The sequence below is a fragment of the Mytilus californianus genome, unplaced genomic scaffold, assembly GCF_021869535.1.
Source record: "Mytilus californianus isolate M0D057914Y unplaced genomic scaffold, xbMytCali1.0.p SCAF_11, whole genome shotgun sequence".
In the NCBI taxonomy this organism is placed as follows: Eukaryota; Metazoa; Mollusca; class Bivalvia; order Mytilida; family Mytilidae; genus Mytilus; species Mytilus californianus.
This window is the reverse complement of record NW_026262593.1, coordinates 35,465,471-35,537,559: the sequence shown is the minus strand read 5'-3', so window position 1 is coordinate 35,537,559 and position 72,089 is coordinate 35,465,471. Positions and strand designations below refer to the sequence as shown.

The 72,089-nt window shown below is 32.0% G+C and overlaps 2 protein-coding genes across 2 annotated transcripts; one reads left to right on the top strand and one right to left on the bottom strand.

The window, feature by feature from the left end:
• The first annotated feature begins 24,349 nt into the window (after window positions 1-24,349).
• On the top strand, window positions 24,350-32,159 carry LOC127719987 (A disintegrin and metalloproteinase with thrombospondin motifs 7-like). The gene is made up of 6 exons (XM_052226372.1): window positions 24,350-24,638; window positions 25,337-25,507; window positions 25,984-26,157; window positions 26,515-26,624; window positions 31,047-31,137; window positions 31,654-32,159. Exons 1-6 carry the CDS (start codon window positions 24,416-24,418, stop codon window positions 31,878-31,880), a joined length of 996 nt encoding a protein of 331 aa, XP_052082332.1. The 5' UTR covers window positions 24,350-24,415; the 3' UTR covers window positions 31,881-32,159.
• Window positions 32,160-38,771: 6,612 nt separating this feature from the next.
• Window positions 38,772-42,407, bottom strand: LOC127719977 (protein artichoke-like). The gene is made up of 2 exons (XM_052226357.1): window positions 42,267-42,407; window positions 38,772-41,315 (listed from the first exon to the last, which is right to left on the bottom strand). Exon 2 carries the CDS (start codon window positions 41,108-41,110, stop codon window positions 38,786-38,788), a length of 2,325 nt encoding a protein of 774 aa, XP_052082317.1. The 5' UTR covers window positions 41,111-41,315; window positions 42,267-42,407; the 3' UTR covers window positions 38,772-38,785.
• Window positions 42,408-72,089: the final 29,682 nt, after the last annotated feature.

The window sequence follows — 72,089 nt, the reverse complement described above, 5'->3', positions numbered from 1 at the left end:
TGTGTCTTTCATCATTTCAATTATATGTTGACTTTCCTGGTCAACAGGGGTAGCTGGTGGTCCTCCACCAGTTTGGCGGACGTGTTTTTTAACCTCTGCATATGTTTTTTTTTGCATTCGATTGCATATTTTGCCATTTCACCTTTACTTCTGCTACTGATCGACAATGCAACCCCAGTGAATTAATTTCTGTTGTGATATTTCTCCACACCTCATTTTTTACTTTATTTGTTAAAGCATTAGAAAGTTTGCTCCGTATGGTAACTAAATTTTTTTCTACTAACTGCCTCAGCAAAGAAATCTCGGACGAATCCCAGTTGGAACTTCTCTTCTTCTTTTCAGCGTCCATTTTCGTGATGACGTCGTGAAAATAATCCGGGAAATCGTTATGACGTCGTGAAAATGAAGAAAATCACGAAAATGCACGTTCTTCATGACGTCGCAATGAATTTTGGGATTAATTGGGGACTTAATTGACTATTAAAACCTTAATAGTCACTTAATAGTCTATTAGTTAATAGAAGCCTTAATAGTGATTCGTGCAATGCTATTAACTCACTCTATTAAGGGCATACGATACAGTTACAGGGGAGGTAATGACGTTGCTAACGTAAAATGTTATTTTGGCGACGTCAAACTGTGACATATCGGGAAAAGATGTATTTTTCGACTGATTTTTATCATTCAAACTGATTTAACTTGAAAACGAGTTCATGGACCCCTCTTTTTTAAAATGACATTCGGTTTGATTACGTATGAAGATTATTTGTACCAATTTTCATGAAAAAGTCAATAATGCAATTTTTTTAAATTTGATAAATATACAGCAAAAAATGACGTTTCTTTCTACATTCATGAACATTTGATGAATTTGAGTTATTTCTAAACAAAAGATTTCATAAATTTATAGGATACTTATATAAAACAGAAATTACAAATAATTTAACAAAAAACAGCTTGTGTTTATCTTTAAAAACAAAAAAGTTATGCATTTCTGTCGGAAGGAAAAATACGTCCACAAATCCGAATTTTGAGCAAATATCAGAAATTTCGAACTCATTTTACTCAAAAAGTAGCACATGAAGGTACATTTTTTATTACATATTTGAATTAATCAGGTAAAAAATAGCCTATTTGCAAATTTTCATCAAATTTTCATTATGGGATCAAAACTGTATCGTATGCCCTTAACTAATAGTCAATTAGATATTTAATAGTCTATTAGAAGTTAATAGACTATTAACTTAATAGACGTTTGTGCAACCCAGTCCTGCTTAAACTGTTTATTTCATTTTATTTAGGTTTTAATTATTAATTTAAGATCGTTCATTATTTTTAAAAGCAAATATTATGTTAAATACCTTGGAGTAGTATTCAGAATTAACAGTCTGGCCACGGGGTACAGCATGTGTCAGTAAACATTCCTTTTCGGTCCATGAAGAGAATGAACATATTCTTTCCCATTGATTTGGTTACCTTTGCCTTCTTTGGTGGCGGTGAGTTACAGTTTTTCCACTGACTTGACTGTTGTTTAGTTTCCGGATCGTAGTAATGAAACCAGCTTTCGTCGGTTGTAATTATTCTATCTAGAAATCGTATGCCACCACGAGAAACTTTTTTAATAAATTGATTTGACAATTCCATTCTTTTTGTTAAATGTTCTGCTGTAAGAAGTCGCGGTACCCATCTAGCACATACTCGATTCATATTTAAATCATTTGCTTAAATGTGGTGCGCTGTAGTCTTAGAAATGTCACATTTGTCTGCAACTTCGCGAACTGTTAGTCGCCGGTCACTGTTGATAACGTTGAGAACTTCATTTTTTATCGCATCTGATTTCCTGAAAGATGGCCTACCTTCCCGCTCATCGTCTTCCAAATTGTCTCTTCCGTCCCCAAACCTTTTGTGCCACTTGAATACCAATGAACGACTAACTTTGCTATGTTTCTCAGACTGTTTTAAGAATTTGTGTGTTTCTGTTGGCGTTTTTCCGATGTCTACACAAAACTTTATAACCGCCCGCTGCTCCACCTTTTCCGTAAATTTCCTTTTTTTCAGTGATGCCGATTCTGGATTCAATGCTTCAAATCGAGATTTCTCCGCCATTTCGAAATTTTGACCATTCAAATTTAGCAGGTGTAACGTCAAGTTAGACTATTGTCGACGTCACAATGTAAGTTTCATGTATATTTTGGCGGATTTTGAAACTTAAAATAACAAAAATATGAAAACACCAGCCTGCATGTTATGTGATATTTTCGCGGTGCTCCGGGTCCCTATTGCTTATATTTATATGAAGTAAGTGTTATTATTTCGCATTGAAAATTGGACAAATATTGATATAACCGAACTAGGATATAGTTCAGGATTACAAATATGCAAAAAGAATTTAACTGAAATGCTATTTTTACGCAGACTTCAGCTTGTCCACGAACTTTACGGACAACCCTCGTATTCACCAAACTTGAGATAAAGTTAAAATTGTTAACATATTACCGGTAAAGTTGGATGTGGAAAATAAATAAGCTAGATATTAAATATAGGAACCTGACATATATTCCATGATTTGTATATAAAGATGCGATTAAATAGGGAGCAACACAAATATAATACAATGAATAATACATATATTTAGATTTGTCATTTTATATTTCAAACAACAAAACTCCAGAGAACGAAGTAAAAGGTGATGTATCTGTTCCATATACTGATATTGATGTTTTTGTCTTGTAGTGGCGAACCCAAGCCATATCTCCCTTGTTCATTTGTATTACAACGGTATGAGAGCCTGCGTTATATTCTGTTGTGGTAGCTTCATTTGCTACCAACTGAACACCATTTTTCACCATCTCTATGAACAAATCGTCTGCAATGTGATGTTTAAAAGTACTAGAAGCCAAAAGGTACACCCCTTTGACTGGAGAAGTAAAATGACCGTGTCTTGCATCATATCCGCTACCGATATTGAGAAGGTATTTGTCATACTTAATTTCTTGTAGCTCTCCAAGACTGACCTGGTGTGTGAGTACAGCAGTAAAGGCCACATGTACAGTCGTGCTCGGTTGTGGTGTGCTCTCTGCAAATGGACCATAAAATTCTTTTAAACAAGTTTTGTTGAGTTAGATATTTGTGAATTCAATAGCGATAGTATAATTGAACAAACGCTTCCTAAATTCTCCAAAGAATTGTGTTCCGGCTTTCTGAATGGCGTCCAATTCTAGCGATCTTATTGGATGTTTATTACTTTACATGTATGGTTCAAATATTAGTATGCACTTTATTGTCTACGAATACATGTATGACATTTCAACATTCCTAGTACAGTGCAGATAAAAAATTTAAAACAATGATTACCTTAGTCTTTATTACCGGATGTGACTTTCATTGGAATATGACTTGCAAAGATAGGTGCTACTTCCTATTGTGACTAAGGAAATACCTACTTTTCCAAAACACACGAGTTTGCCATATTTGTTTACCCTTCCCGTATACTTACATGTAAAAGACCATCAACAACCTCACATGTATACACATGACTTACTCTTACGCCCAGAAACCTCGTATGTGAGGTGTACATATGTCTTACACTTAGATTCATAATCTTGCGAGTCTGTTTAATGACTTACCACTAGGAACTAACAACCTTTCAGCTCTGTTCAAATGAACGTCAGACGAATTTGTATTCTCTTGACAAGAACAACTCCCTCTACTTGCTAGTTCCATTCGCAAAGACATAATTTCTGCGTTCAGAGTGTTTTTCATAGTATCCATTTCCAATCTTAGTGATGAGATTTGTTCTTTTGGCTTCAAAGTTTCTGTTACAAAATTTTCTCGAAGGAATGCAATCTCGTCTTAAAATGGAAAATCAGTCATTTTTGATAGATTTAATTTCTTTAAAAATGAACAAAACCTAAATATGTAAATTAATTAATGGAGTTATACTTTACGAGTGTTGTTAGTGATCGGTTACGTCTTCCTGAATACTGTGAATTATTCAGTACCTTCATTATCAATTAAATAATATATCATAATTATAAAGAAACAAAGGTTTCAACTCCCTCAGGCAAAGTTGACCTTAGATAGATTTGGCTATTTGTTTTAGGTATTTTTGTCATATAGCTCTTCAACTGTTTCGGTACTTATACATCCCTCGGATTTCAAATGTTTGGCTTTGAGCGTTCCTGATGAAGGTAAATCCAGAAAAGCGCTTCGGACGCATGAAATTATTAAACGTGTTGTTTTCAATTTTTTACATCACTGGGTCTATACCTCTGCTGGTGGACTATCAGTCCCCGAGGGTATCATCAGCTCAGTAGTCAGTACTTCGGTACTGACATGATTAATAACAAACTTTTCTAAAATTTCCCGTTTATAAATTTTGAAATTATAAAGAAACAAAGGTTTATCTTTAAAAACAAAAAAGTTATGCATTTCTGTCGGAAGGAAAAATACGTCCACAAATCCGAATTATGAGCAAATATCAGAAATTTCGAACTCATTTTACTCAAAAAGTAGCACATGAAGGTACATTTTTTATTACATATTTGATTTAATCAGGTAAAAAATAGCCTATTTGCAAATTTTCATCAAATTTTCATTATGGGATCAAAACTGTATCGTATGCCCTTAACCCTCTTAGTGCGTATCGAAATTTCAAAACATTGTCCAGAAACGCAATAATTTCAGTAAAAAATCCCACAAACAGTAAATTGTTATTCAGTCTTGAATCACAACATGTTAACTTAAATAATTGAAGAATTACTAAGATATAAAGTCAAGATGTTTATTTTTTCAAAAAATTACGTTATTTATTTGACATGACATAACGTCATAATGGTGTTCACGTCACGTTCTTAGGAAGTTTCGCGCTTTTCAATTAGCTAACGTCAAGCACTTTGCAGTGGTTGGAAGAAAACGTTCAGTTTTTGCAAAACAGCACTATACTTTACAAAATTTCATGTCAGTTTTACATATTTTCGGTTGGTTATCTTAAATCAAATCAAATATTTTATTGGATAAAGCACATATATATATATATATATAAAATATGACATTGCGTAATCCAAGTGTACAACATACATGACAAAAAATGTAAATAAAACATAATGCATAATAAGAGAAAATTAATTATATGCTGTAAATATAACTACAAGTCTATTTTTTTTTGTACGGTACTTCCATTACTTATGCTAGCCTAACTGACACTAAGCATAGTTTTTAACTTCAAATTGGGTTTTTCTCATTGTTGAAGGCCGTTCGATTGCCTGTAATTGTTGACATCCACTTCGTTTGAACTTTGGTGGATAGTTGTCTCATTGGCAATCATACCACATTTCCTTTTTTATATTCAAACGCTTTTCTCATATTTTTACAAATTTGGTTGGCATCAGCCAACTTAGTTTGATTAATTAAATATAATTTAAATTTGGATGAAACGCGTCTCCTGAGTGGCTGCCAATGTTTGTCTATCAGCTCATAGACATAATTTTGCCATGTGACCGTGATGACCGTGATGTCATCAACGTGATTTACTCCGGCTTATAATGAAAATTAGAATTAAATTATAATTATGACTATTATTTTTTCTGTCACTTTAAAATAACCCGATACGCTGGTTATTCGGTGTGTTCCACATTTTTTATGTTATTTCTTCATAGACAGAAAACATATTACAGTCATTCCTTAAATGTTACTGATTTCATAACATCATCTTTAACCAATTTTTGAAAACTTAAATTTTCCCGAAGGTTTTTATACAGGGGACATTATAAAAGGAAGTGCACACCATATTCTGCTTTATCTCCGCAAAATTTGCAGAAACTTTCAGTTGCTAAAGTTTTTGGTAAACTGTATCACCCCGTATCAATAGCAAGTGATTGTGCACTTATCTTATTTTTGTGAGAAGTGATCGCTCATATTTTGGAATATCAAAGCATAGGTAAGCTTTTAAGTCAAACGATGAGCAAGTTTTACAATACAATCTGAGTTTAACAGTGCTGTGTTATTAGATTTAATGTGCTAAAATTGATATAATATTTAATAATTTATAAAAGTTTTTAAATGACTCTCCAAACGCAGTATATAATTAGGGAGCTACCATTTATGATTTTGTGGTGGTGGTGGAGGTGGGGTTTGGGATGGGGTTGGGTGCTAGGATGAAAAAAAGTCGAAATTAAACTGACAACGCCATGGCTAAAAAGAAAAAGACAAACAAACAACAGTACAAAACACAACATAGAAAACCAAAGACTGAGCAACACAAACCCCAATGTCGTTAAAAACCCCTCTCGTCGTATTTACACCATTAGCATTTGATGTAAAGGTTTGCTACTCAGAAAGTAAATCAACTTCTTGGAAACTGAAATCGTTATGTTTGTGGCGGAATACTCTTTAAAATCTGTTGACAGGTGTAGATCAAGATAGCAAGTCGCGCCTATTATATCCATAGTGCATCCATAATTTGTTGTTCAATTGGTTCGAAGAGATGCGGTCATGCATTTTTTAAACTTTTTATGACGTTTTATACTAAATTCGTTGGATAACTACTGATTGATATTTCATCCTGGGAACACATGATGTCTTTAATATTTGTAATATGCTAGACCGTTGGTTTTCCCGTTTGAATGGTTTTACACTAGTAATTTTTTGGGGCCCTTTATAGCTTACTGTTCGGTGTGAGCCAAGGCTCCGTGTTGAAGACCGTACTGTGACCTATAATGGTTTACTTTTATAAATTTTGACTTAGATGGAGAGTTGTCTCATTGGCACTCATACCACATCTTCTGATATCTATAGATTGTCTTTTCGTAGTCTTTCGTTTTTCGACATGTCGTTGTCAGTTTATTAGCTTTGAAAGTCAACTAAGTATCTTCCGCCATTTTTTTAAACTAGTGAAAATACATGATGAATATTTGCATGAGTGATCTACATTTTTGTAACATAGAGCCTTGAGTACCTAAAGAAAGATTTTAATCCATCTTTCATACTTTTGTTCTGCTGTTCCGTGTAAATGGCCCGAGAACACAGTTATTTCGTAGTGCATTTCTTTTAGACAGTAAATTCAAATTAAAAAAATCGCACCTGCTCTATCTCAAAAAGATTTTTACAGTGTAGTGTACTACTATTGATACAAATAATATCAAAATTATAGAAACTTCTACCAGCTCTAACTCAAAATATTGACAATTCTGTGTTAAGGGGGCTAAAATTCAGTTTGACAGCTTCAGACATTCTAATTTTTGACCTTTTTTAACTGGACCAAATCACTACTTAACATAAAGATTCAGCACCCAAATTTTTTTAACATGTAATTTCATCCCCTTACTTAATATTTCATGCATAAAATATCAAGAAATAAATTGGGAAAGTGTATAAAAAAAAAATGCAAGTTATACACTGTTCACACTAGGGACTATATTCGTAGACAACGAAAACCAAAGGATGATAACTGTGTCCTTGGACCTAATAGGATAGAAAGACTTGACCAATTTTAATAAAACTTTGCATGACCTAAGCTTAGGCAATTATAAGATAGTTGGCTAAGTTTCATGGCCATAGGATATATATTATAGAAACTAGGGCCATTTTAATATTGAAATTTGGATGTTTATTTTTGACGTTTAAATCAAATATTTTCAACTGTCAAGATTTTGGCCTAAAAAATTTAAATATTGCAAAAATTTGCTTTTTAAATACTCTTGAATTTAATATAATAAGTATTAAAAGCAACGGAACACTCATTTGATTCATCAGATTTATTTCAGTTATTCAAAAGTCAAATTTATATGAGCCTGTGCCTGAAAATAGAGATTTTCGATTTAAGGGAAGCCTTACATAAACATGCATTTTTTTCAACCAATTTGAAGTTTTTGAAGTTTTTTAACCATACATTATTCTTCCATATATATTAAATGTACTTTAAATGTAAAGAAAAGTTACAAAAAGCATACCACATGAGTATAAAATGGTCTTAGGCCATGTAAGACTGAGAATTATTTAGAGTCGATTTAGGCCGTAGCCCATATTTACATATAAAAATGCACACAGAGGCTATAAGAAATTGAAATTTGTTACTTTTTGCTCATTTCTATGCTAAGATGTCATGATACAAGAAGTCTAATTGCAAAAGGACTCTTGAATTCAACTTTTTTTGGCAGACAGTATGGTTTGATGACCAGTTTTTACTTTTCAATGGAAAACTTGCATGTAGTTTTAGTCTCATTTGGCATATATTTGAACCACTTACTATCCTAAAGAAGAAAATTATGGTAGCATATGAAATGAATAGGGTGTACTGATCATTGTAAAGTGTTTTTTTTACAGATTTAGTGAAATATTTGTGATGGACTACAGATTTTATGTACAAAGCTCTTCACATTTCACATACATCAAACAGGCCGTTTAACCAGGGATATAAATACAAATATTCTGCACATTTTTTCTGTGATAATCTACTTTTCTCTAGATTCCGAGTTCACAAATGGTTAATTAAATTTGATTTAAGCATAGAAACACAAATATCAGGAACATAAAAAGCTGTCAGATAGAAAGTCAGCATGGCTCTTAGGCATAAAATGGAAACTGCTTTAAAATGCTTATTTTAGCCGTATAATGCCAAAATGCTTATTTTAACAGAATTTCTGTCAAACAAAGATGTAAATCCTTTACTTTTATTGAGTTTGACAAATTGAAACCAGTAAACCATTCAGGAAAGTTGCCAAAGTACAGAATCTACATTTACGGAATTCATCTCTTAGGCCCGAGAACACAGTTATTTCGTAGTGCATTTCTTTTAGACAGTAAATTCAAATTAAAAAAATCGCACCTGCTCTATCTCAAAAAGATTTTTACAGTGTAGTGTACTACTATTGATACAAATAATATCAAAATTATAGAAACTTCTACCAGCTCTAACTCAAAATATTGACAATTCTGTGTTAAGGGGGCTAAAATTCAGTTTGACAGCTTCAGACATTCTAATTTTTGACCTTTTTTAACTGGACCAAATCACTACTTAACATAAAGATTCAGCACCCAAATTTTTTTAACATGTAATTTCATCCCCTTACTTAATATTTCATGCATAAAATATCAAGAAATAAATTGGGAAAGTGTATAAAAAAAAAATGCAAGTTATACACTGTTCACACTAGGGACTATATTCGTAGACAACGAAAACCAAAGGATGATAACTGTGTCCTTGGACCTAATAGGATAGAAAGACTTGACCAATTTTAATAAAACTTTGCATGACCTAAGCTTAGGCAATTATAAGATAGTTGGCTAAGTTTCATGGCCATAGGATATATATTATAGAAACTAGGGCCATTTTAATATTGAAATTTGGATGTTTATTTTTGACGTTTAAATCAAATATTTTCAACTGTCAAGATTTTGGCCTAAAAAATTTAAATATTGCAAAAATTTGCTTTTTAAATACTCTTGAATTTAATATAATAAGTATTAAAAGCAACGGAACACTCATTTGATTCATCAGATTTATTTCAGTTATTCAAAAGTCAAATTTATATGAGCCTGTGCCTGAAAATAGAGATTTTCGATTTAAGGGAAGCCTTACATAAACATGCATTTTTTTCAACCAATTTGAAGTTTTTGAAGTTTTTTAACCATACATTATTCTTCCATATATATTAAATGTACTTTAAATGTAAAGAAAAGTTACAAAAAGCATACCACATGAGTATAAAATGGTCTTAGGCCATGTAAGACTGAGAATTATTTAGAGTCGATTTAGGCCGTAGCCCATATTTACATATAAAAATGCACACAGAGGCTATAAGAAATTGAAATTTGTTACTTTTTGCTCATTTCTATGCTAAGATGTCATGATACAAGAAGTCTAATTGCAAAAGGACTCTTGAATTCAACTTTTTTTGGCAGACAGTATGGTTTGATGACCAGTTTTTACTTTTCAATGGAAAACTTGCATGTAGTTTTAGTCTCATTTGGCATATATTTGAACCACTTACTATCCTAAAGAAGAAAATTATGGTAGCATATGAAATGAATAGGGTGTACTGATCATTGTAAAGTGTTTTTTTTACAGATTTAGTGAAATATTTGTGATGGACTACAGATTTTATGTACAAAGCTCTTCACATTTCACATACATCAAACAGGCCGTTTAACCAGGGATATAAATACAAATATTCTGCACATTTTTTCTGTGATAATCTACTTTTCTCTAGATTCCGAGTTCACAAATGGTTAATTAAATTTGATTTAAGCATAGAAACACAAATATCAGGAACATAAAAAGCTGTCAGATAGAAAGTCAGCATGGCTCTTAGGCATAAAATGGAAACTGCTTTAAAATGCTTATTTTAGCCGTATAATGCCAAAATGCTTATTTTAACAGAATTTCTGTCAAACAAAGATGTAAATCCTTTACTTTTATTGAGTTTGACAAATTGAAACCAGTAAACCATTCAGGAAAGTTGCCAAAGTACAGAATCTACATTTACGGAATTCATCTCTTAGGCCCGAGAACACAGTTATTTCGTAGTGCATTTCTTTTAGACAGTAAATTCAAATTAAAAAAATCGCACCTGCTCTATCTCAAAAAGATTTTTACAGTGTAGTGTACTACTATTGATACAAATAATATCAAAATTATAGAAACTTCTACCAGCTCTAACTCAAAATATTGACAATTCTGTGTTAAGGGGGCTAAAATTCAGTTTGACAGCTTCAGACATTCTAATTTTTGACCTTTTTTAACTGGACCAAATCACTACTTAACATAAAGATTCAGCACCCAAATTTTTTTAACATGTAATTTCATCCCCTTACTTAATATTTCATGCATAAAATATCAAGAAATAAATTGGGAAAGTGTATAAAAAAAAAATGCAAGTTATACACTGTTCACACTAGGGACTATATTCGTAGACAACGAAAACCAAAGGATGATAACTGTGTCCTTGGACCTAATAGGATAGAAAGACTTGACCAATTTTAATAAAACTTTGCATGACCTAAGCTTAGGCAATTATAAGATAGTTGGCTAAGTTTCATGGCCATAGGATATATATTATAGAAACTAGGGCCATTTTAATATTGAAATTTGGATGTTTATTTTTGACGTTTAAATCAAATATTTTCAACTGTCAAGATTTTGGCCTAAAAAATTTAAATATTGCAAAAATTTGCTTTTTAAATACTCTTGAATTTAATATAATAAGTATTAAAAGCAACGGAACACTCATTTGATTCATCAGATTTATTTCAGTTATTCAAAAGTCAAATTTATATGAGCCTGTGCCTGAAAATAGAGATTTTCGATTTAAGGGAAGCCTTACATAAACATGCATTTTTTTCAACCAATTTGAAGTTTTTGAAGTTTTTTAACCATACATTATTCTTCCATATATATTAAATGTACTTTAAATGTAAAGAAAAGTTACAAAAAGCATACCACATGAGTATAAAATGGTCTTAGGCCATGTAAGACTGAGAATTATTTAGAGTCGATTTAGGCCGTAGCCCATATTTACATATAAAAATGCACACAGAGGCTATAAGAAATTGAAATTTGTTACTTTTTGCTCATTTCTATGCTAAGATGTCATGATACAAGAAGTCTAATTGCAAAAGGACTCTTGAATTCAACTTTTTTTGGCAGACAGTATGGTTTGATGACCAGTTTTTACTTTTCAATGGAAAACTTGCATGTAGTTTTAGTCTCATTTGGCATATATTTGAACCACTTACTATCCTAAAGAAGAAAATTATGGTAGCATATGAAATGAATAGGGTGTACTGATCATTGTAAAGTGTTTTTTTTTACAGATTTAGTGAAATATTTGTGATGGACTACAGATTTTATGTACAAAGCTCTTCACATTTCACATACATCAAACAGGCCGTTTAACCAGGGATATAAATACAAATATTCTGCACATTTTTTCTGTGATAATCTACTTTTCTCTAGATTCCGAGTTCACAAATGGTTAATTAAATTTGATTTAAGCATAGAAACACAAATATCAGGAACATAAAAAGCTGTCAGATAGAAAGTCAGCATGGCTCTTAGGCATAAAATGGAAACTGCTTTAAAATGCTTATTTTAGCCGTATAATGCCAAAATGCTTATTTTAACAGAATTTCTGTCAAACAAAGATGTAAATCCTTTACTTTTATTGAGTTTGACAAATTGAAACCAGTAAACCATTCAGGAAAGTTGCCAAAGTACAGAATCTACATTTACGGAATTCATCTCTTAGGCCCGAGAACACAGTTATTTCGTAGTGCATTTCTTTTAGACAGTAAATTCAAATTAAAAAAATCGCACCTGCTCTATCTCAAAAAGATTTTTACAGTGTAGTGTACTACTATTGATACAAATAATATCAAAATTATAGAAACTTCTACCAGCTCTAACTCAAAATATTGACAATTCTGTGTTAAGGGGGCTAAAATTCAGTTTGACAGCTTCAGACATTCTAATTTTTGACCTTTTTTAACTGGACCAAATCACTACTTAACATAAAGATTCAGCACCCAAATTTTTTTAACATGTAATTTCATCCCCTTACTTAATATTTCATGCATAAAATATCAAGAAATAAATTGGGAAAGTGTATAAAAAAAAAATGCAAGTTATACACTGTTCACACTAGGGACTATATTCGTAGACAACGAAAACCAAAGGATGATAACTGTGTCCTTGGACCTAATAGGATAGAAAGACTTGACCAATTTTAATAAAACTTTGCATGACCTAAGCTTAGGCAATTATAAGATAGTTGGCTAAGTTTCATGGCCATAGGATATATATTATAGAAACTAGGGCCATTTTAATATTGAAATTTGGATGTTTATTTTTGACGTTTAAATCAAATATTTTCAACTGTCAAGATTTTGGCCTAAAAAATTTAAATATTGCAAAAATTTGCTTTTTAAATACTCTTGAATTTAATATAATAAGTATTAAAAGCAACGGAACACTCATTTGATTCATCAGATTTATTTCAGTTATTCAAAAGTCAAATTTATATGAGCCTGTGCCTGAAAATAGAGATTTTCGATTTAAGGGAAGCCTTACATAAACATGCATTTTTTTCAACCAATTTGAAGTTTTTGAAGTTTTTTAACCATACATTATTCTTCCATATATATTAAATGTACTTTAAATGTAAAGAAAAGTTACAAAAAGCATACCACATGAGTATAAAATGGTCTTAGGCCATGTAAGACTGAGAATTATTTAGAGTCGATTTAGGCCGTAGCCCATATTTACATATAAAAATGCACACAGAGGCTATAAGAAATTGAAATTTGTTACTTTTTGCTCATTTCTATGCTAAGATGTCATGATACAAGAAGTCTAATTGCAAAAGGACTCTTGAATTCAACTTTTTTTGGCAGACAGTATGGTTTGATGACCAGTTTTTACTTTTCAATGGAAAACTTGCATGTAGTTTTAGTCTCATTTGGCATATATTTGAACCACTTACTATCCTAAAGAAGAAAATTATGGTAGCATATGAAATGAATAGGGTGTACTGATCATTGTAAAGTGTTTTTTTTACAGATTTAGTGAAATATTTGTGATGGACTACAGATTTTATGTACAAAGCTCTTCACATTTCACATACATCAAACAGGCCGTTTAACCAGGGATATAAATACAAATATTCTGCACATTTTTTCTGTGATAATCTACTTTTCTCTAGATTCCGAGTTCACAAATGGTTAATTAAATTTGATTTAAGCATAGAAACACAAATATCAGGAACATAAAAAGCTGTCAGATAGAAAGTCAGCATGGCTCTTAGGCATAAAATGGAAACTGCTTTAAAATGCTTATTTTAGCCGTATAATGCCAAAATGCTTATTTTAACAGAATTTCTGTCAAACAAAGATGTAAATCCTTTACTTTTATTGAGTTTGACAAATTGAAACCAGTAAACCATTCAGGAAAGTTGCCAAAGTACAGAATCTACATTTACGGAATTCATCTCTTAGGCCCGAGAACACAGTTATTTCGTAGTGCATTTCTTTTAGACAGTAAATTCAAATTAAAAAAATCGCACCTGCTCTATCTCAAAAAGATTTTTACAGTGTAGTGTACTACTATTGATACAAATAATATCAAAATTATAGAAACTTCTACCAGCTCTAACTCAAAATATTGACAATTCTGTGTTAAGGGGGCTAAAATTCAGTTTGACAGCTTCAGACATTCTAATTTTTGACCTTTTTTAACTGGACCAAATCACTACTTAACATAAAGATTCAGCACCCAAATTTTTTTAACATGTAATTTCATCCCCTTACTTAATATTTCATGCATAAAATATCAAGAAATAAATTGGGAAAGTGTATAAAAAAAAAATGCAAGTTATACACTGTTCACACTAGGGACTATATTCGTAGACAACGAAAACCAAAGGATGATAACTGTGTCCTTGGACCAAATGGGACAACACGTAGCATGTAATGGACAGTCGGGGTTTTTAGTCGAGAGACAAAAATATGATTTTATATGTGAAATATGCCCCAAAAGGGGAAGAAAAGAAACAACGTAAGTAACACAAGTGACAATAGTGCTACATACGATCCAGATGAAAAGAAACCAAAGAAAAAGAAGGCGAAACGAAAAAAAACTAAAACTCAACCAACATGCCCCAATGACGGTGGAAAAAACAGGTGACATTACAAATGTAACTTGAGAAACAGTTAATTAGTACTCACTTTGATAACGGCGATTTAAAGAGTTTATTGCAAGAAAATATGATGAACAATATGAATCAGTCTAACTTTTCACAAGACAGTAACTTTTACTGTCCTAATCCAAATAACATGTTTCCTAGTAAAGGCAACAGATGTGTTCCACGCCAAACACTGGAATGATTCCTATGCCTATGCAGCACGTCTCGCCCCAAATTCATTCCACTATGCAACGAGGACCACAGTGGGTAGACGAACTATTTAATAGAATAGACAGATTTGAAAATAAGTTAAATAAATTAGACCAAATTGACAAGTTAGTAACCAGTTTGAATTCAAAAGTGACCAAATTAGAAAAACACAACAAAGGCATTAGACGACCGTTTCGGTCAGATAGAGTCAAATACACAGTATACCAGTAACGAATTTGAAGCGCCAAAAACTCTCTATCAAATTTTAAAACTGATGTTGACAAATTAGCAATGCAGTTGAAAAACAACCATGCGAATGATGAAAAGTTGAGCAAAACAATAGATCAAGTAAAAAAGGAAAATGACAGGTTACAAAATGAGTTAACTGATGACCATATGAGTTCTATGAGGAGTAATCTTATACTTTACAACATTCCAGAAAATGAAACGGATTTGTGTTCTGATGTGGTTTTGGAATTCAGTGGTAAAAACTTAAAAATTGAAAACCCTGCAGATAAAATTACATTATGTGATTCGTTCCAATTGGGAAAGAAAGGTGAAAAAATAGACCAATCCTTGTAAAGTTTGCAAATTTTGAGATGCGGTATCTTGTAAAGAAAAGTTCGAAGAATTTGAAAGATTCACCTTTTGAAATATCTGAACAATTACCGTTAGAAATACAAAAACGTCGAAAAGAAAAAAATGCAATTACTACAAGAACTGCGCTCCAGGGATATCAAGGCATATTTTGTGAAGGACAAAATTTGTGTGGGTGGTCAAGAGTATAATCCATAGTGACAGCACAGGGAACAATTGTTGACCGTTATGGAATAACCGTTTCACAGATGATATCGGATATGTTCCTTATGTCGTAACTACAATACCCTTCCATTTTCGCGAATGTGACTTACCGAATTAGACTATTTACCGGATTTGTAATAACATAAGCAACACGACGGGTGCCACATGTGGAGCAGGATCTGCTTACCCTTCTGGAGCACCTTATATCACCCCAAGTTTTTGGTGGGGTTCGTGTTGCTTAGTCTTTAGTTTTCTATGTTGTGTCATCTGTACTATTATTTGTCTGTTTGTCTTTTTATTTTTGGCCATGGCGTTGTCAGTTTGTTTTCGATCTATAAGTTTGATTGTCCCTCTGGTATCTTTCGTCCCTCTTTTATTTTCATAATATGACGACTTTGTTTTGTTTACCTCCTTCTGGGGTTTTTTTCTGCATTTATAATAACCATTATAAAAATGTTTATTATTTGTCTTTTTTTATACTTATTCAAAAGCTGATCTCTTTTTTTAATAAGCTCAATAATTTCAGAAGTCATCCAAGGTTCTGCATGTTTTTATACCTTGATATCTCTTTTTGGAGCTACTTCATTTAAAGTTGAAGTGAAAATATCTTTGAAGTTTACCCAAGTTCCATTTACTTCTCTACATAAATATAATTCAGACCAATCTCCTGGGTTTTGCTCATTGTTAGAGGCCATACGGTGACCTATAGTTGTTAATTTCGTTGTCATTTGGTCTCTTGTGGAGAGTTGTCTCATTGGCAATCATACCACATCTTCTTTTTTATACAACCAACAGTATTTAGTTTTTGACAGAATTCTTCTTTAGTGAAATTTTTGGTAGATCTTATTTTGATTAAATTTTCTCCACTCTCTGAATTTGATTTTCTTTCAATTTTTGTAGTAAAATATGTCATAAAATGATCACTTAGACCAACTAGAATAACTCTTGACTGACTGAATCTGTCTTCAAAATTTACAATGACATGATCTAACAATGTTTTACTGTTTTCAGTTATTCTGGTTGGTTCGCATAATAATTGCTTCAAATTAGACATTTGTAAAATATTTATATAGTTTATATACAAAGATGGCCTCTTATGTGATAAACATATATTTATATCACCAACAATGTACAATTCATTTAATTGATTTATTTTATTTAGTATTTCTTCAAAGTGAATAAGAAATGACGCCTCTTTCGGTGGTCTGTAGGCGGTCCCAATAGTGATCGATTTGGTTTTTGTTATTAAGATGTCTATCCAGAGGGCCTCAAATCTGTCATCATGAAGATCTTGTCTTGACGAAAACGCAATGTCCTCCCTGATGAATACGCACACCCCTCCACCATGTCTAGATCTGTCTAAACTCACAATGTTGTTCCTTCGATGTGAATTTCAGCATTTGTTATTGTATTGTTCAGCCATGATTCTGTTATAGAAATTACAGCTGCTTTTTGTCTAAGCTGCCACTATTTTAATTTCTGACAATTTTGGAAGAAGCGATCGGACATTACACTGGATGAAATGCAGTCCCTAACGCTTGAAGAGTCGAAATAAATCGTCATGGTTTGCGCTAGTAAACGATTCTCGGGGCTCTGCAGTGTCTCTCTCTTCAGAGTGGTCATTTATATGTTCATCGTTGCTAAAAAGTAGATGTTGTAGAGAGCAGTTGTCGTTCTTTGTTTTCCTCTACGCTTTGCTTTTTGCTCGTATTATCCGTTTTTTGCCTTCCGAATCATCTGCTAGGCTGTGCGTTCCATACTCGGTGACTGTTCTCCATCCGTTCTCTACTGATCCGCGAGCTTTATCAGTTTTTGTCGATAAATAAGAATATCCAAACCTTCACTAATGTTCCTCATTGTACCCGCTGTGATTTCGTTGTTATCTTGCGTTTCTGTTAAGTAGAATTCTGGCCTCTTTCATGTTGTTGGCGAGTTTTGTGTTGACTTTGAATTGTTCTTCGGTTCTCTTTCGTTTGAAGACGTAATTTTGCGGAGTTCATCTGTTGGATCTTTGACATTTGAGTTTCCGAAAGCTGTCTCTGCGTTTCATGAACGGATTTTTTGAAAATTATCTAGACGACTAGACATTAGTTTGACGATACTCTGAAGAATTTCATTCTGATTCTGGCTCATTGTGTCTTTAATTTTCTGGTCAGTTGGCATGTTTATTTCTGTCGCCTCTGACATGTTTAGCGTTGGACGTCTGTGGCTAAAATGATTTCAATCACAAAGAAAATAAAAAGCCGCTTTCACCTCATTAGCATAAGAATACTTATTGACACAATCCAAATGATTGGTTCATGTAACCACGTGTACAACTATAGACAAACCGCCAAAAACATACCGTTATTTAAAAACGTTCCTTTTAGACAACATTTTCCCGCTATTCTCCGAAAATTTATTTAGATTATAATTTGAATAGTACAATTAAGTTGTTGTCTGAATGAGAAATACAAACCAACTACATGAGGACTGCTGATATAAGTTACAAACACTTTCCATACATATCTAATTTTAATAGACTACCTTTACTGCTTTTGTGAATGCATTCGCTGCTGAGTTGCTGTCGGACTGACGAATGACCTAAATCACTTTTTGTTTTATATTGGTATTGGCAAAGACAGTCGAGTTGTTCACAAAACTATTTCCGAATTTAGATAACAGCTATGGATATAAACTACTTGTTTAAATGGAGGACATATTGTTCACTAAAACTAAGATTGTGTTGAAATTTGTTTGACTTCGTACCGGTAAAGTCCGTTGCTTAAAATTTATCCAGATATATAATTCTAGGCACCCATTCCATAATTTTTATATCAACGTGCATTTAAATAGTAATCAAGACAAATATAACAATGAATAACATAGTACATGTATGAATTTAGATTGTATTACATATGCTATATTTCAAACAACAAAACTCCGGAGAACGAAGTAAAAGGTGTTGTAACTGTTCCATATACTGATATTGATTTTGTTGTCTTGTAGTGGCGAACCCAAACCATATCTCCCATGTTCATTTGCACTACAATGGTGTGGGAACCAGCGTTGTATTCTGTTGGATAGGCCCTATTTCCTACCAACTGAACACCATTTTTCACCATCTCTACGGCCAAATCGTCTGCAATGTGGTTTTTAAAGGTACTTAAAGACAAAAGGTACACTCCATTGACTGGAGAAGTAAAATGGCCGTGCCTAGCATCATATCCGCTACCGATATTGAGCAGGACTTTGTCATACTTAATTTCTTGCAGCTCTCCAAGATTGATTGAGTGTATAAGAACAGCAGTAAATGCCACGTGTTTACTAGTGCTCGGTTGTGGTGTGCTCCCTACAAAAGAATCATATTCGTTATTAAATTGCCAATCTGCTTAAGAATCTGGCAGTGGTGAAAATATGACAAACACAAATCCACTCAAGTTTACATTAATTTAAGTTGAAAAAGTATTATGGTGCACGAATATTATATTCGTTTCCTTTACCTGTTCTGGTATTTCAAGATATAATTTGGTTGAAATGGACTAAAAATTACCAAATAAGAGAGCTAACTCTGTAATTTGCTATCATTCTGACCAAAAGTTATTTAGAGATTTCTTGAATTACCAGACACGCAGAAACTGAAGACCTACCATTTTTATCCCAAGACGTGCTAGTTCACAAAGTAGCAGTTTAGTAAAACATATGTTACCCTTGTCGTACTCATTATTCTGACTCCGATTGTTCATGATTTTACCCGACCGGGGATCGAACCAACAACCTCCGGAGTTTTGTTGTTTGAAATAGGAGTGAAAATGAACAAGGGAGATATGGGTTGGGTCATGTTTTGAAATTCTTTTAAATTGCCGGATTTTGACAAAGACTGGCACTTAAAGTGTTGTCCTGTTAAATGTGTATGAATTTCTTTTTTATTATTAATAGTATAATAACACGAAAGCTTTCTATATTAGTTTAAGAATTCTATTACGGCTTTCTGAACTGCATTATATTCTAGCGGGCTTATTGGGTCTCATTGATTGTTTATTGCTCTTCAAGTAGGCTTCATGTATCAATATGCAATATGGTGTCTACCAAAACAATATATTACATTTAAACATGCCTTGTACACAGCAGATAACAAATTTAAAACAAGATTTTGTGTCCGTATTAACAATTGCGACTTACAGTCTAAAGTTTACTTGCAAAGAACAATAGAAATGTTCCATTGATGCCATAGAAAATACATATCTTCCCAAAACACATTAGTTTACATTATTTGTGTTAAAATAATATTCTTGTTTGCTTTGATTTAGTTTTCAGTGATGTGTTGTTTGTCTATTCATTGTTCAGGAAAACTGTGTTTCCTTTTCAAACTTACACATTCTTTCAACATTACCCTTACATTAACGATGGTTTATAAATTCAATAAGATACACTTCGACCCCTATCGGCTATTGGATGATACATGATAACCTTGTATTTCTCTCAAGGTTGTTGGTTTGATCCCCGGTCGGGTCAAATCGTGGAAAATCGGAGTTAGAATAATGTGAACGACAAGGATAATCTTTTACTGAACTGCTACTTTGTGAACTAGCATGTTAAAAATCCAGTTTAAGGAAGATTTGATTAGGGTTCATTATACCCCATGTTAGTTTTTTTTTGTGTTTGCTTTTGGGATGTTTTTTTTCTTTGTTCGTTTCCTTTTTCGTTTAGTTATGTTGTTTTCTGTTTTTCTTCGACTTGTGATTTTTGTCATCCTCTACGTATTGTCTATCCTTTTTACGTTGTCAACTGTTGAATTGCACTATTAAACCATTAAGAAACAGGAGGACAGCAGTTTGGAGCTAACATTAATATGTAAAACTAATCATTGTATAGCGTACTATACTTTATTGGCTTTCCTATTTATTGCAGACCATACGATCACCTATAGTTGCTTACATCGATGTCTTGTTGTCTCTGGTTGATAGTTGGCGATAATAACACATCAATTTATTTTTATATGAAGAACCTCGCAGCTCTATTTTACGGAAGCCCTAGAGTGCCATACAAAAATAAAATTACAACTCGTGCGCACGTGTTACTAACTTGTGCTCACGAGTAACAAACATGTGCACACTAGTAAGTAACTCGTGCGCACGAGTTGTCTTTTTATATTTTGCATGGCACTCCATGGCTTTCGTACTATTTTGAAAAGCCATTTAGAATTTCACAGACGTAATCACATGACTTACACAAAGCTTCAACAATCCGGCAGGTTTGTTGACACGACCTTTATATTTTATCTATTGTGTCTTATTCCTAATTGTGACATTGTGAATGTGTATTTGCATCGCGGGTGATATATGCATGGCAGGAGACGTTTACCCTGTCAACTTATTCGGTGTTGCTGTTCATGCGATTCCCTCAGTTATTGGAACCTTGACTTGTCTTTTGATCAATTTATAAGATTTGAACATCTGTAAACATTGCATCTAGATGAACATGAATGACGCTGCAACCATCCTCATCATCGGAGGTGTTCACATTTGTTACATTTAGCTTGCTTCACACATTTTAAAGACTTACCACTAGGCATTAATAACCTTGCAGCTCTGTTCAATTGAACGTCAGACGAATCATTATTCCGATGACAAGAACATCTCCCTCTTCTAGCTAGATCCTTTTTCAAAGATGTAATTTTAGCTTTCATATTGTCCAATTCCAATTTATGATTTGAGATTTGTTCTTTTGACTTCAACGTTTCTGTTTCAATTTTTTCTCGAAGAAAAACCATCTCGCCTTTATAAAGGAAAATCAGTTATTGTTGATAGAATTCTTTTTCCTTGGAAATAAACGAAAAAATAAATAGGTTAACTAATGAATGGAAAGGCGCTTTACGAGTGTTGTAACTAATTGCTGATATCATCCTGAATTTTGTGTATTATTAGGTGACAACTTTATCATTTAAAGAAAATGGCAGGTAATCAAGAAGGTAATTATCACTCATAGCAATACATTTGTGACTGTAGGATATACATACCCTTTATGGTATCCAATTCATTTTTAGAAATGAAGAGTGATACATCCGTCGGTTGTATACTTTCAGCTAAAACTTTTGCAAAGATTAAGAAGAGAGTGTACGCTATAAATAAAGACGCCATATTTAAAGATAACTTCATTACAGACAGATAAGATATAAGGTGTCTGTTAACCACATAAAGTGACTTTTGTATTTATGTCTATCTGCAATTTAAATGTTGTTTTTCCACATTGTGCAGCTTGTTAGAAATAACTGATTTAAAAAATCGTTGTTGTTTGTCTTTATACAAATAAAAATATATTGTGTGATTGGCAATTAGACAACTCGCCACCAGAGGCAAAATGACGAAGAAATAAAAAAACTATAGGTCGCCGTACGGCCTTCAACAATGAGCAAAACCAAAACCGCACAGCAAGATATGAAAGGTTCGGAAATGACAAATGTACAATTCAAACGAAAAAATAACGACCTGATTTATGTAAAAAAAAACCCTTAACGGAAAAAAAAACATTATGATATACAGCCATTAACGACAAACACAGAATTACAGGCTCCTTACTTGAAAAAAGCACATACAGAATGTTGTGGGGTTAAACATGTTTGCGGGCGCACAACTCTCTCCATAACCTGGGATAGTCGTTTAACAGCACGATAAAAGAACTAGCTATGAAAATCAGTTGAAAAAGGCTAAACTCATCAAATCGATACAAAGCATAAAAACAACTAACAAAAACAGTGTTTACTGACTGTTATTGAAAGCTAGTTTCAAGCTAATAACAACTAGTAAACATCATGAACTAGTATCTAAGACTAATTGGATTTGGTGTAAAAAGGTTAAAACAGTCAGAGAAAAAATTACCTTGTGCAACGCAAAAATATAGGTATCGACAGAATGTAGTACCGTGAATATTCAAAGATGTAAAGCAATAATATTGAGTTGGGTTTTGTTTGTTTATTTATTTCTTATTTTATCAGAGGAGTCAAGTGTTGGTATGGTCTGTTGGGCTGTCCAGTTTTTTGGCTTTACTTTAAAAAGCATAGACGTTATAGACAATTGTGATTGTCGATGTATTTTGATAAAGTTTGTGAAACGAATTCCAGGGAAAATGTAACATTGTAGCCAAAGTTTAATTATAGATTATCGTTGTTTTTTTCCAACGCGAGAGTGTTTCTCAGCCACAATCTCATCGAAGGGCGACAGCCCTTAGATAAGATGTGGCAGAGAGGCATCCTCGAGTTTGAGAGACCATTGATAATCTGTTTATCGCTATTTTGTCTATGACGTCGTTGATGTTTACATTGACAACGGCACGTGCGTCCTTAGTTTCTTACGATAAATTTCTATCTCAAGGCAGTAACGTAATTTGAAAAATTATCACAAAAAAGATAAAGGGAAAATAAATAAAATAGCGATAATCGATTTTTATCAACTGTTTTTCAATATGTCCAATGCAGTATTCTTGCAAGGATTACGACAAATTGTGATGCAAGGAAAAGATACTATGCTATGATGGATGAAGTTGCACAAGGTCATGTTTTTCTCTGACTGTTAAAGACGTCTTTACACTAAATCCATTGGATGTTGGATGTGTACTGATTGATATTTTAGTCTTAGATACATGATTTTTTATGAGTTGTTTTTGGCTTTGAACTAGATGTCAGTAACTGCGAGAACTCTCAGATCTGTACTTAGTGTCCTTTTTGTTGTTAGGGATGAGGGATGGATAAATTCCCTGCCACGCCCGGTCTGTGTATATATTTGATGTTTTTCTGCTTTGTACCGATCTGGTGAGTTAAGCCTTTTTCAACTGATTTTTATAGTTTGTTCTTATGTTGTGCTGTTACACCACTGATCCAGGTTAGGGGAGGGTTGAGTGCTCACAAACATGTTTGACCCCGCCACTTTCCTTATGTGCCTGTCCAAAGTCAGGAGCCTGTAGTTCAGTGGTTGTCGTTGGTTCATGTCTGTCATATTTGTTTTTCGTTAATTGTTTTGTTATAGATTAGGCCGTTAGCTTTCTCAGTTGAATTATTTTATAACTTTCATGTCGGGGCCTTTTGTAGCCGACTATACGGTATGGGATTTGCTCATTGTTGAAGGCCGTACGGTTGCCTATAATTGCTTCAATCCAGTTTATTTGAACTTTGGTGGATAGTTGTCTCATTGGCAATCATACCTCATCTCCTTATTTTTATATAAGAGTTACTTTTCTAAGTATATTTTGTTAGGAGTCTGCTAATACTCGTTTGTAAAATCACTTGAGCACACCTTCAAGTAGGTTTTGATATGAGCTTATTAGTTTTTCTCATTGCTTAAGGCCGTACGGTGGCCTATAATTGTTTACTTCTACTTTATGTTAACTCTGGATGAGGATGCTGATTCATTTGCAATCATACCACATCTCCTAATTTTTATATCATTGCAGATAACTTCCAAAATGTTACTAGCTGAGCATAGAAAAAATATACGGCGTGTTGGTACATTCCATGGTATATTTGTAAATAAATGTTAAAAAGTACAACAAGTGACATGTACAATGCTGGATAATTATATATAATCCCACTTGAAAATGTTAACTAGGTACTTGAAGAGACGCCTGTAATTGATTGTTTGTAATAACACAGTAACAAGAAACGTATGATACGAGTTTATGGTTTTATAAGTGCATCAACTTATTGGTTATATGTATGTCATAGTTTATTTTACTACTTTTGTTATGCACTACACAAAATGGACCGCCGAAAGTTAGTTAATGTAGATCATCAAAATGATCAAGCTACTTCTTATAACGGTAATAAATGGAGTGTAATAAGAGTGCTGTATACCATAAAATGGACATCGTGTTTAATTGGTTTAGCTACAGGATGTGTAATAACAGTTGTTATGACTCTGTCTCTAATGCTAATTATAGCACCATATTTGCAGTTTCACAATGAATTGAATTCATCAAAAGGTGAGTTACTAATGACTTAAAAGAAGTGAAATGTTTAAAGAATTATTTCACATTTTTATGTTCATCAACTGCGCAATGCACTGGTGTTTACGTCAAACTTGAACGGGATTCCAATTCTGAAAATATGCAATATGCATTTTGATAATTTACAATTTACATTTTTTAACCGCATATATGCTGTCGTATTACCGTGCCGTCACCGAGTGATACAAATCGTTTTTGCTATTTCTCAGTCCATACGTGGTAACTGTATCATGGAATACGAAAAAAAATAATAGTCGACTTTTAGTTAGATAATTGTTAATTAGCCATCACTCTATCTACCAATGACTTCCATAGGTATTGTTTTCCATTATCAGGAGTCCTTTGTTTAGTCGTAACTCGTAGTAATATTTTCAATTATATTATCAGAAGGAAGATAAAGCATAAACTCTTCCCACAGTTTGCAACCATCATCTTGCTAGGGCTTCACAGACAGTCAGGATTGCCAACGCAGTAGTATTCTTAATCATTAATATTAGAACTTATACTGTGTATGCTATTTCTTACCATATATAGAACTAAGAAGTGGAACAGTGCAAAACAAAAACGACTTAATATTTATTTTTCATTTTAATATTTTTTACAATGGTGTCTGCTTGGAGGTGTGTTAATTATTACATCTGCAGTAGAAGTATGTTTTGATCTATTTTATTCAGGAAATGATGTGTGGAGTAGTTATGGCGACTGGACCTGGCAACCTTGTTCCGTTACTTGTGGCCACGGTACTCAAAAGGGAGAAAGGTCAAGGTCATGCCTTAGCGAAACGTATTGTGTAGGCAATGAGATAGAAACTATGACCAAACCTTGTGATATTGGACACTGTCAAGGTATTACATATATACTTAAAGGACTCATAATGTTGAAAGACACTCAATTGAAACTCTTTTCTTTAGCCTACCGGTTTACTTACATTTACTTTGCGTCGACGTTTTGTGAAATCATGTTTCCTATTATATTGATGTTTAAATGGGAAATAACTAAATATTTAAATTAGTTATAAATATCAACAGTTATAAAGAGTCACTGCTTTGCTATTCAAGTTTTTTTTTAATCTGACCATTCGGTATATGGGTTTTGTTCATCATTAAAAACTGTCGTCATTCACATCTTCATTATTTGTTTTTATGAAAAATAGTTGTGTCATAAGCATTCATGTCAATTTGTTTTATTTTCATACCTAAACGAGGGAAAAAGATATGTCAAATAATTAGATAAATAGATAAAGTTAAAATTAACAAGAAAATATTCCCGTATGTTTTTGAAACTGAAAATAAAGCTGCAAAATTAAATTCCTTCATTCTAGTTGATGGACATTGGAGTGACTGGATAATGGATGGACCTTGCAGTGTCACATGTGGTACAGGCACACAGAACAAGTTTAGGGAATGTTCCAATCCATATCCTCAAAATGGCGGAAAGTCTTGTAGGGGCCAAAGAACTAAACAAACAGAATGTAATCAACAAGAATGTTGCCCTGGTAAGACATCAGCTGATTTCGAAAGACATAACTGCACAGTGAATGTAATAGACAATCTAAATTTTATGCTTCTGAAGCGCTTTTCCCACATGAACAACTATACCATAATACATTTTGTTTGTTGGTCGACACAGTGTGTCGATTTTCAGCTAAAAGTTAATCGTATTAGTTTATAAACAAATACTTGGCAATCAAGTTTTCATTTGACAAGTCTTATTCTTCAGTAACTTCCCAATTTGAACTTAACCTTAAAGTCATTGAGAACATATGATACTAGAATCAACGTCCAAATATTTCAATAAAAGCCTGTCATTCGACAGTTTGATAATGCATTATATGATTTGGTTATGGTTTCAGGAATAACAAAACCAGACAATCTACAATGTGAAAACGGTTGGATACGAAATGATGACTTTAATGCATGCTATTGTTTCAGTAAAAGACAGGCTTCATGGTTTACCGCTCAGGTAATTTTTCAACAGTTCAAATTGTGACAAAGAGTAGTACCCAAATGATCTACTAGTGGAAGTTGTCCACGTTTAATTATGTGAATGTGTATGTGTGTTTATCTGTGACAAAATATCCTGATAATTACAAACATTTTTTAGTGTATGACGATACTATTTTAATACGATGATTCAATACTGGACACTTTATGTGACAATGACTGCAAATATTCTTTCTGCAGTGGAAATTTAAAAACAAACCAACCGTGATATATTTTAGCCGACCGTGGGTAGCCAAAGAGAGGCGAAGGATACCAAAGGGACATTCAAACTCACAAGTCGAAATTAAACTGACAACGCCATGGCTAAAAAGAAAAAAACAAACAAACAACAGTACAAAACTCAACACAGAAAACCAAAGACAGAGCAACACAAACCCCAATGTCGTTAAAAACCCCTCTCGTCGTATTTACACCATTAGCATGTGATGTAAAGGTTTGCTACTCAGAAAGTAAATCAACTTCTTGGAAACTGAAATCGTTATGTTTGTGGCGGAATACTCTTTAAAATCTGTTGACAGGTGTAGATCAAGATAGCAAGTCGCGCCTATTATATCCATAGTGCATCCATAATTTGTTGTTCAATTGGTTCGACGAGATGAAGATAAGCTTTAAATTTACAATTCTTTAAAGAAAGTGCATCAGCAACGTAACACAAGCTATATAAATCGCAGGTGTGTCATTTATTTTTTTATTTGTAAAAGGCATTGTAAAGACTGTGCTTGATACAAAAGGAGGACACATCAGCACATATAGTAAACAGTGCACATACAATACCCATAGAAATGTTATGCAACTGTTTATTACAAGTGCTGTTAATTAATGCTTATCCTGTCGATGCAATGCCTTTTTAATTTTTTGCGATGTACAAGGTCATGCGGTCATTTTTTTTAAACTTTTTATGACGTTTTCTACTTTGTTCGTTGGATAACTACTGATTGACATTTCATTCTGGGAACACAATCATGATGTCTTTAATATTTGTAATATGCTAGATTGTCTTTTCGTAGTCTTTCGTTTTTCGACTTGTCGTTGTCAGTTTATTAGCTTTGAAAGTCAACTAAGTATCTTCCGCCATTTTTTTAAAACTAGTGAAAATACATAATGAATATTTGCATGAGTGATCTACATTTTTGTAACATAAAGCCTTGAGTACCTAAAGATAGATTTCAATCCATCTTTCATACTTTTGTTCGGCGGTTTGGTATAAATGGGACAACACGTAACATGTAATGGACAGTCGAGGTTTTTAGTCGAGAGACAAAAATATGATTTTATATGTGAAATATGCCCAAAAAGGGGAAGAAAAGAAACAACGTAAGTAACACAAGTGACAATAGTGCTACATACGATCCAGATGAAAAGAAACCAAAGAAAAAGAAGGCGAAACAAAAAACTCAAACTCAATCAACATGCCCCAATGACGGTGGAAAAAACAGGTGACATTACAAATGTAAACAAACAGTTAATTAGTACTCACTTTGATAAAGGCGATTTAAACAGTTTATTGCAAGAAAATATGATGAACAATATGAATCAGTCTAACTTTTCATAAGACACTATCTTTTACTGTCCTAATCCAAATAATATGTTTCCTAGTAAAAGTCAACAGATGTGTTCCACGCCAAACACTGGAATGATTCCTATGCCTATGCAGCACGTCTCGCCCCAAATTCATTCCACTATGCAACAAAGACAACAGTGGGTAGTCGAACTATTTAGTAGAATAGACAGATTTGAAAATAAGTTAAATAAATTAGACCAAATTGACAAGTTAGTAACCAGTTTTAATTCAAAAGTGACCAAGCGCCAAAAACTCTCTATCAAATTTTAAAAATGATGTTGACAAATTAGCAATGCAGTAGAAAAACAACCATGCGAATGATGAAAAGTTGAGCAAAACAATAGATCAAGTAAAAAAGGAAAATGACAGGTAACAAAATGAGTTAACTGATGCCTATATGAGTTCTATGAGGAATTATCTTATACTTTACAACATTCCAAAAAATGAAACGGATTTGTGTTCAGATGTGGTTTTGGAATTCAGTGGTCAAAACTTAAAAATTGAAAAACCTGCAGATAAAATTACAATATTTGATTCGTTCTGATTGGGAAAGAAAGGTGAAAAAATAGACCAATCCTTGTAAAGTTTGCAAATTTTGAGATGCGGTATCTTGTAAAGAAAAGTTCGAAGAATTTGAAAGATTCACCTTTTGAAATATCTGAACAATTACCGTTAGAAATACAAAAACGTCGAAAAGAAAAAAAATACAATTACTGAAAGAACTGTGCTCCAGGGATATCAAGGCATATTTTGTGAAGGACAAAATTTGTGTGGGTGGTCAAGAGTATACTCCATAGTGACAGCACAGGGAACAATTGAGCAATTTAAAATGTTTAAGTTGAAATGTACATGGTTTAACCTCTTGTTGTGAAGACAATGTTTTTTTTTAATTTTGCAAATAAATACGAATTTTTGTTTTTATGTGAAACTTGGTTACAAGAAAATAATATTATAGAAATAGAAGGTTTAGTGAAATTATTATGTTTGAATAGAAATGTTAAAGTAGGTACTCGACATGAAGGTGGATTGGCTATATTTTGTAAATCAAAATTAACTAATGGTATTTCTATAGATAGAGAGCTATACTGTGGTATTGTTGTAATAAAACTAAAACATGATTTTTTTAATACTGCAAATGATATCTACATATGTTTTTCATATATTCCACATGAAAAATCAAACTTTTATAACAAATGTGATGTTGATTTTTAGGATATTATAGAAAGTGTATGTTTAGAGTATAAAGAAAAGGGTTCATTTTTAGTGTGTGGCGACTTGAATAGTCGTATTGGTGAAATTGATGTTTTATCAAACGATAACTTAGATTTGTATTTAGATAGTGTAAACCACGTTGAAACCCCATTGTTCCGAAAAGACACTCCGTAGATAAAACCATTAACGCATTTGATCGAAAACTTTTACAGTTATGTTATAATACTGAACTTACGATTGCTAATGGAAAATTCACATTCTGTACAATGAATGGCAGGAGTGTCAATGACTATCTACTTATTTCACCTAGCGATTAAAAACTTATTAAGAATTTTGATGTGCTGAACTTCAACGAATTTTCTGATCACGCACCATTATTATTTGAACTTCAATTCCGAAATTTTAGACCTGAGTTATCGTTTCCTAAGATTCGCAATTACATAAAGTGGGATATAAAAAGATCTAATGAATATATAGATATTATGTACAACAAAAACAAAATAATTTATTGTCTATAGTGAATAACAGTACTGGTGAAATGACTTAAATCATGCTGGCTGTTCAGGAATTTACCAAAAAATTTATTTGATAGTGCACATAAAGTTTTTGGCAGAACCTTGTTGATACGTCAAGATGAAAATAAAGTTAGGCCGAACAACGAGTGGTTTGATAATAATTGTGCGAATGCACGTGATGACTTTCATGTGGCTTGAAATTATTTTCCATCACCCGTCAGACGTCAACAGAAAGGCATACGTTATTTCACGAAACAACTATAATAAAATGAACCGAAAAGCACAATTTAAATACAAACGTCGGAAAGGTATCGAACTCTGAGATTTAGCTAGTACAGAACCGAGAAAGTTCTGGTCGTCGATAAAACGAAAAGGGAATTTTAAGTGTAAAATTGATAATGAAACCATGATGAAACACTTTGAATCGATACTAGGAGATAGTTCGCAAGATCTATGTGAAGACGTTCGTAATATCATAGACTACGGTATTTAACGATATAAATGTTACTCAATTAGACTGTGAAGTTACTGTAGACGAAGTAATAGCATCGATAAAAAAATAAAGTCCGGTAAAAGTTCGGGTAACTATGGACTAATAAGTGAAATATTTTTTGCCTGTCCTTACGTATTTGCGTATTTGATTATTTCTTTGATTATTACGAAAAAAACACTCATAATAAGAATAAAATCAATTGCAGAATAATTATACACTAAGAAAAGGGTATTTTATATCATATGTTCAGGATCAATAAGACCCACGTTAATTACATGGGTCTTATTGATCCTGAACATATGATAAAAAATACCCTTTTCTTAGTGTATAATTATTTTTGCAATTGCTGGTTTTTTTTATTATGAAAGTGTTTTTTTCGTTATAATCAAAGTTGGATTCATTAAAAGTTGGCTAGGATTCTCAAAATAGTTTGAACAAAACGATAGATTGTTTTAATCTGTCGTAATATAATTTGAATACATCGATAAACTGTTTAACTGTGCTTTGATATAATTTGAATACAACGATGAATTGTTTAACTCTTTTTTAATATATTTTGAATACAACGATAAATTGATTTACTCTGTCTTAATTTTTCAGGTGTATTGTAGACAACAAAACGCCACACTATCAACAGTATATTCCAAAGCCGAATCTGACTGGCTGTCCCTTAAAATACGAATCCTTATCGGTAGGCAAATAATTTTACACTAAATGTAAAAATATATTTCATATATTCTGATTTGAAAATGAATAGGATTCAAATCCTGCATCGTATTGTAGTACCCCTTTTGTTGGATGCATATTTCAAACCTTTTTTACGGTATTTAAAAGGCCAAAAGTTTGAAAAGGTAATTCAAAAGAATGCTTAATCGCAGAATGACTATTTGACTTGAGGATTTATACCGGTTTTATTCAAGATAAAGATCGACTTATTTGAATTGGATTTATTTCCCTTGGAGTCCATGTTGTTGTGTAACCCGATTCATTTTTTTTTTTATATTTTAACAGATCATATTAAAACATGAGCTACAAGCTTTTCTTAGGACATCGTTACTTTACATTTATTTTTCACTACTGTAAAACTTTGATAAAGATAATTATGATATAACGTTTTGTTCTTGTGTATTATTTTCTATTCTGTACATATACAAACACAAGTACATTGCAAAAATAATAACTTTATGAGATTGTATTTTGATTTTAGGTAGAGATGTATGGATCGGAGGGAAAAAGGTCAGATATGAATATAAATGGATTCTTTCATCGGGAGACGGCAGAATGAATTTTACAAACTGGGCTCCTAACGAACCAGTGTTGTACCCGATACATAAAACTTACATATGTGTACAAATATGGCAAAGTTCTGAATATCAATGGGATGACTTTGACTGTGGTTATAAACAGTCATTCGTCTGTAAAAATAATGTGTAAAATGAATAGAGTATATGGTTTGAAAACAAGACACTATCTACTGTCATTCTCTCATTAATAACATTGTATCATGCGGCGTACTTTAAATCGTCTAGTTGATCCTAGATGGCTAGTTTGACTGTTTGATCAAATAAAACCCACTTTATTACTAGATAATTAGTGGCTAATGGACAAACACTTAAAGGAAAATGCAAACATGGCCAAACATATTTTGGATAAAAATATATTTATATATTAAATAATGTACAATAATATTATTTATTTGTGCATTTTTCTGTGCTGAGTGTTCTTGCCTCTGTTTGTACTGTATTCCTGTCACGTAATGTTGTCATTTTAACGATATTATTTTAACATTGCCATATAAGCGGGAGGTTTAGCTAGCCATTAAACCAGGTTCAACCCACCATTTTTTCCTAAAATGTCCTGTACCAAGTCAGGAATATGGCAGTTGTTATCAAATAGTCCGTTTCTATGTATGTTGGCGTTTGTTTTTGTAGCAGTTCAGTGTTTCTGTTGTTCCGTTGTTTTCCTCTTATAGTTAATGTGTTTCCTTCGGGTTTTTTTTTTTGTTTTTTTTTTAAATAGGTACTTGTTTATTCCAAATATTTCCTGTTTACAATTTCCTGTTGCCCAGGAAGCAGACTAAGGATCCCCGTTTACAATTAAACCAACTGCCCGGCAAGCAGGAGGCTAAAAAAAAGTCCACTTTGTTCTTTAAGATACGATTTTTATTTGTAACCCGGATTTGTTTTTTTTCTTAATCGATTTATGACTTTTGAACAGCGGTATACTACTGTTGCCTTTATTTATTCAGAGCTACAGCAGCTTTGAAAGATTTTATGGTTCAGTCTTATAAATTCGTGAATATAGAATATCAAAGAAAGTTGTGCTTTCCAAACAAATCCTGTCATTTTATTAAGAACACTTCGAATGACTAGTAAACCATCATGTACTACAAAAAAATAGGAATCACCACTAGTGTTACTGTAGATTGGTAGTTTTATATTCAACAAAACTTCGTCAAAGATATCATGCTCACAAAACGACCTTATATAGATGCATCTTCTTTTACTTAATTACTAGTATACATTACTAAAGAGAAATGAATGCTCATACCTCTATTTTTGTGTCAATTGTCAAAATGCGCATCTTCTGTAGTGAAATTGAAACATTTGATATTATTACACGTCAACTAAGCTCGCAGAAGAGACATGAACTACAATTCCATAATTGATGTAGTGTTTTGCCATCTTCACGACAAAACACTCTAGCATTTAGTAGTGCACATATTGCATCTAATTGGGTACATCTTTTGGTTTTGATGCGCATTTCTGGATTTACCTTCACCAGGAAATTAACTTCGATTGGTGAAACACAGGCGCGTCGATAAATATGGCATCGTGTACTATGTCTTATGACAGAACATATTAATCATGTCATTTATGATGAGTTTGTTAACATCCTTCATGCGATTGTAAAACTATGCGATAAATAAACACTGATGAAACCTTCCTTCACGTGTTTCCCTTTATTCTTCTTTTTGAAGTCCCTAATGAGTTATTCATATAAAGGTTATTTCGGTACAAAATTGGAATACATTTATCTATTTTCTGAAGTTTGTAGATTACTGTTAATGTTCGAAATGATTTAGTAACTTCTGTGGCAGTAACATTCCTCTATCAAGGAAATGCTAAAAGAAAACGCCAGCTCCTTTTCTCCTTAAAATGCTTTATTCCAAATACACGAATTGTTTTGCTCTGTAAATATTTCACTTAGGTCTTATTGTTGTACAAGATGCATGTATTTACAATACATAAAACAATATACACGTTAAATTAAAAAGTAAGTCTGAAATGAATAATATTACTCTTATCACTATTAAAGACCTTGTTATTCCTAAAACATCAATTTCTTAGGGCATCTAAAAAGACTTACAACATTCACAAATTGTGTTACAAGTGTAAGCATGGTCTAGTTATCCAAGGGGAAATTTGTCAACAAGCAATTATCAAACTATTTGTTTATAATTAGTAATTTAGAATCGTGCATCTATTTGAATTGAGAAAACACTGCGAGAGGCATTCAAGTTGTTTTATGTCATAGCTAAATTATACGACGGGTGCCTCATGTGAAGCAAGATCTGCTTACCCTTCCTGAGCACTTGAGATCACCCCCGGTTTTTGGTGGGTTTCGTGTTGCTCAGTCTGTTCTACGTTGTGTTTCTATACTGTTGTTTGTTTTGTTTGTTTTTATTTTCGGTTTTTGCCATGACATTGTCAAATCGTTTTCTTTTTTTTTAACGACATTATATATTTATTCACCAAATATGCTTGTTACATTGTTACACAAAGAAACCAAGCTTTTCTTGATGTATCCTGTTATATTCCACTGATTACCCAGGTTAGTAGTCAGCTGCTGGTATATATGTATATATTATAATAATATGTATAAATTTCTTGAAATACAATTTTACAACATTTTAATGCATTATGTTTTATTCTATTCCATCGTCTAAACTTCTTTTTAGTGACTTCAGTAATGGATTAAATTTCATTGTTCTGTTTTCGTTATATCTTTTAATGTATTCTTGAACAAAAATTTGATAAACATTTACATTTGTCAATTTCTGATTAGATACATAATATGATTTATAAATAGAAAAACCTAAAATTGTTAGGAAATAATTCAGACCAAAATAATTTTTGTCAAAAATTTTATATCCGAAGACTAATTGCTTTAACGATATTCCAAAATTTAAATTTGATTTTATCATTAACTCATAAATACTTTTCCAAAATTTTTCTAAAAATCGACAAGAAATAAAAAAGTGGTTATAATCTTCTTCTTCGTTACATACATTACATAGACCGTCATTCTTCTGTTTCCATTTAAACAATAAGTGTTTTGTTGGTAATATGAATTGTAAAAGTTTCCATCTATATATTTTTAACTTATTCTCTTCTAAATAATGAAACATGAAAACATATAGTTGGTTAATACTAAGGTTCTCATTAATTTGTAAAATACGCATCCATTTGCTAACACCAATTGATGGTTCAATTTTATCTTTACAAATTGACTTATATAATATATTTGTTGAAAAGCTTGAAGCCTCAATGTAATTTCCTTTCCAGATCAGTTTCTGTCTAGGAATATTTACAATACTTTTAATAGAATTTTCAGACTTTAACGTCTGAAGCCAGTCTTTTGGGATGGCTTTTTTAAAAATATTTATTTCTGCAATCCAATTATTCTTGCAGTCTAATTTTTGCAGAATAAAATGTTGAGATATATTACCATTGTCATCTTCAATATCATTGACAAATATCAAGTTACTCTTAATCCAATTTTCAAAAATAATGGTTTTATTTTCGAAATTAATCAGTTTGTTCCCCCAAATTACCTGTTTTCTTATTTCTGTGAAGTTGGTAGGTTTTTTTGTCTGTCCACCACCTGATATTACCCAACATTTAAATACTTCTCTATAAAATTCAGGGATGTGTTTTATATATTCTATAATTTTCTTCTTTTCAAAATTCATCTTAAAAATCAACCAATTAATACCCACCACACTGAGATATTTTAATGGAATCAACTTCCAGTTTGAAATATCATTACTAATGAGTTTACTTACCCAAGATGCTTTCAGAGACATAAAATAACTTTGTATGTCGATCATTTGTAACCCCCCTTCTTCGTATGACTTTATCATGGTATTTCTTTTAACCTTATCTGGTTTACCATCCCAGATGTATTTATAACATTTAATTTCTACATCTTTTCTAAATTTGTCTGGAACTGTACAGGCATTTGCCAGAAATGTAAAAAGTGGTAAAACTAATGTTTTTATAATAAGAATTTTCCCGATTAAAGTTAAATTACGTTTTCCCCATAAATGAAATAATTTATCCATTTTCTCAATTTTATTCTCCCAGTTTAATTTTTCACATTCTTCTCTGTTATGACCAAAATATATTCCTAATGCTTTGACTGGTTTATTTGTCCAATTAATCCCGGCTACCTTATCTTTACTATTTTTCAGTTTTCCTATCCATATACCCTCTGTTTTATTTTTATTCAAAGTTAACCCAGAAAATGATCCAAAAATTTCTATTTCATTCATAGCAGCTTTGATTTTCTTCTTATTACTGAGAAATAAAGTCGTATCATCAGCTAATTGAGAAATTTTAATGCTATGATTTTTATTATCTAGTTTAACTACGAACCCTTTGATATCTCTGTTTTTTCGAAGTCTTAAAGCCATGATCTCCACGGATAAGACGAAAAGAAGAGCTGATAAGGGACACCCCTGCCTTATTCCTCTTGAGTTATGAAATATTTCTGAGATCCATCCATTATTAATAACACAAGTTTGTAACCGAGTATATAATGTTTTTACCCAGTTTATAAATGATTCATTAAATCCAAAATGTTTCAAAGTGATTAACATAAAATCCCATTCCAAGGAATCAAAAGCTTTAGTAAAATCTACAAAAACTATTGCCCCTTCAATCGAATATGCGTCCGCATAGTCAATAATATCTTGAATTTGTCTCAAATTAAAACCAATAAATCTGTTTTTAATATACCCTGTTTGATCTTCATGAATAATTTTTGGTAGTATCTTCTTTAAGCGTTGTGCTAGAACAAAAGACAATAGTTTTAAATCTACATTTAGTAGGGAAATTGGCCTATAATTGTCCAACAATAAATGATCCCCCTTTTTAAACAATAATGTCAAAATACTAGTACGTTGTGAGTGCGATAAACTTCCTTTTTCATTACCAGTGTTTAAAACCTTGACTAGAAAATATCTTATTTTTTCCCAAAACATCTGATAAAATTCAACTGTAAGACCATCTAGCCCTGGTGCTTTATTTAATTTCATTGCATTACTAGCTGAAGTACATTCTTCCATTGTTACTTCTCCGTCACAAACTGATTTGTCAACGTTATTTGAATTAATTTCTAATTCAGTTTCACAAATATAATTTTCGACTAAATCTTTCTTTTGACATTTTGAACTGTACAGTTTTTCATAATATTGCTTAATTTTTGTTAATAAATCGGCCTGATCTGTTGTTATATTTCCATTCTCGTCACTCAGTTTATTTATCGACTTTTTTACCTGTCTCTGTTTTTCTAAACCTAAAACATATGCATTGTTTTTTTCCCCATATTCAACCCATTTCTCCCTTGACCTAACCTGTGCACCTCTAGCTTTCTGTTCGTATATCTTACCTATTTTTAATTCTAAATCTTTTATTTCTGCATCTAAATATGCATCCTCCTGAGGTAATGCATCTCTTAACCTATTTCTCTCTTCCAGTTTTTTTTTCTAGTTCCCGACTTAGTTCTCTGTTTGCTTTTGCTTTATTTTTACAATATGCTATGCTTACCTCCCTTATTTCTACTTTTAAAACGTCCCACAATAATTGACAATCCATATTATTATTTCCATTAGTATATTTATGAATAAGATTACTTATTAGCTCTTTGTATTTTTCCTCTTTTAAAATAGAGTTGTTAATCTTCCAATATCCCTTTCCTCTTTCTGACACACCAGATCTAATACTTAAGAAAACGCTTTGATGATCAGTAGAATTAATTGCAGCTGGTTTAATTTTACAATTCTCTACTAATGACTTGAAATCTGAGCCAATTAATATCATGTCTATTCTACTTGCCTGAGTTTTATCTCTCCTTCGCCATGTAAATTGTTGAACGCTTTGATTCAAACATCTCCAAATATCAATTAGTTTGTTTGATTTTAACATTAATTTCAAACTATTTACTGGTTTTGAAATCTGGCTATTTGGTCGTGTTGTTTTTCTATCTATAACATTTAAAGTATCATTGAAATCTCCCCCAACTATCGGTATACCGATACCAAATTCCTTTATATTATCACTTACCTTTTTAAAAAACGTATTTCTAGATGCTTTATAATTTGGTGCATATATACATACCAAAGTGAATATTGTGTCGTCAATTTGTATATTGAGCAGAATTTCTCTCCCGTCAGTGTCTCGATTTTCATTAATAACAGTAACGTTTAAACTACTCCTAATTAAAATAGCGACCCCCCTACTTGCTGTCGTGCCATGACTGTAGAAAATATTAAAATCTTTATGTTTCGACATTTCTTTACTAACATTTTCGTCAAAATGCGTTTCTTGCAAAAAGCAATGTCACATTTATGAACTTTTAACCATTCCATAACCCTCTCTCTTTTATTTCTATTGTTTATACCATTTACATTGAGACTACATACATTTATTAAATTTTTCTGAACCATATTGTGTTATCTAATCAATTTTCAAGCATGTTAAATAAAAATACTACAGTGTGAAATATATACAATACAATACTTCTACATCGAAGTATGATTTGTTTTCTTTTCAACATGAACAATAACAAAATACTACAATTACAATATCGTTTTCGACTTACCGGTATATGATTTTGAATGTCCCTTTGGAATCTTTTATAATGTCTGTTTTGTTCACGCATCGTTGTAAATATAACGGAATTTGATAAGACTGTCGTACAAGTGAGAGGTTTAGCGCTATAAAACCAGGTTCAATCCACCATTTTCTACATTTGAAAATGCCTGTACCAAGTCAGGAATATGACATTTGTTGTCCATTCGTTCGATGTGTTTTGTCATTTGATTTTGCCATGTGATTAGGGACTTTCCGATTGAATTTTCCTCGGAGTTCAGTATTTTTGTGATTTTACTTTTTACCTCTCTTTTGTTTACTTTGCTCCTTAGATATTTTGTTTGATTGGGTTTTGTTATATGATTGTTGTCGTGCATTCATTTTGACGTAAATCCATGAAAACGACATTTGTATTTATCCGATTTAATTGTATATAAAACAAGCAAAATTCTTAATCTACGTTTATATACAAATAAATATTACAAAGAGTATTGTAGCTATAACTGTACTGATGATAGCGATATTTATGTATGCTGACCATTGCAAACAGGAAAACTCGTCATCAGGAATAGCTATAAACTGATTAATTTTGCCATCTTCGTTTTGACATGTGACTTCAGTTATATTTTGAATCGACGAAATTCTGTTCAGCATCCATTTCTTCAGCCAAAGCGTTTTACAGTCGCATTTAAGTGGGTTGTGGTCAAATTTTAATTGGTCTAATGTGAGTGATTGTAAACTTTTAGGAATATAAAATATTAGATTTCTATCTAATTTTAAAATTTTCAAGTTCGGCATTTTACGAAAAATATCCGAATCAATTTCAGACAAAATATTGTCAGACATACATAGTTGTCTTACATAGAAGAAATATTTTTTAAAATTTAATGTCGTTATATTATTCAAATCCAACCATAGGTCGACCATACCTGAAGGAGCACTTTTAGGGAGATGAGAAAGTCCTCTATTTCGGCAATCGATGGTTGTTACTTTGCTTTGTGCATATCTGAAACATTTACAATCAGACGGACAGTTATTACTATAAATAACATTATAAACATCTTCTTCTTCGATTGTCAAGACTGCCTTTCCATTGACCTCTTTCGGGTGACCACAAATCCAATCTGTATAGAAATATTCTTCTCCATTCCAATGCCCAAGGTCTTTGAATCCTTTCATTAATTGATTGAAGGGAATAATATCAGAAAGACACATAAATTTATTTTCATATAGAATGAATTTAAAATGTTTGAGGATAATCAATAATGTCTCTTTAGAAGTCGAATCAAGACCATCGGGAATGAAAAATCCAGAAATATTACTGCCCGTTAGATCTAAATTTCTCCATGTGTTTGTAGTTTCAAATATGTTAGCAAAAAGAGGACTAGTCGACCGTATAATACTTCTTATCAGCAATAAACGATCAACACGTCTCAGAATGGTGTCCAAATTGCTAAACGACAAATTAGTATATCGTAATTCTGCCTTTTCCAAACTTCTGATATACAGTATCGAAACAGGAAAATCTTGCAGTGGATTATTATTGAAACTAACAGATTTCAGTTGTACACTATGTATTGGAAGAATAGTATTGCTTACTGTTTTAATTAAGTTATTGTCCATATCGAGCCTTTCTAAACGGTTGAGACGAATAAATATCTCATTTGGAAGCCTGTGCAATTTGTTATGACTTAGATTTAAATCAATTAGGTCTGGCAGAGCATCAAAAATATGAGGAGGTAGTGTTCTTATTTCATTGTAACTAATATCTAAATACAATAGCCCACTTTGACCTGCAAAAGTCAACTCCTCTACTTCTATTATATGATTTCTTTTTAATATCAAACACTGCATTCCGTGCACTTTTATGAACATCTGCCATGTAAGTTTAATGATAAGATTATCGGAAATTTCAACGAAGTGTAAGTTACCACTCAGTTGAATTTCTTCAGGGATAACTATTCCATTTTTTACTAATTTCAACGCTCTACGAAATATAGTCTTTGGAATTTTTAAACGTTGATAAATCGGATCCTGATTTACGAAATTTTCTGACACTGAAAGGTTCTCAGGAAGATAGGCTATACTGGAAGTCCATGGAAATGTTAAAATTCCTTCTACAGAACAATGTGACAAATCTAAGAGTTGCAGTTTGGGGAATTTTTCTTGTATGAGTGATTGTTTCACAATTCCTGTACATCCAAAAATGAAAATTTCTTTCAGTGAATCTGAAGATATAAATATTCTCTTTATGAGGTTCATTTCATCCTCACCCATAGCAATCATTGCTAAAGATGTAAGCTTATTGAAACCTTCACAGCAATTAGTGTGGGCATCGGTAATGAGCTGCACGCCATGCATTAGCAGAACTCGAGCCTTCGACTTTAAGAGCAACATATCTAGATCCGTAATACTAAGAATACACGAACCAAACTCTATATGGCTTATTACAAAAGTTGACAAAAACGGCTGTATTTGAATATCGAATGATATTTTGACATTCCTTTCGCAATGAAAGGTAAGAAGACCAACGACAAACGATTCTTCATGAAAAGTAAAGCTGTTTAAAATTTTGTTGATATTAAGATTGCATCTGGTTTCTACATCTCTATTTTGTACATACACATACCGATCTACTGTAGTCACGTGCTTTGAATCTAAATCATATTTTGGTGGTTCGTCGAACGTCAATACGTCATAGTCACAGCATTGTATAATTGGTAACATAAGTATCGTGCTTAACCAGGGTTGTAATGTCATCAAATTGAAATGCCAAAGAAAATGCATATTCAATATTAAAACATCTCAATGATATATTTAAATTATTTATGTATTCCAAGGAATGAGAACACACTTTTTTTACTATTCAATACGTGCTTAAAACAACATAAAGGCAGTCTACTCGCATGTCGCATATAATTTCAAATCAGAATTACAACTATACTGAGGGTGGTGAAAAAAGGCGACGAGTTCTTGGTACTTCGAGTCTTCTCTGAAAAAGAATACAAACTACAATATTACGTCAGGCAGAAAACGAACCCTTATTCACAAGGTAACATTTGAAGGAGAATACTTATTCACAAGTTAAAACTTGATAAAGAAATCCATACGTATTCACAGGGTAAAATTTTAAGGAGAACACTTATTCACACAAGGTAAGATTTGATAGTGAATACTTATTCACAAGGTAAAATTTGCATGAGAATACTTATTCACAAGGTAAAACTTGAAAGAGAACATTTATGCACAAGGTAAAATTTGAAGGAGAATACTTATTCACAAGGTAAAACTTGAAGGAGAATACGTTTTCACCAGGAAAAGTTTGAAGGAGAGCACTTATTCACTAGGTAAAACTTGCAGCAGAATTCTTATTTACAATGTAAAACTTGAAGAATATTTATTCACAAGGTAATCCTTGAAGGAGAATACTTATTCACACGGTAAAATTGGAAGGAGACTACTTAATATTCACAGGGTAAAATTTGAAGGAAAATACTTTTTCACAAGGTAAAACTTGATGGAGAAAAAGTATCACAAGGTAAAATTTGCAGGAGAATACTAATTCACTAGGTAAAACTTGAAGGAGAATATTTATTCACAAGTTAAAATTTGAAGGAGAATACTTATTCACAAGGTTAAACGTGATGGTGTATACGTATTTACAAAGTAAAATTTGAAGGAGAACATTTATTCTCAAGGTAAAATTTGATGAAGAATACTTATTCACACTGTAAAACTTGCAGGAGAATACTTATTCACAATGAAAAACGTGAAAGATTACACTTATTCACAAGGTAATATAGCTCTTCAACTGTTTCGGTTCTTCTGCTTTACATGCGTTCCTCGTAAAGGTAGATCCAGTAATTAAGCGCTTCGGATGCATGAAATTTATAAGGTGTTTTTTTTTCATATTTTATCTTCTATGTTATATACAATTACTCACCGTTAAAGATACTCTCGCAAATGATAAGTATTCGTGGCTTTATAACGTCGGAAGAAATGCATTTCCATTTAGTTGCCTCGACAGATTATTAATTGCATATACATGTTTGGGTGACAATTAACGCCTCCTGGTATAAAAATAACATACATGTAACAGAGATTTATGCTAATGTGTATTAAAGATTTATGATTTAAACGTTTGTTTGTACATGAATGCACACTGGCGTGGAAAGATTGAAACCATTTAAACGCGACAAAAAGTACAATGGTAAAACTACTAGTAATGACATTGGTTATAAAAAGTTTGTAGTTTTAGATAAACAGATAAAACGATGTGTATTTATTGCTGGTTTTCACTAACACAATGTGAGATTAATGAATTAAAAATAATAATAATTTTAGTTTTTAACGCTATGTACATGAAACGTTAGCAATTATTTGTGTTCAGTTGCATTCATTCAAATAGTCTTTAGTCCTTATATATATACATTTATTACATTCAATTAACAATTTCATTTTACCTTTTATTATCAAACTAAGCGAGCCCATGGTACTAGATTGTCAGACAAATATTAAGATACATAATCGGTGTTTATGTATTGGTTCGGTAAGTGCCAGAGTTCAAATACCGATGTTTTATGTTTTGATTCCTGTTCATCCTGCTCAAGACATGTGTATTTGACGTGAACATGATTCAACATGCTATGGTCTTATGCTACAATGAAATCCACCAAACTAATCCAACTAATGAGTTCAATAGTGTCAACCAAACCACGCCGTTATTAAAGTAAGTTATAGTTCAAAACATTATTCAACTATAAGCAAAAAACCGCCAAATAAGGGGGAAAATATGTCAGCTTTCGATTTTTCAAAAAGTCTAAAAGTTACCAGCAGATATTTCCAACTCTGCATGTTAGCTAGAATAACAATGACCATCTTCTTGAAAACCGGCAATTTTACGCATTGCTAAACTCCGTTTCGTAATGTTGCCTTTCACTCTAAGTTCTTCACAGGCATATGCCTCATATCCAAAGTTGAACCTAATTTGCTGCACACTAAAACAAGATAATCCTCTATGTTAAAACATCAACGATATATCTTCCGGGGAATGCTGGAACTTAGACGGTAATGTGGTTGACCAATGGAATTTCAAGACTTATACACGATTTAAAACCAATATCTTTAAGTCAGCTGTAGTCATTTTTGATTTATACTCTGTCCTGATATGAGCAACTATTTTATTGGGGCCACCGGAGGAAATAAAATTATGTGCGTCTGAGTTAGTACAGAACTCCAAAGGACTTTGCCACTCTATAATACCTGCAGCATAACGAACCGCAAACACAACTATAAGCTACGCAGTCATCAACAGTACCGTATCAATGAATGCTCGCAGTTACTTAAAACAAGCAAAAAGTACTTTACCTGTTGATATGCCGTCTTAAATCAGGTCGTTAGCTTTCTCGTTTAAATTGTTTTACGTTTGTCAATTTCCGGGCCTTTTATAAATTATAACTTACAATGCGATATTGTGTTTGCTCATTGTTGAAACCGTACAGTTACCTTTAATTGTTAACTTCAACGTCATTTCTCTGATGCGGAGTTGTCTCATTGGCAATCTTACCACTGTTCACATCATCTTGTTCTATACACTACAAACCAGTAAAAGTCTGAAATGGCCTATATCTGTACTCTGAATTGTACTCGACATTACTCGACCCCAGTCTTAACCATACTCGACTGTACTGATTTGTACTTGACCCTTATCTTTGCCATTGAAAATAGTCTGAACTATTACTCGACCAGTCTGAAACAGTCTTAACCCATTCTCGACCTGTACTCAACCTATTTTTTTTCAGTATAAACAATACTCGACCAGTCTGAACCATACTTGCCCAAATAACCTCTACTTTTTTTAAATTGTAACTGTTAAAATAAATTTCTTATTAACTGACATGACAGCAGCCACGATAAAATAAAGCTATATATAAAAACAGATTATTACATCCTTACATGATACTCAGATTCATCAAATAGAGATAGCTAAATCAAATTATCCTATATAATAATTTATGTCCTGTGGCTTTTTGTCCTGCGACTTTCTGTCCGTTTACCTAATTTAATTATATTAATTTTAAAGTTTTAGAGTTCTGTTTAAAAAAATCTTTTTCCTAAAAACCACACCTATACTGAGGGTATTAAACCTTCTTAAGGTGCTTCTTGTTTGGCATGTTTTTTTTAAACTTAATTTTCCTAAATTCCTAAATAAAAACTACATAGGTTTTATGGTTACATACAATAGTTATATAATTATCTCTTTAATGAGGTAACAACAGCCAACAAATCACTGAAATTAAAACACACATGTACTGGGTATTTAAACCTTATTAAAGTGCTTCTTGTATGCAATGTCTTTAAATTTGACAAAAATTATATAAATTTAATTGAAATAAACTTTTACTGTCACTTTGGAACACATTTCCTTTTTCAAAAGGTTATCAAGGATTGCTATGGAAGTTCTATTATCATGATTATATTAAATTCTTGGTTTAACAAAACAAAGGTGTCATTTTTTAAATTTATTAAGTTGCTTTATATACTATTTTATATATATTTTATAATAAAAAAAAATGTTCACTGCATTATTAACTAAACTCAACTGACACCATAAATCTAAACTAGGCTTAATTAATGGTGAAAATTATCCAGTTACCATAAACTATATCTGAAACATTCAAAAAAATTTGAATAACATTGAAAATATTAGTCACAAATCAGTTTTGACATTATTTGATCAGCTTGTTTTACTTTTATCTTAAAAGTGATATATATATATGTAAGTGTTGATGAATATGGTGTTGAAGTTATATTATGTTTATTGTGAAATTTTGATTTCAATGCTATATTGAATAGATTTTTAATTTCAAATTGTTGTTCAAATTTCTACCCAGGGGAAATAGCTGTTGTTAAAACAGTTCCTAAATTGATGAAATACAAGAGATAGATACAAAAAATAGGTCTAGGTTGGTTAAGACTTGGTCGAGTATGGTTCAGACTAGGTCGAGTATGGTTCAGACTAGGTCGAGCATGGATCAGACTAGGTCGAGCATGGTTCAGACGCGTATAAAATGGCTAAGTACTGGTCGAGTAAAGGTTGAGTACAAGTCCAGACTGTTAAGTATGGTTCAGACTACAGTCGAGTATTATCAAGTAAATTTCAGACCAATTCAGACTGGTCGAGTAAAAATCAGTAGTCGAGTACAGATATAGGTCATTTCAGACTTTTACTGGTTTGTAGTGATATTATATCGTAATATCTGCTGATGAGTACATTTCATACATTCAGATTGTCATAGAAAATACTTGAACTTCTACCATGCCGCAAGTAATACGTGCATAATTTGAATGTTTGATTATACAAACCAAGAAAATATTACCGACAGAATCGCGTGAATTCAACACGAAGAGATACCAGTGTCTTCCACATGGTAAGTGTCTTATGCAATGCGTGCATTGACAACCATGCAAATTCAGACTGCCAATTTGTCAAAATAGCCAATATAACACATTCGGTAGGTTTGCAGTTCAGAAAAAATATCTTAATATCCAAGGCTACTAAAATAAGTCGATTGCGATTTGACGGAGATACAGAAACACCGAATCGATCAACCAATTGGTGTTGGTGGCCACTGAATTCGTACGCGTGTATTGTCGATATCAGTCGTTCCTCTTCATAAAATATACATTCAGTTTTTGCTTTATGGGGTTACCGTGTAAATAAAGTCTGTATAATATGAACATGATTGCGTGTGACGTATCAAGTTCTATACGTAAAACGCTATTATAATAGTATGTTTATGTGGTACTGAAGTATTTAAACAGTTTTGATTTGAATGTTTTGTTAAATTGTGACTGTTTTGCTGAGTGTAAATTCGCATTGCTATAACACGTGTCACGGTATTTTGCTATCCAAAATTCTTGTATTTAGTCTTGATGTTATATTTGTTATTGTCAAATGTCTTATCGTTTGTAGTTGTAATTCTTACTTTTTTCTGTTCTATTTAGTGTGAGTGTAAAGATAATTTATCACCCAGTTCATTTATAAGATTTTAGTTTGGGTCAACTAAACTTGCACTATGTATTTGTTTTTCAGTTTGATTTAGAAGAAATACCGACATAGCTAGATAATACAATTAATTATCTAATTAATAACACAATTTTATATAAATAAGTATTGTAATTTTCATTGTTATTAAATACATGTAACATCAGTATTACAAACCTAATCTTAAATTCTATGCTATTTTTTGGAAATTTTTAGAAATTTACCTGTGACGTCACTTTTGTGCGTCGATCTATTCGGCTGACATACAATACGTTGTTCGGCTGAGTTGTTTTTATGTGCTGATCTAGGTTGTTTTACGTATTCGTTTTTATTCTGTAGTTAGTCACCACTTCGGTGTTAGATATAAGAAGGTGTGGTATGAGTGCCAATGAGACAACTCAACATGTATATCAATTATATGGTCATTTTTATATTTTATAAATTTACTGTTTGCAAAAATATGAATTATTCTAAATACTAAATATTTTCTTATCCCAGGCAGATAACCAAGCCGTATTTGGCACAACTCTTTGGAATTTTGGGTCATCCACGCTCTTCATCTTTAGGTCTGGCACTTTTGATAACTATTAGCTTGTCGTAATTTTCTATTAGATTGTTTATTTGTGTGTTTCTCTGTCCTGTATGTTCTTCCATTTATTTGTATTGTAGTCCTGTTATGTAATGTTGTCATTTTAGTGTTATATTTGGCATTGCCATTGAGGCGGGAGGTTTGGCTAGCCACAAGGCCAGGATCGGCCAACCATTGTTTCTTGGAATGTCCTGTGCCAAGTCGGGAAGATGGCTATTGTTATCTTATGGTTCGTTTCTGTGTGTGTTGCATTTTAGTGTTTCTGTTGTGTCTTTGTTCTCCTCTTATATTTGATGTGTTTCCCTCAGTTTTGGTTTGTGACCCGGATTTGTTTTTTTTCAATCGATTTATGAATTTCGAACAGCGGTGTGCTGCTGTTGCCTTTATTTGCGACATGTTCGATGTCAAGATTTCAAGAACTTAATACACTTTTGGTTGTCAAATTTTAAATTTGACACTTGTCGATTTGGTCCTTATCCCGATTGCGATATTTTGACATGGCGTGTGATGCATGCATGCATCACTACTGGAACAATGCCCCGTAGATTGGCCGTGAAAATGTCCGTAAAAATGCTGGTGATTTTTACAGTGTTTGTCACGGTTAATATACGGTGGGCCGTGAAACTTATCCGTGACAATGCCGTGGAATGACTGTCGTGAAAAGCCATGAAGAGGTGCCACCTGAAAACTTGGGTGAAAAGACCGTAGAAACCCTGTGAAAAAAAAAATGTACATCGTGAAAAAGTCGTGATGATGCATTATGTGCCCATTGTGAAAAGACCGTGAAATGTAGATATAGTACAGTATATGCCTTTATTTGTCGTGAAAAGGTGCCAACTGAAAACTTGGGTAAAAAGACCGTAGAAACCCTGTGAAAAACAAAAATGTACACCGTGAAAAAGTCGTATTAAAATTATGTGCCCATTGTGAAAAGACCGTGAAATGTACATGTACTACTGTGATAAACAGCCATTCACTGATTGTGAAAACTCCTGTAAAATGTTAAATGTATTTTGCAGGCCATAATTTAACAAAAAAAATTTTTTAGTAATAATTGTGACAAAGAATAAAAATATTAATTTTAATAGAACTGTAGTAATTATGTAAAGAAAACATAAAAGCACACAAATGTCAATGTGATTAAGTAGCTAAAGTCAGCTGTAACATGTATTGTACAAATTTTGTACATCTCTTAGGTCTGATTTTACCACTTCAGCAATATTTCTCTAATGTAATCCTTCACTTCACTGCCCTTTTGAATAACTATTCCAGAAAAACATTTATAGAAGTTCCTGTTAATTCCTAGGAAATACTTTTAACTGAAAAGCTCTTCTTTCCAACTGGATTCCTGAACTATTTTATATAAAGACATCTATATCCTTTTGCTCTTCATTCCTAGAATAAATAAAGAAACATTACATATATTATACATGTATATAAAAAAACTATTTATATATTCAAATTAATTTTTTGCATTTATGTACATACATGTACTTAAAACAGCTACAATATTATTCCATGCAATACAGGACTTCATGGTTAATGACCCCATATTGAAAAGGGGGCAGATTTTCATACTGGAGGTGAAAATGGTATGAAAAATACTAAATAAACAGCTGCGCCATGAGCGCATGATGCGCCCGTCGTCTTGTGTGTGAATTTTTATGCAATAAGCATAAATAGTTTCTGACATACGGCGTGACATGTGAAAACCCCCCTTTCTTTTTACAAAAAACTCGATATCTCTAAAATAAAATTTTGAATCAAAACCAAAAAGTATACAGATCTTAAGATTAATATAACTAAGAAGTGTGTAAAATTTTAAGCAATAATCATAAATCGTTTTTGAGATACGGCGCGACATGTGAAAAACTTCTCCCCCTTTTTTTACAAAATACTCAATAACTCAAAAATAAAATTTTGAATCATCACCAAAAAGTATACAGATCATTAGAAACAACTAAGAAGTGTGTAAAGTTTTAAGCAATAATCATAAATTGTTTTTGAGATACGGCGCGACATGTGAAAAAAAACACACACCTGTTTTAGTTACTAAGTCCCGTAACTCAAAAAGTTTTAATCTTATTTTCACCAAAAAGTATACAGATCGTTTGATCATCATAAGAAACAACTATCTTAAGTTTCATGAAATTTGGATAAGTCATTCTCAAGTTACGGTGCGACATGTTTACGCCGGACAGACAGACGGATGGACACCGGACATTTGTAAACAATAATACGTCCCGTCAAAAATTGACGGGCGTATAAAAACATCATTGAAACAACAGCCACTTGGAAACATGCATAGGTTTTCCCATATTTTCATACCATTTTCCAGAAAATCTGCCCCCTATCCAATATGGCATCATTAGTTAACGAAGTTCTGTATTGTCATCTTATATTATTTTTTTTAGATTTTTTTAAAGACTAAAGACACTTTAAAGACAGACTATTAAATTTAAATGTTTATTTGAAGTAATAATATGTATGGCTAAAGCCAAACTTGTCTAGACTAAGTGGCCGTAATGAGTCACAGCTATTTATTTTACAGGGGGCCAGGGGCGTAGCAAATTTTACTGCAGGCACATTCGCCATACCAATTATTTTTTAAACACCTCATTGCCATACCAATTATTCTTATGATATGGCACAAACCCTTCTAGAAAGGACATTTTGCCGTACAAATATTAAATACTTTCCTGCTACGCCTCTGATTAATCCCTTTTGAACTCTGTGTCCTGACGGCCAAGTCAGAAAATAGTAATACTTAAATAGCTCCCGACACATTCAAAGGGGGTTACGCCTCTGATTATCAGAGTGAACTCCATTTCAGAGATACTTATTGCTATTATAATCATTTCCAATTACCTGTCTATGTCTACGTAGTGTACTGTACATAAATGTCATTTTATGTCGCCAGTGTGGGGAAAAAGGACCCCCCTTTTTTCCCCAAATACATAAACAAAACAAAATCGTAATCGTATTTAAAGGATCCGGTAAGTCTTAGAAAACATTAACCGAAATGATTAAAGGAATCAAGTGCAACAGACTCGAATATAAGTGAATATATCACATGCATGTTTGCGCGGTTTCTGCAAATTCAGTGAAAATCACTTATTATCAGTTCAATGGAAATGGTCACAAACGTCAACAACATTTTGGTGATATGATGCATATAAGAATAAAATATTAATAACTTAACTTACCTCAAACTTGCTGTCACTCGTCTTGCATCTATAAAGTAAATATTAATCGAAATGATTAAAGGAATCAAGTGCAACAGACTCGAATATAAGTGAATATATCACATGGAACATGTTTGCGCGGTTTCGGCAAATTCAATGAAAATCACTTATTATCAGTTCAATGGAAATGGTCACAAACGTCAACAACATTTTGGTGATATGATGCATATAAGAATAAAATATTAATAACTTAACTTACCTCAAACTTGCTGTCACTCGTCTTGCATCTATAAAGTAAATATTAATCGACCTTCCGCTTCGGCGTCTTTCAAATTTCCAAGCGGAAATGTTACAATTACTCTAAAAGAAACACGAATCCGGATACGGTCTGATATTCCGGGAAGTTCTCGTTTTTACATGTTTCGGTTCCAATTAAGATTAATGTTTACATTGTTTATAATAATGTATAGACGAGAAGCAAAATACTTTTCTTTAAATACAAAATATTTATTGGCACAAAGTCATTAATTATAACAATGAATGGTTCCATTTAAAAGTCAGTCCTGTACAGTAGTATTGCATATAATAATATTTAAACAGACATATTTATAATGAAAAGTTTATAGGATATTTAGTAAAATGTGAGTGGAAATAATTAGACCATATTACAATAATCACATGGGATGTTTTAAATCTGAATTAGGATAAGAAAAAATTGACATGAAAAAATATCACGGCCTTTTCACTGGTTTCAACAACCAGTGAAAAGGCCGTGATATTTTTTATTAAGCATGAAAGGACAAATTATCACGGCCTTTTCACGGGATATTGAAATTTCACGGTCTTTTTCTAACATCAAATATTTTTCACGGCCTTTAGAAATATTTTTTTTACAAAAGTCACGGGGTATTTTCACGGGGTTTTCACGGCCCTGTGATATTTCACAGACATTTCACGGCCTTTTCACCGGCTGTTGTTACAGTAGTGCATGTAACAGGAGACTCTTACCCTATCGACGCAATCAGTTTCACTCCTTTTGGAGTTCATGCGATTCTCTCAGAATTTATATTTACCTTGATTTGTATCATCTTAATGAATTTATGAGATTCGTATATCGATAAAAAATACTATTAACAAAAGTACTGAACTCCAAGGTAAATTTTAAAATGGGAAAGTCCATAATCGGTCAGTATAAAAGTTTTACAGCTGAATGTGTATAAAGTTCTTGTTATCTTAACATCAAAATATGTCGCAAAATCAACGAACTATTCAAAACAACACTGTTTAAAATCTGACAAAATCAAAAACTTTATCAACTTACGGAACAAATGTAAAACAACTGTCATATTCCGCACTTGGCACAAGCATTTTTGTAAGAAATGGGTGGGTTAAAACTGGTTCTATAGCTAATTAAACTTCTCATTTGTATGAAAGTTGTTTATAGTTCCGTTATATTGACAAAATTGAGTGGGCAATCCAAACAGAAACATTCCGCGTTTCCGTTTCAATTCTATAATTGAATTCAGCAGCCAATACTATGTAAACATACATTACAGACATACAAACACAACTGAATTGAAAATTCAAACAAACATACAAATAAATCTGAGCCAAAACTGTGTGAACATACATCACAGCCATACTACACAACTCACGTAAAAAACAAAGAGGGACGAAAGATACAAGAGGGACAGTCAAACTCATAGATCGAAAACAAACTGACAACGCCATGGCCAAAAATAAAAGGACAAACAGACAAATAAAAGAACAGATAACACAACAAAGAAAACTAAAGACTAAGCAACACGAACCCCACCAAAATCTGGGGGTGCTCTCAGGTGCTCCGGAAGGGTAAGCAGATCCTGCTCCACATGTGGCACCCGTCGTGTTGCTTATTTATTACAAATCCGGTAAAAAGTCTAATTCGGTAGGTCACATTCGTGAAAAGGGAAGGGTACTGTAGTTACGACATAAGGAACATATCCGATATCATCTGTGAAACGGTTATTCCATAACGGTCAACCAACTCGTGATGGCGTCCGTAAAATTTACCAAGGGATGATTTCAACTTCACCATTTGGAACTCTTGGTTAAATAGCTTCCTTGTGAGCAGCAATCCTCTATCAAGGAAATCATGATAGGAAATACAAGCCCGGGAATATCGTATCAATTGGGAGATATATATTCCGTATGCAGGCGCTGCTAGAATGTTGCAAACTGCATGATATATAACACAAGGACTACAACAAATCAAAAAACGTGTTTGTTGTTGATAGAACCTACAGTATAGTAAAACATTATGACATATACACTTTCCAGATAAAGTACAAATTCAGTAAAATATAAAAACAAGAGTATACAAAATGAAAAACAACACTATGGAAATCATGCGTCCGAATCGTACCTCTTCCGTAACGGAACTATAAACGACTGTCATACAAGTGGGAGGTTTAACTATCTATAAAACCAGGTTTAATTAACCAACCAGTTTCTTCGCAAAATGCCTGTACCAAGTCAGGAATGTGACAATTGTTTTCCACTCGTTCCGTTGATTGTTAACGTTTTATTTTGTCAGTTTTTATGGACGTCTCCTTTTTGAATTTACCTTGGAGTTCGGTATTTTTGTTATACTTTTCTTCTTTCAGTTTTGATGACAATTCAAGTAATTCTATTCTGATTTTTTTTTATCGGTGGAACGGACTATGCTTATTTGCAGAAAACGTTAATTTCATTCAGCAGAAACTTGTACCAATGTATGCGTCTTATAAAAGCTGGCATGATAACAAGGTCAACATTCCAGATGTCGCTGGTTTTTACTTAAAATGAGTTTTCTTCGAATGGACTAATGTTGGTCTTCTGTTAATTGGTTTATACGCTGTAGTGTTTTATTTATTTTTTTAACATACTAGTATAGTATTTATACTACTTCCTATCTGCGACTGTGCCTTGGTCAGTCTTCTTGTTTTAAACTTGCTTACATCGACTTTATTTAAACTCTATCGGATAGTTGTCTCAATTGGCGATCATTGCATTGGCATTCATTATCACATCTCCTTATTTTTACATTATTGAAAAGCATGGGTTGAATTTAACTTGCTTCAGATTTGATAACATGCGTTTGTTGCATTGTTGTTTGTGTTCCGGGTTGTCACGATAATAGCGGTCATGCTTTATGTATATCTTATCACACTTGCGCTTTTTTTTGTACGTCATTTCTGATCTATGCTGCCCAGTAGTAAGTTTCTTTAGGTGTTGTACCGCTTTTACGTACTCGTGGTTTCATGTTGTGTGAATATACAGTTCTCCACCTATTATGCTTTGTTTGGGAACAGACCTCGTTTAATCAAACGTTCATGCTACTTTCGGCATCATCAGCGGTGCTTTTTATCAAAACAGTGTCAATGCCAAACTATTATTTAGGAATTCTAATAACATTAACGGATGCGCATTTCGACAATTCATGTCTCTTCAGTGATGCTCGATGCCAAAATATTCGAAAGTCCAAAACCTAATACAAACGTTGAAGAGCTAATTAAACCATTAAAGGATCAAAAGTATAGCCAAACCCTGCCAATGTATTAGAGCTATGCAGGAGGGAGATACATTCCTGAATTTAAAATGATTTCGAAATTTTATAACAGAAAATTTATATAGAACAATATTTGTATTTTCTTGACATAAGTTGAAGTGATCTTTATTTCTCTAACGCAATAACTTTTTTTTTCATTTTTAGGAACAAGCTTGATAGTATTTCTGTTGTAAACCAATTTGTTATATTGTTTTCACATTGATTGGTTTGAAATGTTAGTACAAAATGTCGTAAATGCCATTCTTGTCAGTCTGTTTTAGAAAATATAGACATTGATGAAGCGTGAGGCGTGAATTGTGGTGTAATGACAATTGTTCTTAAATGTAAATGTAAATTTTTTTCAAAGTTAATCCGTTTCCTGTCCCTTTTCATCCATCACATATGGTCGTACATGTTTAAAGTACCACACTTCATCTTGAATGAAAAGAATAACTATCCAAAATATTGGTAGAGGATGTCGCTGTAACAAAATTATATGTCCAGAAAGAAAAGCTTATACTGTGTCGATGATTTGACAACATATCTCATATTTCAACATAAGTTGGTGTCAAATCATATGGTTTCCCTAATATTTAGTATGCCCTGATTCATATGTCTATGAAGTCGTGATCGAATCTTCAATGTATTTCCTCATGAAATGTATTTATATAAAACTAATGAAAAACGTTGCTGCAAGTAGCTTCACGCCAATCTTCTAACACTCTGAGTAGTGTGGTCTGACATCCATGTCCACGTCTAAATGCACACAAAAAAGGATTAAATATCTTATCAAAGTATTCAGATATTACTCGAATCAGTGCTGTTTTAAGTTACGAATATAATTTTTAATTTGACTTTGTTTGTCCCTTTGGTGTCTTCTGACTCTTTTTTCCGTAATCGACAATATTAATGTCAGGCTAAATTTTTTGGGTTCTTATAATAGTGATCAGACGAGTTTTTCTTATTTCAATGTAGCATTATCCATCTTAAAAAAAAGGGAAAGTAAGTACATATTTTGCGTATCAATATCAGTACTGTTCTATTCATCCAAAGCATGCAGTTTTATTTTTTGTAAAACTGAGTACATTTCTGTGGTATGTAGTTTAAAGAATCTTACATTAAAATTGACTGTGCATGTTTAGCTGTGACTATAATTTATATGAGACGGTATGTGGATTTGGAGGGTATATCCCAGCTAACACAAAATATTTTCGTGATATTATTGACTGGTTATATATATGTTTATCAGAAATATTTTCAAAAAAATATTTTAAAGACATTTTGTTTACATCAGAAATTAGGTGTGAATGATATTCTACCAATAACATTTCATCCAAATTTTTTATTGCTAATATAAAACCTGTTTTGTAAATATTTTTTACTGATGTTTTTTTAAACGTTTAATAGACAGTTTTATAAATGAGAACAGTTATATGCCGAGGTGATATTTCTTTACAATATTCAAACAATATCTGATGGACATTTTTATATTATAATTATGATATATATTTGTAAGATGTGTAAAAGAAATGTTTATAATACATTTTCGATTAATATCTGCGTAAAGCATAGGTTTGATGTATAATAAAATATCTTTTTGGTGTAACATCAAAATAATTTTCTTGTCCTAATTAGAAAAAATAAGCTGGTAATATCTAATGAATATTTTAATAACGTCATAACAATATATTTTTCGATTTTATTTAGAAAATATTAGTTGAAGGCTATTTTATAAACATTTTAACATAATATGTCTTATAGATATTTGTAAGATGTATGACAGAAATGTTTATCAAATGTTTGTTAGTGATATTTGAGTGAAGCAAGTGTTTGATATGAAAAAGAAATAGTTTTTAGATATCACATTAACAAGAATGTCTCCTCATTTTTAAAGAAAAGCTTTGATAATTCCAAAGAGGTTATATGAGATAATCTCCTTGATAATTTTAACCTTTGATAAACATTTCAATCATGTATTATTTTTTAACTTTTTTCGTTCAACTTTAATTTATGAAACATAATAAGCAATTATAAACAGAGTGGTATTTGATACACCCATTCTGTTAATCAAGCACATTCTGATAAGGTTAACCAGATGTTGGACACATTTCAAAGCTAGTTGCTATAGTAATTAAGTTTATAGAAAATCTAAATGTAATGAGATGGTCACTTTTGAGGTTATTTCCTGTCGTCTATTTGTAACTTCCGAAAGCAGTGATAACAAAGAAAACCAAAAGAGAAAATCACAGTTCAAAGAGAAAGAAACATGTAAGCTGCAAAACTTTAGCAAAATAAAATCTGTATGAATAGTTTGTACATGTTGTAGGAGTAAATATCACAAAAAGCTGAAGACGCTACTTCTTTAAATTATATGTATGCCGTTTTATAATTAAACATTACGAAATCATGCATGAAGAAGTGAACTGCATCAAAAGTTATACATAAAACAAAATGAAACGGCATGTATATGTGAAAAAAAGGGGGGAAAATGTGAAAAAATATCCCACTTTAGGATATTTCTAAACGGAAAAGTCTATACAAATTTGCAGACAGATTCGTGTATGAATTACTTGAAGTAGATTTTCTTACAATTTTACATTCTCATATAAATTTATAGGTCAGGTATTTGAGTACTACAGAAGACAAATTAAATCAGAGTGCAAAAGGAATAGTAGTAATCATTGAAAATATTCTGGCTACAAAATGCATGGAAATGGAGATGGGACAAAATGCATTCTACCATTTGATAGCCCAGAATGAGTTACTTTAAGTAAGTAACATAATAGCCATCCTTTATGCTACATCGGATTTGAAATTCGCAGATGTATATGCATAAAATGTTTACTATTACCGTTAATGCTAAGTGTCACTTTGATTTAGATTTGACTTTGTATTCTTTCACTTGAATTATTTATTTAGTTAGAACATTTTTTGACATAGTTCTGTTTCCTGAATCCTTATCATAATCAAAATAACGGCATACCTGTAATCTAATTATTATAATACAATTTTTGTCATAATGTTCGAAAAAAAATCAGTTAGACCTAATTTTGTCTTTAAAACTTAAATCTCAATTGAGTTTAAACATTTATGTATTTTTTTTCTTCTTCAGAAAGCAAATAAGAGGAGGATGCTTGCAGTAGAAGATACAGATTCTGACTAATTAATAAAATGTTAAAATGCTATTCAGGAAAATTCAATATTCATTGACAGTCATAATTAAGTCCTGTCATATGAATAAGCTATTCTATCGATGTGTTGGCAGTATACACATGTCATGCTTTGACTGCTCTTAATTGTTTGAAAGAGTCTGAAAAATATCAAACGAAAATTCAAATATCCACAAGTCGGAGAAAAACAATCTCATTGCAAACCAAATTAAAAAAAAATAAACAGTCTACATTACACTACATATAATGATAGAACAAGAAACAGGTGCCCTGGAGGAGAGCTGATAAATGTTAGTCTAAATATGCATGATATATTTGCAAGCTGAAAGTTGGCCTGAACATAAAACATTTTTTGAATATTTATATAATGTTTTTAACAAATATATTACCAAGATATTTTAGAATATTGGGAAGACATCCATAAAACATTGTTGAAATATTTAATTTACATTTTCAAGAAATATTTCTACTTAAACTTGCCTCTGATATTTTAAAAAAATTTGGTAGACATCCATAAAACATATTATATACATGAAAAGGATATTTTTCGGAAAACGTTTGATATATATGTTGTCTGGATATTTTCAATTGACACTGAATGATATCAAAATTATGTTATTTAAATATAAAATCAAAATATTTAAAAATAATGTTCTTTAAACATTCAGAACAAATATCTCCAGAAAATATGCTATTCACATGAGTACAGCCATACATTTCACTTCAAAAAAATATTTTTGAATGATATTTTTGTGACATTTTGCAATATATTTTAAAAATATCAATAAAATGTTTTTGTGCTACCTGCTTACATCGACTTTATTTAAACTCTATCGGATAGTTGTCTCAATTGGCGATCATTTCCTTGGCATTCATTGTCACATCTCCTTATTTTTACATTATTGAAAAGCATGGGTTGAATTTAACTTGCTTCAGATTTGATAACATGCGTTTGTTGCATTGTTGTTTGTGTTCCGGGTAGTCACGATAATAGCGGTCATGCTTTATGTATATCTTATCACACTTGCGCTTTTTTTTTGTACGTCATTTCTGATCTATGCTGCCCAGTAGTAAGTTTCTTCAGGTGTTGTGCCGCTTTTACGTACTCGTGGTTTCATGGTGTGTGAATATACAGTTCTCCACCTATTATGCTTTGTTTGGGAACAGACCTCGTTTAATCAAACGTTCATGCTACTTTCGGCATCATCAGCGGTGCTTTTATCAAAACAGTGTCAATGCCAAACTATTATTAAGGAATTCTAATAACATTAACGGATGCGCATTTCGACAATTCATGTCTCTTCAGTGATGCTCGATGCCAAAATATTCGAAAGTCCAAAACCTAATACAAACGTTGAAGAGCTAATTAAACCATTAAAGGATCAAAAGTATAGCCAAACCCTGCCAATGTATTAGAGCTATGCAGGAGGGAGATACATTCCCTGAATTTAAAATGATTTCGAAATTTTATAACAGAAAATTTATATAGAACAATATTTGTATTTTCTTGACATAAGTTGAAGTGATCTTTATTTCTCTAACGCAATAACTTTTTTTTCATTTTTAGGAACAAGCTTGATAGTATTTCTGTTGTAAACCAATTTGTTATATTGTTTTCACATTGATTGGTTTGAAATGTTAGTAAAAAATGTCGTAAATGCCATTTTTGTCAATCTGTTTTAGAAAATATAGACATTGATGAAGCGTGAGGCGTGAATTGTGGTGTAATGACAATTGTTCTTAAATGTAAATGTAAAACTTTGTCAAAGTTAATCCGTTTCCTGTCCCTTTTCGTCCATCACATATGGTCGTACATGTTTAAGGTACCAAGCTTCATCTTGAATGAAAAGAATAACTATCCAAAATATTGGTAGAGAGGATGTCGCTGTAACAAAATTATATGTCGAGAAAGAAAAGCTTATACTGTGTCGATGATTTGACAACATATCTCATATTTCAACATAAGTTGGTGTCAAATCATATGGTTTCCCTAATATTTAGTATGCCCTGATTCATATGTCTATGAAGTCGTGATCGAATCTTCAATGTATTTCCTCATGAAATGTATTTATATAAAACTAATGAAAAACGTTGCTGCAAGTAGCTTCACGCCAATCTTCTAACACTCTGAGTAGTGTGGTCTGACATCCATGTCCACGTCTAAATGCACACAAAAAAGGATTAAATATCTTATCAAAGTATTCAGATATTACTCGAATCAGTGCTGTTTTAAGTTACGAATATAATTTTTAATTTGACTTTGTTTGTCCCTTTGGTGTCTTCTGACTCTTTTTTCCGTAATCGACAATATTAATGTCAGGCTAAATTTTTTGGGTTCTTATAATAGTGATCAGACGAGTTTTTCTTATTTCAATGTAGCATTATCCATCTTAAAAAAAAGGGAAAGTAAGTACATATTTTGCGTATCAATATCAGTACTGTTCTATTCATCCAAAGCATGCAGTTTTATTTTTTGTAAAACTGAGTACATTTCTGTGGTATGTAGTTTAAAGAATCTTACATTAAAATTGACTGTGCATGTTTAGCTGTGACTATAATTTATATGAGACGGTATGTGGATTTGGAGGGTATATCCCAGCTAACACAAAATATTTTCGTGATATTATTGACTGGTTATATATATGTTTATCAGAAATATTTTCAAAAAAATATTTTAAAGACATTTTGTTTACATCAGAAATTAGGTGTGAATGATATTCTACCAATAACATTTCATCCAAATTTTTTATTGCTAATATAAAACCTGTTTTGTAAATATTTTTTACTGATGTTTTTTTAAACGTTTAATAGACAGTTTTATAAATGAGAACAGTTATATGCCGAGGTGATATTTCTTTACAATATTCAAACAATATCTGATGGACATTTTTATATTATAATTATGATATATATTTGTAAGATGTGTAAAAGAAATGTTTATAATACATTTTCGATTAATATCTGCGTAAAGCATAGGTTTGATGTATAATAAAATATCTTTTTGGTGTAACATCAAAATAATTTTCTTGTCCTAATTAGAAAAAATAAGCTGGTAATATCTAATGAATATTTTAATAACGTCATAACAATATATTTTTCGATTTTATTTAGAAAATATTAGTTGAAGGCTATTTTATAAACATTTTAACATAATATGTCTTATAGATATTTGTAAGATGTATGACAGAAATGTTTATCAAATGTTTGTTAGTGATATTTGAGTGAAGCAAGTGTTTGATATGAAAAAGAAATAGTTTTTAGATATCACATTAACAAGAATGTCTCCTCATTTTTAAAGAAAAGCTTTGATAATTCCAAAGAGGTTATATGAGATAATCTCCTTGATAATTTTAACCTTTGATAAACATTTCAATCATGTATTATTTTTTAACTTTTTTCGTTCAACTTTAATTTATGAAACATAATAAGCAATTATAAACAGAGTGGTATTTGATACACCCATTCTGTTAATCAAGCACATTCTGATAAGGTTAACCAGATGTTGGACACATTTCAAAGCTAGTTGCTATAGTAATTAAGTTTATAGAAAATCTAAATGTAATGAGATGGTCACTTTTGAGGTTATTTCCTGTCGTCTATTTGTAACTTCCGAAAGCAGTGATAACAAAGAAAACCAAAAGAGAAAATCACAGTTCAAAGAGAAAGAAACATGTAAGCTGCAAAACTTTAGCAAAATAAAATCTGTATGAATAGTTTGTACATGTTGTAGGAGTAAATATCACAAAAAGCTGAAGACGCTACTTCTTTAAATTATATGTATGCCGTTTTATAATTAAACATTACGAAATCATGCATGAAGAAGTGAACTGCATCAAAAGTTATACATAAAACAAAATGAAACGGCATGTATATGTGAAAAAAAGGGGGGAAAATGTGAAAAAATATCCCACTTTAGGATATTTCTAAACGGAAAAGTCTATACAAATTTGCAGACAGATTCGTGTATGAATTACTTGAAGTAGATTTTCTTACAATTTTACATTCTCATATAAATTTATAGGTCAGGTATTTGAGTACTACAGAAGACAAATTAAATCAGAGTGCAAAAGGAATAGTAGTAATCATTGAAAATATTCTGGCTACAAAATGCATGGAAATGGAGATGGGACAAAATGCATTCTACCATTTGATAGCCCAGAATGAGTTACTTTAAGTAAGTAACATAATAGCCATCCTTTATGCTACATCGGATTTGAAATTCGCAGATGTATATGCATAAAATGTTTACTATTACCGTTAATGCTAAGTGTCACTTTGATTTAGATTTGACTTTGTATTCTTTCACTTGAATTATTTATTTAGTTAGAACATTTTTTGACATAGTTCTGTTTCCTGAATCCTTATCATAATCAAAATAACGGCATACCTGTAATCTAATTATTATAATACAATTTTTGTCATAATGTTCGAAAAAAAATCAGTTAGACCTAATTTTGTCTTTAAAACTTAAATCTCAATTGAGTTTAAACATTTATGTATTTTTTTTCTTCTTCAGAAAGCAAATAAGAGGAGGATGCTTGCAGTAGAAGATACAGATTCTGACTAATTAATAAAATGTTAAAATGCTATTCAGGAAAATTCAATATTCATTGACAGTCATAATTAAGTCCTGTCATATGAATAAGCTATTCTATCGATGTGTTGGCAGTATACACATGTCATGCTTTGACTGCTCTTAATTGTTTGAAAGAGTCTGAAAAATATCAAACGAAAATTCAAATATCCACAAGTCGGAGAAAAACAATCTCATTGCAAACCAAATTAAAAAAAAATAAACAGTCTACATTACACTACATATAATGATAGAACAAGAAACAGGTGCCCTGGAGGAGAGCTGATAAATGTTAGTCTAAATATGCATGATATATTTGCAAGCTGAAAGTTGGCCTGAACATAAAACATTTTTTGAATATTTATATAATGTTTTTAACAAATATATTACCAAGATATTTTAGAATATTGGGAAGACATCCATAAAACATTGTTGAAATATTTAATTTACATTTTCAAGAAATATTTCTACTTAAACTTGCCTCTGATATTTTAAAAAAATTTGGTAGACATCCATAAAACATATTATATACATGAAAAGGATATTTTTTGGAAAACGTTTGATATATATGTTGTCTGGATATTTTCAATTGACACTGAATGATATCAAAATTATGTTATTTAAATATAAAATCAAAATATTTAAAAATAATGTTCTTTAAACATTCAGAACAAATATCTCCAGAAAATATGCTATTCACATGAGTACAGCCATACATTTCACTTCAAAAAAATATTTTTGAATGATATTTTTGTGACATTTTGCAATATATTTTAAAAATATCAATAAAATGTTTTTGTGCTACCTGCTTACATCGACTTTATTTAAACTCTATCGGATAGTTGTCTCAATTGGCGATCATTTCCTTGGCATTCATTGTCACATCTCCTTATTTTTACATTATTGAAAAGCATGGGTTGAATTTAACTTGCTTCAGATTTGATAACATGCGTTTGTTGCATTGTTGTTTGTGTTCCGGGTAGTCACGATAATAGCGGTCATGCTTTATGTATATCTTATCACACTTGCGCTTTTTTTTTGTACGTCATTTCTGATCTATGCTGCCCAGTAGTAAGTTTCTTCAGGTGTTGTGCCGCTTTTACGTACTCGTGGTTTCATGGTGTGTGAATATACAGTTCTCCACCTATTATGCTTTGTTTGGGAACAGACCTCGTTTAATCAAACGTTCATGCTACTTTCGGCATCATCAGCGGTGCTTTTATCAAAACAGTGTCAATGCCAAACTATTATTAAGGAATTCTAATAACATTAACGGATGCGCATTTCGACAATTCATGTCTCTTCAGTGATGCTCGATGCCAAAATATTCGAAAGTCCAAAACCTAATACAAACGTTGAAGAGCTAATTAAACCATTAAAGGATCAAAAGTATAGCCAAACCCTGCCAATGTATTAGAGCTATGCAAGAGGGAGATACATTCCCTGAATTTAAAATGATTTCGAAATTTTATAACAGAAAATTTATATAGAACAATATTTGTATTTTCTTGACATAAGTTGAAGTGATCTTTATTTCTCTAACGCAATAACTTTTTTTTCATTTTTAGGAACAAGCTTGATAGTATTTCTGTTGTAAACCAATTTGTTATATTGTTTTCACATTGATTGGTTTGAAATGTTAGTACAAAATGTCGTAAATGCCATTTTTGTCAATCTGTTTTAGAAAATATAGACATTGATGAAGCGTGAGGCGTGAATTGTGGTGTAATGACAATTGTTCTTAAATGTAAATGTAAAACTTTGTCAAAGTTAATCCGTTTCCTGTCCCTTTTCGTCCATCACATATGGTCGTACATGTTTAAGGTACCAAGCTTCATCTTGAATGAAAAGAATAACTATCCAAAATATTGGTAGAGAGGATGTCGCTGTAACAAAATTATATGTCGAGAAAGAAAAGCTTATACTGTGTCGATGATTTGACAACATATCTCATATTTCAACATAAGTTGGTGTCAAATCATATGGTTTCCCTAATATTTAGTATGCCCTGATTCATATGTCTATGAAGTCGTGATCGAATCTTCAATGTATTTCCTCATGAAATGTATTTATATAAAACTAATAAAAAACGTTGCTGCAAGAGCTTCACGCCAATCTTCTAACACTCTGAGTAGTGTGGTCTGACATCCATGTCCACGTCTAAATGCACACAAAAATGGATTAAATATCTTATCAAAATATTCAGTTTTAAGAATCTTGCATTAAAATTGACTGTGCATGTATAGTTGTGACTATAATTTATATGAGACGGTATGTGGATTTGGAGGGTATCTTTGCACACACAAATATAGATTTTTGCTTCTGAACCATGTGAACATGGTGAACTGAGTAATTCTTGAACATAGTGAATTCCCGATACAAGTTCTTTATAACTGAAACACAATCAAGTCTGTTGATGAGAAATCTCAAGGCTCATTACCGGAAAACATCATAATGAATCATTTAGTAAATAAAATTAACCCAGTGCACAGGACTTTTTCTTTTCCTTTTTCTAAAAGGGGGGGGGGGTAGGATGAAAAATTTTGTCCTGAATTATTTTAAGTTGTAATCTCTGTCCTGCCTTTTTATTTTTAACTCTATTCGGTCCTGCCTTTTTTTTTTTGGCAAATTTCTCAACCTGCCTTTTTTTTACTCAAAACTCCTGTCCTGTCTTTTTTCAAATTTCATCCTAGCATTCATGAGCATATCTCTTTTCGTTTCATTCATTAATGACTAATTACTTAACCACAGTGTTTCGCATATAAAAGTTCAACTGAAAGTAAAAACCTGTTGTTTGAAGAATTGATCGGGACTGTGATATTCGCTGTGGTGACGAATGGATAGGACAACCGGATGTGCCTTTATGGCCAAAATGTGATTCGGCGGCGCTCAGTAGTCCTACGCCGAAAATTGGACTATTTTGCGTCGGCCGACGTCAACTGAAAAATGGCGCGCTTTTGTAATTTTTTTTCATTCGCTTTCGGCAAAGTACCGACGGTAAATACTGTTGATTGTAAGCATATCTATAAGAGAAAAATATATGAGTTTACGTATTATTTTCATTTTAGAACATTAAAATAAAAGGAAATCTTATTTTTTTATATCTGAACATAGAATTTCGGATTTTGATTTTATGCACTGTAGTATTAAATAGCGATATTAAAAATGGGTACAAAAAAATAAATATCCTTCGATTTTCTTAAAATTTTTACATCCTATTCTCGCTAGTTTTTGGCATCAAAATTCGTAAAGAACAGCGGTGTTCAAGCCAGGGCAAAAATGTGTACCCATTTTAAAGTAGGGGTCTCAATTTTTTATAGGTTTTTCCTTGCAAGGTCGATAGATTTAGAAATTGGAACAGTTTCTGTTTTTAAAGTAAATATTCATTCAACTGTCATGAAAAGGTGAATCCTTAGATATTTAACTCCTTTAAAAATAATAATATGTGTCCATAAATTGTAAAATTATAGATTTTTTTCGAAATTGAAGAAGGCGCCATTTTCGTCTATTTTTCTATTACGTCTATTGGTCTGCTATAATTATTAGATGTTTCTAAAAAAAATCTCCGCCACGATTTTTTTATACTTTCATATAATAATCTTTGGTACATAATGTATATGTTATGAAAAAATTAGGCATTTCTATCGAGTAGAAATGGAGAACGGTCATCTTTATTTTGTATGTCCCCACTATGGGGGCGTGGTCCTCCCTTAATCCGAAGTTGTGTCAGTACATAGATCAACGTTGTCAATTTCCGGCGCCGAAAATGTCAACGTAAAATGTAATTAAAAGTTGGATTCTTCTTTTCTTTGTAGCAAATTTGCTTATCTTTATAATGTCAAGGAAGTCATGCGATATGTTGAATCCATATCAACGTTGTACCAAAAAAGGCCGAGCTTGGTAAAATAACAGCTTAAGGCCTACATAAATGATAAACCATATATATATCTTTGTCTTTGACATCGTACTTCGTGTATCTATATTTATTTCGTGAATATTGTTACTGGCCGATGAGTCTTTTATGAACATCTACTCTGAATAGGTTTATAGATAAGCTTTCTTTTTTTCATAATTTTCCTTTCGTTATTGTTATGTGTTGTGTTTTGTTTCTTTTTTGAAAAAGAGGGGGGGGGTCTCTTTTAAATCTTAATTCAGGCTGAGACTAGTAGTCTAGGGGCCAGCTGAAGGACGCCTCCGGGTGCGGGAATTTCTCGCTGCATTGAAGACCTGTTGGTGACCTCGTCTGTTGTCTGTTCTATGGTCGGGTTGTTGTCTCTTTGACACATTCCCCATTTCCATTCTCAATTCTATTAGATTCAGGCAAAGGCGTGTGTCATTTTTAGGGGCTCGAAAAATACTTAATTTCTGGTTGACAGTGTAGGTTTTAAACTCTTCATGACTTTACTTTTTAAAAAATCCATGTGCAGTTTCTTAGGGCATGACTATTAATATATCTATGCATAAGGGGCACGACCATTTGCTATTCTAGGTAGGTGGTGGGAGGGGATTCCTGGTCCGTTCGCACTAGTACCTGTTCGCCCTGGGTCCTTTTGCCCTTATACCCATTTGGCCTGTTATTTTATTTTATTTTGATGTCTTGTTTAATGTAAATTATTTGAATGAAGTATGTAAAAGTTAGTTGACAATTTCGTAAATAAAACGCATAAGCCATAACGTTGGAGGTAGTAGGATTTTTTCTGGATAAACTATTATTTGCATCCATTACTACACATGCTTTTATTTCGAAATATATTTTCATTTATCCTATTCATGTTATTTAGGGCTTTTACACATGTAGCTTACTATGCAGTATTGGTTCTGCTCATTGTTTAAGGCAGTCAGAGACCTATACTAATTAACCTTTTTGTCATTTGGTATCTGGTGGAGAATTGTCTCATTGGCAATCAAACCCAAATTTCTTATTTTTATATTGGAACTGTTTTCGAACTGAATGGGAACTGTAGTACCTTTAAAAAATAACTACATGTACTTTCAAAAAAACAAATTACACATAAAAAAATTAACGAAATATTTCAAAGGATATAATGTAAATATAACTAGCCATATGAAATATTTTTTGTATGATTTGCACCTCTTCTTCTTTCGTTGGCAGGGGCTTTGTTGTATGGTTGGCTGTATCATAACTTGTGATAGGATATAGTTATGCAGTGTTGAATGCTGGTCTGGATGGCACCCCCCAAATTGATAGGGATAAAATAATTAAATTCTTTCACTCAATCTCAACAACAGGGCAAAAGTCAAGGAAATTAATCTAAGCATACTAGATTTTATTTTATTATGTGATAAATACTTTAAAGTGAGCTTATTTGATCAAATCTAGCCTTGTGATACAATTTCTGGAAAAAGTATCAAAGCAAAGTTGAGTCCTTCTACAACATTTGGGTAAATGTCTAACTTTCCATGAATAAAGCCCAATAATTCTGGAATGACAAAACTTGAATTCGCCAAGAGCAAAAGGGAGCTTTCTTTTAATTACACTTATGCAAAATAAAAGGGAAACACTTGAGGCCAGAGGGAAGATATATTCGGTTGTTAAAAGTAAACAATAAAACATATGGAATCTTATTAATCATGTTGATTATATAAAAGTGATATTGCTTTGATAAAAAATTTCATGAAAACAACTGAGTTAATAATCTAATTTTTTTTACAAAATATTGTTACATTTCACTTATGCACATTTTAATGTTGATGAGTCTCACATATTTAAAATTCCTCTATTTACAACACTTTGGAGCTCATAGTCGGCTAAAGTTTCATTTATTAAATTTTGCATTAGTTCAACAAAAATGTCTGCTAATAATCACTTGAACCAAATCAACTGGGTTATCTGGTGGGGTTTTCCGCTCTGTACGTGAATATATCTTTACAAATTTCATATAAATTGCTGATTCCAGGTATTAAAATTTGTATCCTCCAGTAAAATTATTCTTCTGATGTGTTGTGTACTGAAATTGAGAAAATATTTTCTTATTAAATTAAGTTTGTTAATTCAATCAAAAAATAATGAAGAATGATAATTATAATATACTGTATTTCATTATTATGGCCATCTACATTGTATTACAACAATATGGTTTGCTCAAGTCATTCTCTTATCTTAAAAAAATGATCAAATTTATAATAACGTTTCATCAAGGATTATCAGGATATGATGCACGTCATATAAGAGTTACTTCCCTTATATTATTTTTGATCATATAAATTAATTTTAAATTACTGTACCCTTCATTCTTGAAATTAGGTGTTAAATCCAAATGAAACAGTATTGACATTTATACAGCATAGATTATAGGATAAAATCTTTAAACTATTAAAAGTATACAATTTGGCCTTAAAGTCTGTGTAGGATTACTTGACCTATATGTAACATAAAATATTGTCCCCCATGAAATATTGTCAGTCGGACAAAATTCCATATAAAATATTGTCCGTGGACACTATTTCATAATGCAATACTGTCTAGGACAATATTTCATTATGAAATAGTGTTCCTGTCCATGAAATTTTTTCACGGGGACACCCCTATTTGGACAATATTTCACTATGAAATTCTGTCCATGACAATATTTCCCTATGAAATAGTGTCCACGGACAATATTTAATACATGTATAGAATTTTGTCCGACCGACAATATTCCATGGAGGACAATATGTTCACTATGAAATACTGTCCATGAAAACATTTCTCAATCAAATTATTATAAAAATTAAAAACATTACACAGGCATGCAACATGCTCATTTTTATACGACCGCAAAAAAAATTTTCTATCGTATATTGGTATGACGTTGGCGTCGTCGTCCGAAGACACATTGGTTTTCGCACAATAACTTTAGTTTAAGTGAATGGATCTCTATGAAATTTTACCATAAGGTTCAATATCACAAAAGGAAGGTTGGGATTGATTTTGGGGGTTATGGTACCAACAGTTAAGGAATAAGGGGCCAAAAATAAGCATTTTTGTAACTTCCAGACAATAACTTGTGTTTAAGTGTATGGATCTCTCTGAAATTATACCACAAGTTTCCATACCACAAAGGGATGGTAAGGATTGGCTTTGGGGGGTTATGGCTCAAACCGTTTAGGAATTAAGGGGAAAAACAAGGGTTTCCTTGTTAATGGACAATTTAAAAGCAGTGTAAGGGAGGTAATCCAAAAACAAAATTGTACATTGTTGGATTACCTCCCTCATACTGCTTTTAAATTATCTATTTAAGACTGTTATGATGTATTTAAATTGGTAATTATGGTTGCAAACTCCATTGGAAATTTGAATTGAGATTATGACCATATCTTGAGGGAAAGAATTTTTTTTTTTGGAAAAGGGGAGGGGGGTAAAAAAGAAATTGTGGGGGGCAATTTTTTTTTTCATTTCAGATTTCAGAAATTAAAAAGAAATTTTCTTCAAATAATTTTTTTTTTAGCAAAAAAAAAGAGGGGGGAGGTTAATACGAAACAGCATAGTGTATTTCACAAAGCCAAAAAAAAGGGGGGTAAATTTTTTGTTGTTGTTGTTGTGGGGGGGGGGGGGTCAATTCGCAACAGCATAGTGTAATGCACAAAAGCAAAAAATTGAATTTTAATTCAAATCATATAAACAATTCTAAGTTCTTTGACTACAGTTATTCAGTGTCAGAAACCTATTATGTGTCAAATATTTAATTACAATCCAAATTCAGACCTGTATCAAGCTGGTATATTGTGTCCATTTTCCCCCTAACTGTTCAGGGTTGGACATCTGCGGTCGTTTCCAGCTGCGCTCAGCGAAGAATTTTAATAAATTTATATAACTGAAATTATTTTGTAAAGCAAGTACAGTACATGATCGAACTCTTTCAAGTTTATCTTCATGAATTACAAGGTTTTTTTGTAACATCATCTGTTTTCTTGTCAAAACATTTGGAATAAATATCATTATTTTGCAATGAATGTAGTGTATTCTGATTTTCAGAAATTCCTTCCGGTACAACTTTATGACTGAGATATTCTAAAAGTGTTTTGTATTCCTTTAATATATACCATCCATGATAAGCAAAAATAGTTTTGTGTTAATATATCAATACCTGTTTCTATTTATTAATTTGTGTTTATTTGTAATTATCAATCAAATAAACCACTTTAATGATATCATTATCCAACATGATATATGTTGATAACCTCCCCTTCATGAGACAAAATTTTATGACAATCTGTCTATGAAATATTGTCTCAATACAACAAATATTACCTCCCTTTATTAGGACAACATTTCATAGTATGCATCTGTATTTCATGTCTGACTGTTAAATGCAGAATATTTTCAGTCTGTTTCCTTATGAAAACAGTGTGAATACCATGTATATTATGTTTTGTTTCATATTTTGGGGATTGAAATCATAGCACTCACTTTTGTAAATACCCTAAACTAACACTTTTGGATTACTCACCCCCTAATTAGTAATATATTGTAGTCCTATTGTTTTCTATTAACAAAAATAAGCTTTCAACATCACTCCATTAAAATGTGTGGTTGCAATCACATAGACATTCCATTTGATTACTGTTGTACAAGTATTTTTGTTTGTATATAAAAAGTCCTCTGTTTTGAATTTTTGATCCATAGTGAACATCTTTCTCCATCCTGTAAATATAAAGCAAATGTACATACAATTACTAAATGTATAAAACTAAATTATTCAAATCAAAATTAAACTTTGCATTGTTATCATCAACACATGAATACAAATTTGCCAAATGAATAACCAAGAAAATACATGTACAAGTATTTATTAAGTATTATAAATAATTATCTATGCCCCCAGGATTTTTGCTCAATACATAAAATTTACAGGCAAAGTAAAAATTTCAGTCTTAAATAATAATTTTTAGGTTTAACATGGAGCAAATTCATGTTATACCAAACCTTTTGATAACATTTTTATATTTAATACTGGACATAAACATCATAACATGTCCATCATACAATGCATACTGAAATTTTATACATTTAGAGGTCACTTACAACCCAGTTTTTTTTTTTAATCCTGAAACCACCGGTTACCACTGTCGAGACCGTATTGACAACTTGAATTTGACAATATTAATGTAGTTTGAGAAAGTAATATTGTCAATGGATTTTCATTTCTAATAAATTTGATTGTATATATAATTATTGGAAGAATATAACATGTCAGATATAAAGAAATTGTACAGACAACAGGCATTTTAAATTTGTAAGTTTTTTGGGATACATTGTACATGTAATGCATGTGTAAGCTTTCAAATGAATGGGTGATTGGTTAATAGCAGGAGTCTTATGGTAAAATGAATATCCTGATCTGGTACATGTCCATTTTATGATAAAACTGAACATAAAATAAACATTACTCAAGATTGCTGACACAGTATGAAAATGAATATTCTGTCTTATAAAATGCGGGAAATAATTGTGTAAAGATTAAAAATAAATTATTATATATTAATAGTCATAATAGCAAAATAAGAAAATGAATAAAGGGGGCCTATGTCCCTTAAAAATTCCTCCTACCCACCCACATAAAAACTATTTTTTTTGTGTACGAGTATGAATTGCGAACATTGACAGAAACAAGTGCCTGTGATAGCTTTTCCTTTGTAAAAAAAGGTGGTCGGTAAAAGTGGTAACCCGAACCCGAACCCGAACCGGAATTTGCCGGAAATTTGCCGAACCGGAAATCTTTAAATATGATTTGTCATCATTCTTTAGAGATTTTTGTTACAAAAATTAATGGATATGGTGTAAAATATAAAGTTTTATGTTATGTATGAGTACGCTTTTGTTCTTAACTGGCAAAAGACTGAAAAAAAAGTGTTCTATGTTTCCGCCTTAGTAAAAGTGGTAACCCAAACTCGGGAACCTATTTTTCTTTATTTCTCTGTATTATCTGATTTCTTGAGTGAACACTCTGACTTCGTGTGATGAATATCATCTTTCATTTCATAAACACAAAGATTTTTTTCAAACTGTATAAAACACAACCATTTATTTCATTTCTAAGTGAATAAGTAGGAAACCGAACCCGAAAGGGAGACAACTCTTTTTGAAATAGTTGCACAGGTGGAACGGGGACCCAGTTATTTCCCCCATTGAAACGCATTGAAAATCATAGTAAATAAATGGGGTGCTGTCCAATAAATAATTTTGATAGCCACCTTGGGACTTCTGTTTCACGTTAGGCATTTGTTTCGAAGTTTCTAAGTGCAATCTCAGTGCCTCATGACCGGCATTCCGTTGCACAATTTTGTTTTGATTGACAACAGGGTAGGTCGGTCTACTTCCGGGGAAGAATAAAGGCTAGAATTTAGGCAATTTACTCTATGTACCGACGCCAGATTACATTTAAATCAATCAAAATTTTTACAGAAATTCAAGCTAGAAAGCCTACCCATTCAATGAAAACTACATTCAGTTACAGAACTTGTGTAATAATAAAACTACACCATTTTTAATAAAAGTTATATATTTTTTTTAAGAACTACATTCGTGGGTACCGGACTGGTTGCCGTAACTGGGATCCTATTCCTGTCAGACTTTAATTTTTTTTCCAGACTTAAAACTGCACTTTTAAAATAAAGATATACATCTCAGTAGT

Bases quoted from the DNA above. Each gene is read 5' to 3' on its own strand.
- LOC127719987 (XM_052226372.1), top strand. From the start codon at position 24,416: ATGGACCGCCGAAAGTTAGTTAATGTAGATCATCAAAATGATCAAGCT. The intron at 24,639-25,336 runs GTGAGTTACTAA...TATTTTATTCAG, and splicing joins TGAATTGAATTCATCAAAAG to GAAATGATGTGTGGAGTAGT. The intron at 25,508-25,983 runs GTATTACATATA...CCTTCATTCTAG, and splicing joins TGATATTGGACACTGTCAAG to TTGATGGACATTGGAGTGAC.
- LOC127719977 (XM_052226357.1), bottom strand. From the start codon at position 41,110: ATGCATTTTCTTTGGCATTTCAATTTGATGACATTACAACCCTGGTTA.